General features: G+C 41.4%; 3 protein-coding genes across 13 annotated transcripts in view; all 3 read left to right on the top strand.

Annotated features, from left to right (window-relative positions):
* The window catches only part of NDUFB1 (NADH:ubiquinone oxidoreductase subunit B1), a 6,471-nt gene extending 1,330 nt beyond the window's left edge, over positions 1-5,141 (top strand). The window contains exons 2-3 of the mRNA XM_040478433.1: positions 3,949-4,093; positions 5,032-5,141. Of these exons, the coding sequence (XP_040334367.1) occupies positions 3,949-4,093; positions 5,032-5,068 (182 nt within the window). The 3' untranslated portion in view covers positions 5,069-5,141. The remainder of the gene's footprint in view (positions 1-3,948; positions 4,094-5,031) is intronic.
* Positions 5,142-11,406: 6,265 nt separating this feature from the next.
* On the top strand, positions 11,407-49,409 carry ATXN3 (ataxin 3). Of its 8 annotated transcripts, none has more exons than XM_040478052.1 (12): positions 11,407-11,468; positions 18,376-18,540; positions 18,770-18,814; positions 20,502-20,587; positions 21,060-21,126; positions 25,812-25,899; positions 31,373-31,505; positions 32,172-32,338; positions 33,884-33,980; positions 37,614-37,616; positions 39,797-39,885; positions 45,078-49,409. In XM_040478052.1, the coding sequence occupies exons 1-12, from the start codon at positions 11,445-11,447 to the stop codon at positions 45,170-45,172; spliced, it is 1,059 nt and encodes a 352-aa protein (XP_040333986.1). In that variant the 5' UTR covers positions 11,407-11,444; the 3' UTR covers positions 45,173-49,409. The 8 variants fall into 8 exon arrangements, with proteins under 8 accessions (XP_040333986.1, XP_040333984.1, XP_040333987.1 ...); XM_040478050.1 differs by having other exon boundaries at positions 45,075-49,409; XM_040478056.1 differs by lacking the exon at positions 11,407-11,468 and adding an exon at positions 11,721-12,315 and having other exon boundaries at positions 45,075-49,409.
* Positions 49,410-66,843: 17,434 nt separating this feature from the next.
* The window catches only part of TRIP11 (thyroid hormone receptor interactor 11), a 66,268-nt gene continuing 61,537 nt past the window's right edge, over positions 66,844-71,574 (top strand). Inside the window, exons 1-2 of one of the 4 annotated variants that reach the window (XM_040478048.1) lie at positions 66,844-67,374; positions 71,303-71,364. In XM_040478048.1, the coding sequence (XP_040333982.1) occupies positions 67,236-67,374; positions 71,303-71,364 (201 nt within the window). In that variant the 5' untranslated portion in view covers positions 66,844-67,235. The remainder of the gene's footprint in view (positions 67,375-71,302; positions 71,365-71,574) is intronic. The other 3 variants (XM_040478047.1, XM_040478046.1, XM_040478045.1) reach the window with 3 other exon arrangements.

Raw genomic sequence — 71,574 nt, 5'->3', positions numbered from 1 at the left:
CTGTATGAGTCTGCTCTTTCTAGAGGTAGGGCAAAAAATTTGGAACATTGGTAACAGAGGACAGGTGATAAATTAATGATTCCTTGAGTCTGTAAGAGAAAAAAGCAATTCGTTTTTCTTAGGAATACCATAGCAAGTCCCAGTTGTAAAGTAAGAGCAGAATTTTTCATGAGTCTTCCGTGGAAAGAAGACAGTACTAAGTGCAGTGTTCTCTTGGTCACCCATGTGGATGTCCCTCTTCATCCAAACCTGGGCTTGTTTCATTGGAGTCTGTCCCAGGACCTCACTGCTGTTTGTCCATCACTGAAAGCCCTCTGTGGTCTTCGGCCCATGACCAGAGCCTGTCTATACTCCACCTTCTAGCCATTCTTCCGGGAATCATTCTAGCTCACTCTTAGGTCCATAAATCTTTGTCCTCCCTGGTCATCCACTCACAGTGAAATACAGAGGACAAATTATGTTCAGTGCCGCTGCTCCCAAAGTCCACTAGATAGATGATACAAGTGTAATATGAAATGCCTGTGGGACTAAATTTGTCATTTACCTCCTAGCAATAGAATCATGGTGGCTGGACCCAGTTCTGTATTTTGAACATAGAATCCTTCCATCGACCATTCTTCACCTGTGGAATATATGTGAGAGCCTATATGGAACCAGGGCCTCAGAGGCTTGTCTCAGAATCTTCTCAGATTCTCAGAGTAGAGCCAGACAAAATACCTACTTGCCCTGTTGGAAGAATGCCAACAATAATGGCTTATAGCCCACGGGTGGCCATGGGCTTATTTAAAATGGTCTCGGACTGAGTCATCAGGCATTTTTTAAAATGCAAACACTAAAAAAAAAAAAAAAAAAAAATGCAAACACTATCTCGGGGTGCCTGGGTGGCTCAGTGGGTTGAGTGTCTGACTTCAACGCAGGTCATGATCTCGCGGTTGACGAGTTTGAGCCCCAGTTGGGCTCTGTGCTGACAGCTCAGAGCCTGGAGCCTGCTTCAGATGCTGTGTCTCCCTCTCTATGCCCCTCGCCCACTCATGCTCTGTCTCTCTCTGTCTCAGAAATAAAATAAACATTAAAAAAAAAATTTAAATGCAAACACTATCTGACTCTGCTGTGCTGTTAGGCTTGACCCCTATTAAGAAATTTGAGGAATCTGTAGCAACAGGTGACAATACATGAGAGCTTGATTTCTACAGAGGCCTATCTTGTCTAGTATTCTGCATTTTCCTGCTTTCAAAGTTACATTGTTTGATTAAGGCATGTATTATTCCCATATTTGATTGGCTCAAGTTTATAAAACAAGGGGCTATAATTTGGTGGGCATTTGGTCAGATTCACAAAAAGTGCTTTTTATCTAAATGCAAATAATGTTACTTAAGGCACAATGCTAAGAGAGCCACCATCTTCTAGAAAATAAGATGAGGTTACCCAAGAACTATTTGCATCAAATTAGCTAACTAAATCAATTCTTTAAGTTACACGTTTTTCCAACCCCACCCAGAAGGAGGACCAAGGAGTCTCTATTTTTGATAAAGACTCCCAGGTGCTTTTTAATTTTTTTTTTTTAATATTTGTTTATTTTTGAGAGAGCATGAGCTGGGGAGAGGCAGAGAGAGAGAGAGGGAGACACAGAATCCGAAGCAGGCTCCAGGCTCCGAGCTGTCAGCACAGACCCCCAACGCAGGGCTCAAACCCAAAAACCATGAGATCATGATTGGAACCAAAGTCGGACACTTAACCGACTGAACCACCCAGGAGTCCCAGGGCTCCCCAGGTGCTTTTGATGTGCAGGCAAGTTTGAGAATAACAGCTGTAGACAATAGACTAAAACTTTAATGCCTAAACTATATATATTTTAAATACCTCATTTACTTTACATAATTTTCCAGATTGGTGATATTCAGACTGGAACCTGCTATATGTAATATTACACCTTATTAAATAGAGTATATAGTAATTGTGCAGCTTTTTACTTCATGGCCATTTTCTAGCCCAGTGCCTTTAGATAGTGATTAAGTTTGAGAAATATAGTAATAGAATGTGTAAGTATGAGAAACGGTGTCCTAGGAGGAGAGGCAGGATCCAGTCTACCTAATCCTAGCAGTTTCGTGCTAAGCACTTTTGTTGGCGGTAATGTGTTCTCTTACTAGGGTATTGTCCTATGCCTTCTCAGCCATTGTATATTATTTATTCATTTTAGATTCATATATAGGCAGATGTATTTTGAGTTCATCTTTAGGTACACATTTTTACAGAAAACTGACAATGCAACTATGTTTTTATGGAATTAATGCAAATTAATTTTCCATTTGGTAGCTTCTAGTTCTATTCTTCCTCTTCTACCTTTTAGGAACTCTTAGAACTTAAAATTCCTTAAGTGCCATGAATGTCAGGTCAGGAAGAGATCAGGAATATCAATTCAGGAAGAGAGGCATTGTGATCTAATAGAATACAGAGCTTTGGAGCAAACCTGAGTTTGAATTCCAGCTCTGTACTCAATTTTAGGTTAAGGTGTTTTCTAATCTGTAAAATTAGGATAATAATAGTTATTTCATGTTACATATAAGACTATATGATGGCTCCGGTACCTAGTAGTCGTTCTCTGAAAGTAAATTCCCTCCTGCCCATATCTTTTATAAAATCACTGATTGATATTGAGATCTACCATGACATTTTTTTTAATGTTTATTCATTTTAGAGAAAGTGGGGGAGCGGCAGAGACAGAGGGAGACAGAATCCAAAGCAGGCTCCAGGCTCTGAGCCCGATGCAGGGCTCAAATTTAGGAACAGCAAGATTATGATCCAAGCCGCAGTTGGACACACAACCAGCTGAGCCACCCAGGTGCCCCTAGCATGGCATTGTTGAATGTGGTTATTTTTTTTAATTTCTCCCATATCTTCATTTACTTTCAAAAATTAGTTTCAGCTTTGTGCTGTAGCAGTATCACAGCTAATGGGGTTTATCCGAGTCACAATTACTGCTAAGTCAAAAATTAGTCTTCAATATTTATAGCTTTATCTAAAGAATTTGGTTTTTGGCATAATAGTATAATTATATTTTAGTATTGTAAGAGGTCCTAAAAGATTTTTTTTTTTTTGGTCTTAAAAAGATTTTACACATGTGTAAAAGTTTTAAGTTAACAGTAGGAGGATGCAAATACTCAGCTTTTACAGGTGGAATTTTTTATACTCTCCATTTCTCTGCACTGTACCATATCAGATCACTAGTGGAACTAGAAAAAAAGTTAATAAGTTGATTTTAGTGCAATGCAATTTTTAAACTTTTTTTTTTAAGTTTATTTATTTTTGAGAGAGAGACAGAGTGTGAGCGGGCAAGGGGTAGAAAGAGAGAGGGAGACAGAGAATCCGAAGCAGGTTCCAGGCTCTGAGTTGTCCCCACACACCCCGACTCAGGACTTGAATTCATGAACTGTGAGATTATGACCTGAGCCGAAGTCGGACCTTTAACCGACTGAACCACCCAGGCACCGCATAGTGCGATGCAATTTTTATATTAACCATTGTTACCTATATAATCGTCGAGTAGATTTTAAGTTGTATACTGCATTCTGATGCTGAGCAAATTTGAAGAGGCTTATTATGCTTTTAACATTTACTAAATTCAGGATTAGCTCTCTGTTTCAGATGCAATTAAAAACATTTTTTTTAATGTATTTATTTTGGGAGAGAGACAGAGGGTGTGTGCACGAGTGGGAGAGGGGCAGAGAGAGAGGGAGAGGGGATGCAAGCAGGCCCTGAGCTGTCCGCACAGAGCCCAAAGTGGGGCTCGACCACACCAACAGTGAGATCATGACCTGAGCTGAGATGGAGTCAGAAGCTTAACCGGCTGAGCCACCCATGTGCCCCAAAATGCAATTTTTCAAGATATTTCAAAGGCAGTTCCATTTCTGCTCATTCTTCTTTTTTGTTGTTGTTTGGTTTTTTTTTTAGCATTCATGATGAACGTAATTCAGATTGTTCGTGACTACTGGGTACATATACTTGTGCCTGTGGGATTTGTCCTTGGATGTTATCTAGACAAAAAGAATGATGAAAAGCTAACTGCCTTCCGGAACAAGAGTTTGTTGTTTAAAAGGTTAGTTTGTACGTTTGTTTTAAACCAACAATTGGCCAGCTTTTGGTAATACTCTTTTTAATACCATGTGTGCCAAAAATAAGCAGAAAGGGTAAATTTTCCCCCAAGAACTTCTATTCAAATGCTATCATTTTGTAGTATTATTTGTCGTTTAATCTTTGGATAAAACTGAGTGATTACCTTTCGAATAACAGATCTTCAGTTTATGAACAGGGTATTTCCGATGTTTGAATTTTTTTTTTTTTTTTTTTTTGGCATTCAGGGTACATTTGTAATATAGAAACGAAGTTTTAAACTAGCTCACCAAAGCCTACTTTAATGTGGCTTTCACATACATTATCAGATAGCATTTTACATAAACCAGAATGTAGCTGAAATATATGATACCAATAGTGGCTCAGTGCTGTGTTTGCAGCAACACTGCTGGAGAGCTCTAGACACGGTGGCCAAGTGATCAGAAGGCAGCTGACTGCTGCCTGATCCCGTTGTGTCTCTGGAGATGGCTTTTTTGTCAGCAGAGAGGTAGTTAGCAAGGCAGGGTGCCTGCCACTGGGTGTCACCTAGGTGGGAAGAAGCTCCGGGGACCAGAGGCTTGAGCAGCATTCACAGTCCCTATGTAGAGGGGGTCTATGGTTAGGGATTTCAAGAACGATCACATACATGAATTAGAAAGGGTTTAGAAAACCTCAAGTGAACAGAGGATAAAAGCTTTCATACAGACTAAGAAATTACGGTTCCTAAATCTAGAAAAATGAAATTGAAGGGCTGGTAAAAGTTTAAAATCATGAGAGAACAGAATGGCTCTGTTGAGTCTACATAAAAACTTTAATGGGTCAATTTAATAGAATATAAAATATTGAACTCATACTCTTCTTTTTCTCCCCCATGAAAGTTTAATTTATACCTTTTCCTTTCCTTCCTTTCTAATTTCCACACAGGGAATTGAGACCCAATGAAGAAGTCACCTGGAAGTAAAGGCTGTGACTGAAATACAGAATGTTCACATTTTAAAAATTGGGAGAGAAATAAAAACACATTCATTATTTAATTTAAAGTGTGATTCTTTTTATGTTGGAGTAATCTTCCACATTTCAAGTAATAGGCACACATAGCTTAAAAATAATTATTGACCGCTTGATTATGCACATTGATGTTAAATTTACAGTCAGCATTTCATTTTCTTTTCCCCATTTTAGACCATAGCACTGTTAAAACGCATAGCAATTTTTTCCTCAGGTATTTTTCAGAAAAATGTTTTCAAATTACGTGCTTTAGAAGGATGACACTAGCTGAAAATTTTGGTGACCTTGAGTTTGGCAAAGACTTCTTAAATACAACACATAAAGCATGAACTAGTTTTAAAAACTTTTGCTCTTCAAAAAATACTGTTCCAAAAATGAAAATGCAGCCATAAATTGGGAGAAACGTAATGTACAACAACTTATTATCTAGAATATGTAAAGAACCCTTCTACCTTAATAAGACAACCCAGTTTTTTAAAACAATTCACTTATTTTTTTAAGTAATCTCTACACCCAGTGTGAAGCTCAAACTCAACGACCCCCAGATCAAGAGTTGCACGCCCCACTAACTGAGCCAGCCAGACACTCCCAGCCCAATTTTTCTAAATGAGCAAAAGATTTTAATAGACACTTTACCAAAAAAGATAAGAGGATGGCAAATAAAGTACATGAAAAGACTCCCAACATCAGCAGTCATTAGGGAAATGCAAATTTAAGCCACAATGGTACCGTGACACACCTATTTGAATGGTTCAAGTTAAAAGATTGATGTATTTACCAGTGTTGGCAAGGAACTGGACCTCACACTGCTGGCAGGAGCGTAACCTGGAGTTGCCAGTTGTAGCACTTTGGAAATCCAGTTGTGTGGTTTCAAATGAGAAAAACACCTATCATATGCCCCAGCCATTCCGCTCTGAGATACTCATCCATAAAGGAGAGCCTCCTCTCACACAAAGACTTCCATGAATATGCATAATCCAATATTAAAGATAACCCAAATGTCAATCAAGTCAATACGCTGTGTTAAACCCATACAATGGAATACTACTTGGCATTAAAAAAAGGAATGATCTAGAGTGCCTGGGTGGCTTAAGTTGGTTGGGCCACTGACTTTGGCTCAGGTCCTGAACTCACGGCTCATGAGTTCAAGCCCCATGTTGGGCTCTGTACTGACAGCTCAGACCCTGGAGCCTGCCTCAGATTCTGTGTCTCCCTCTCTGCCTCTGCCCCACTCCCTCCCCCCCCGACCCTCCCCCACTCATGCTCTAAGGTAAATAAACATTAATAAATAAATAATTTTTAAAAAGGAATGATCTAATGTTTCAACATTAATGAATTTCAAATGAATTATCCAGGATGAAAGAAGCCATACAAAAAGCATACACTTTACGGTTCCACTTATATGAAATGTTAGAAACTGTAAACTATAGTAACAAAGCAGATCACTGATTGCCTGGAGGCACAAAGTCCAGAAAAGGGTTAGAGGTAAGAATGACCAGGGAGGGACAGCACCTGAGTGGCTTGGTCCATTGAGTGTCTGACTCTTGGTTTTGGCTCAGGTCATGATCTCACAATTCGTGAGTTCAAGCCCTGTGTGTTGGGCCCTGTGCTGATGATATGAAGCCTGCTTGGGATTCTCTGTCTCCTCTCTCTCTGCCCTTGCCCTGCTCTCTCCATCTCTCTCAAAAAATAAACATTAAAAAAAAATAATATGACTTACAAGGGGGCACAAGGAAACTTTGAGGAAACTTTGCTTCGGATGGTTCCATGGATGTATACATGTCATCTGTTGTATTCAACTACCTCTTCTCAGAAAACATTTTGTTTTAGATAATACTGGATTTAGGAGAAGTAATATTACAATGAAATGATACTCCCTAATTATCAATGATTCTTGTCAGGACTCTGGACACTGAATCTGACACACCTTCAATTTTAAAATGTGAAATGGTTAAAATTCCGTTAAGCTATTTGGTCTTCAGTAACAACAAAAGGAACACCAGATTAAATTTAGAATATACGGTGTTCAAGAAGAAAGAAATATCTGTGCAATCTCACTTGTTGACATAAAACTCCAATGAAGTAGATTAGAGAAAATCTGAGTGGCCCAAGGTGGCATAAGGAGTCTACTAGTAGTGGGTCTGTTTGGTCTGCTGTCTCACCAGCAACTCTCCTGATTAGCTCAGTAACTTCTCTCTCCCACTGAATTATCGTAATACTTTCCTGTGCCAATCAGTCAAAAAGAATTCATGCATTTATTCACTGCTCTGTACCAACCCTTGATACAAAGACTAAGACTTCTCTGCCCCTCAAAAGCTAATAGTTCAGTAGCATATAAAGTAATAGGTCCAGTATGGCGTAATGAGTGCATTCCTATAGGCATGTGCAAGGTATAGTGGCACAAAGGACTTCGTTAGAAGACTCTGGAAGTCAAGGGAAGCAGCTAGTGTGATGAGCAGGGGGAATTCTGGGAGATACAGCTGGACAGGTAGTTGGTCCAGGTCACTAAGTGCTTTATAAGCCAGCAATGGGAAGCCACTGAAGGATTTTAGAGTAAGATTTGTGTAATTAGTAAAGATCCCTCCCAATATAAGCTCCATGAAGATGGGACTGTTTGTTTCACGGTTACGGTCCTAGTGCCTGACACATAGTAGTATTCCATTTGTTAAAAGGAAGAAAAACTGATGAGATTTGCATGTTTGAGAGATCATTGACAGTACTATGAATCTTACATATTGAGACTGGAATTAGAAGACCAATTCAGAAATCCTCAAACCAGGCTGGCTACACAACAGACCAAGAGGGCTTGAACTACCAGGAGCAATGAAGAAAGAGGGGAGACGGTGAATACACAACATTTGAGGACTGACCAATGCAAAGAGTGAGGGGGAAGAGTTAGGGGATCACGAATCATTCCCAGACACTTGGCTTCATTAATTCATTTGAAAGACATCAACTACCAAATGGTCATAAGACATGGGCCCTGCCATCATGACATTTATAGGATGTTGGGGAAGATGTATGGTTAAACCAACTATTATGATACTGTGTAAAAGTGACTATGTATGATAGAGGCACCTACAGGAGCTCAGAAGGGGGAGAGGGACTTCTAAATTCAGTGGAAAGCAGGGAACATTTTCTATAGGGTATAGTCATTGAGTTTTGAAGGATGATATGAGTTACCTTACAAAGTTAAAAGTTTAGGATGTGCTGAATAACAAGTGGAATTATAAGAATAGGAAATGCAACACATTTAATATGCAGATCATACACTGTTCCAATGGCAAAGCCAAAACCAGAACTTTCATTCTGACTCCCAGGCATCAGTCTTTTCACTTTACAATGTTGCCTATTAATCACATGCTCAACAGGTGGGGAAGCCCTAATGAAATGATTAGTATTAATTCAACATCACTGAATATTGCCGGGAGGATTTAAGAGGGAACGAAACAATGAGTCCTTCAGCATATTGTTCATCCTAGTAAGCAGTTACTCACTAGAGAGAGTTAAAGCATGTCCTTCCAAAACTCAAGTCCACCCAGAACCAAAGACCTTGTTTGGAAGTAGGTTCTTTGCCAATGAAATTAGTTAAAGATTGCAGCGTGAATTAAGGTAAGACCTAAATCCAACCATTGGTATCTTATGAGAGGACAGAGACACACAGAAGGAAGATGGCCACGTAAAGACCAAAGCCAAGGTTGGAATTCTGCAACCGCAAGCCAACTAATTAATAATGCTAGGAGCCTTTAGAAGCTGGAAGAAGGAAGGATTTCTCCCTGTGGCTTTGGAGCATGGGCCTGCTGACACCTTTGTTTCAGACATCTGGCCTCAAGAACAACAAGAGAATACATTTCTGTTTTTAGCCACCAAGTTTGTGATGATTTGCTGCGGTAGCCATATAAAATGAATATAATCACATTTTTTTCTGAATAAGTAATACAATATAGTTCAAAAATCAAGAATAAAATTGTATACTGTGAAAAGTCTCCCTCCCACCCCTGCCTATTTGCCTAGTTCCCTTCCCATCTCAAACATGTAGGTAACCTCTGTGTCTCCTATATAGTCTTCCAGAGATTTGTAATGTATATAAGCAAAAAAGTAAACACATGTTTCTGTACATAGACACAAACTTTCTTTTAAAAAAGTCAGGAAAAAAAAGTGGTTTGCATATTTTTTCACTTCGTGAGATCATGATTTGTTTCCCCAGTCAGTCCACAGTTCCTTAAGAACATGCATGGACTGTTTCCCCAATATGGGATTGTGGACTGTGCACACAGCATCATCTGATAAATGGTAACTAAATCCTATCCCAGAGCACCCGGTCCTCACTGGACTCTCCATTTCCTTACCTCCTGCTGCCCCTTGTGTTCCTCTGAACCTGCACTCACCAAAGTCAACAATAGTCTCCATAGCAACACAATTTAGTGGAATCTTGCTAAGTCCTGATGTTGCTGGACCTCTTGGCAGCAACTGATACTGACTGCTCCTTGAAACGTTCCCTTCTCAGGGCTTTGATAACTTTACACTCCCCCGCTTTTTCCTCCCTTCTCTTCCACTACTCCTTCTCTACCCTCAAGATTCTGCTTTAGATCCTCTTCTCGAGCTCTTCCTTTTCTCCTAGATGATTTTATTCACTCCTGTGAATAACTCCCTGCTCTATAGCAAAACCAAACCCCTGAAATCCAGACTATCTATCTTTTAAAAAATACTTATTTATTGGAAGAGTGCAAGCGGGGGAGGAGCAGAGAGAGGGGACAGAGGATCCAAAGCAGGTTCTGCACTTACAGGGTGACATCAGCAAGCCCAAAGTGGGGCTCCAACAAGATCATGACCTGAGCTCAAGCAACAGAGCCACCCAGGTGCCCCTATCTATCTATCTATCTATCTATCTATCTATCTATCATCTATCTATGTGCCCACCCATTACTTTTCTCATGGATCATAGGTTTGTCAAATTCAACATCTCTAAGAGGTAACCTCTATCTTCTCTTTCCCAAAACTTGCCCTTCCTCCTGCTCCTGCCACAGTGGCTGCCTAGGGCAGAAACCCAGACATCATCCCTAATGTTTCTATGTCCCTCACTTCCCACGGTCACCAAGTTCTGTTGAGACTCCACGATTCCTCATTATCTCTCAAAACAGTCTCCTCTCGACTGCAGGTCAATACTCTAGTCCAAACACCATCAGCTCTCCTAAGACTCCCTCGACAGCGTCAGCTCTTTTCTGTAGCTAGTGATCTTTATAAAATGCAAATCTGAGCATGTCTCTTCTCCTTTAAAAACTGTATATAACTCCCTAACTGCCTTTAAAAGGCATACCTTCCTGGGAGCACCTGGGTGGCCCACATTGGGTTGTCTGTTGTCAGTACGGAGTCGGCTTCAGATCCTCTGTCCCCCTCTCTCTGCCCCTCGCCCACTCTCTCTCTCAAAAATAAACGTTAAAAAAATTTTTTTAAAGCATACTTTTCTTAATTTCAAGGTGCAAAATCTGCTTCTTCCCTACTCCTTCAGTTGCCTCAAATACCTTCCCCCCATTTTACTGGATTTTTCAGTTCCTCCAACTCATGCTTCCTCTTCAGGGCCAGAACACAGACACTAATAACAAGGTGTATGGATTTGGACCCCAGCGCAGCAATTTACCAGTTGACTTTGTTCACCCTTCTTTTCTTAATCTCCCTGTACATCAGTGTCCTCATAGGTAAAATAGGGATCATAACAACACCTACATCAAAGGTTGTATTAAATTCGTTAATATATGCAAAAGTAGTTTAAGAAGAATAATGCCTACCCTACAGTAAGCTCTGTATAAGTATTAACTACATTTTTACACAAGTGCTAGGTGTTGGGGGATGCAATGATGTCTTTTTCTTAATCCGGCTTTCAGTGGGGGAGGACGAGAAAGATATTAAATAATTAAATGCAAATATGATAAGCATAAAATACAAAGTGGAAAACATAAAAGAACATAGAACCCAGGTGTTCCTTGTCCAGACCCCTAATAGCCTACAAATCCATAGCAATGGGTGGGAAGCGGAGATCCTCCAGACCCTAGGTGGCGCTGCAACACCCCCACCCCCCCCAAGCTGGCCAGATAAAGGGAGATCGCAGGACGCGCTACACAGGTCACGTGCCCTCGCATTTACCGCCCCGGCGTTCACTAGCTCTTCGCTCCACGTGACTCACTTCCTCGGAGATGATTGGTCTGTGAGAGGCACGTGGGCAGGGGCGGCTCGAGGCGGGGCGGGGCAGGGTGGGCGGAGGGGTGGGGCCGAGGGGCGGGGCTGGAGGGGGGTGGTTCGGCGCGGGGGCCGTTGGCTCCACACAAATAAACATGGAGTCCATCTTCCACGAGAAAGTGAGTGTCCGCGTTCGGTGGGGAGCTGTCTGTTGTGCCGTGGCTGCGGTAGGGCGCGGTACAGCCTCCTCCCGCAGAGCTGGCGGGGGCCCGATCGCCCCCATCCCAGCCTCGCCGGGCGGGGGAACTTCGTAGGGAGGGCAGCTTCACCGACGCCCCCACCGCACCCTCTGCCAAAGAGGCCGGTGCCCGAGGTGTCCGGGGCTCGGGACGCCCGGGCAGCTGGGAGGGAGTGAGGGCAGGGCCGGGGACACCATGGGGGCACGGGAGTGCGGTGGCACCGAATGGGTTAGCTTCCGCGCTTCCCTTCCACTTTCCGTGGGCTTCACTCTCCATTCCCTTCTCCCCCAGTCTCTCTAGGTTCTAGTTAGTCACCTCTTGGACCCTTCCCTCGACCCTCCCCAACTCCACCCCACTCCCTCAGTCCCACTTCTGGCAGAATTAACTTTTCCTCCTCTGGGCTCCTCTGTTCTATATTGGAACCTCCCATACACTTAGATCTCCGGGGTTGTGTTCTTGTCCTCCTGCACCGGGTCCCTGAGCCTCCCTAGGGCGGGGACCTTGGCTCGTCCCACGTAGGGCCTGACACTTGGGGAAGTGAGGTGGGGAATCCTGAGCGCCCCTGAACAGGGAAGTCGTCACAGGAGTTTTTGTTACGGGATGTCTAGGTTTCGTTTCTTTTGGTGGTTGCATCTTTCCGGATCAGGAGGCCAGCTTCCTTATTAGTTATCAGGACTAGACTGGAATAATTTTGTTGTCGTTCACCTAGCCTGTTTTGCTTTTATTCTTTAACGACCACGCACTTGAAGATAACGATTGGTGGCATGTGGAGAAACAAGCTATTTGGGTGTGAATGAAACCTTCCCCAGGACAACTTTGGCACATGATAGATACATTGTTTCATAATAGTTTCGTGTTTGGAAAGGATTGTCGGGAAGGCTTTTGTTTAGTAGGAGCAGCAGGGTTTGGTTTTGTTAAATACTTGTAAACGATCATCTATCCATTCACACAAAGCCACCAAAGACAAAAGAGACACAGGATGGGTCTAAACAAGTTGTTCAATGGAATGCTTTTCTTTATAGAAAACATTTTAGAACATTTTGGCACTGGAGTAGACCAGTTTTTATGTTGGGGGGGGGGCGGAGGAAGGACTCCTATAATTACCACTAATCTTTTGACTTGATTGACGTGATTGATGAATCTTGGACAAGAGAAATTTAGTTGCCTGGCTAAGGAGATTGAATGAAGAGAACCCTCCATATACATATTTTTATTCCTGATTTTCAAAAGCTTTGGTATAGGACCAGATGTTTCAAATGGAAGACTTTAAACTTTTTCCACACCACCTCTTGAGAGTTACATATTTTTACAGATATTGATTGACAGCCATTGGCACTGTTGGGATAGATTTCAGTGAAGGTAACTACTAAACCTGGGTGGTTTAGTAGCTGGGTGCTAGCCTCATAAAGGTCTACTTTTCCTGAAAGAAGTCACTCTCGATTATCAACATCTGTGTAGGCTTAAAGGTACTTACAGAATACATTTATCCTTATCAACTTATATGTACTTAACAGATGAGGGCTTTTGAAGTTTTTTAGGCATATTTCAAGAGTATGGAAAATACCTATAACCACAGGGCCCGTCGTGAATCTCATACACAGTCCATTCTGGGAATGTTTGAGCTTAATATGCCGTTTGTCAGCACCCTCCTTTCTCCGTCTGCCACATACATATGACCTTTGTCAGAGCACCAGCGTTGGCCTTAAGGAAGCTGCGTATATAGAGATGCCTGCCTTGCAACTGCTTCCTCTGGGAATGTTGGTTTCCCCATTTTCACAGTGGCGCCACCTTGAGTGCCCTTTGTTAAGTTAGGATGTAAACTTAACAGTTGTTCTGTGGTATATCCCCAGTGCCTAAGATGGTGCCTAGCACATAGTTGCTCAATAAATATTTAAGTGAATTAAGAGAGTTTCTTGAGCTTCTAAGATGTGTATGGTGGTAGTTATCTAAAAGAAATCATTTTTCTGTAAGTATTTTAGGCTTTGCAGGTCACATACTGCCTCTCACATGTTCTTGTTTGTGTGTGGGTGTGTTACCCAACCATCTCAAATCATAAAAACCACTCTTAGCCACAGGAGCAGGTTGTATTTGGCCTATTGGCTAGAGTTTGCCAAGCCCTAACAAACCCTCGTACTAAATGGCCACTAACTGCCCGGTGTTTTGGTGTTTGTTTTAGTTCTGATGTCTGCTTTCTGTCATTTCTGTTACCATTTCTATTGCTAACTGCTCTTGGTGTGGGCACAGTGCCATCCAAATTGGTACTTTTAATGTAAATTGAGAGTGTAGCCACACTTGTTGGGATTGTGTTTAAAATTAATGAAAATGCCAGAAGATGCTGAGCTTTGACTTGATGCTATTCATTTGGCCTTTTTGTGATTGTTGGTTTCTAGCTGTCTTGAGGACAGTGGAGGTCTAGGGAAAACCCAATTCCAAATGAGTGGCTCGAGGAAGTAATAATAGCACAGACTTCACTTCTGCCTGAGTTTGAATCCCGGCTCTGCTATTTACAATCCATACAATCCTGAGCAAGTTACTCATTATCTCTCTGGGCTCCAGTTTCCTCCTCTGTGGTGTGAGGATAATGAAGTGTCTACCTCAGTTATAAACACTTGGAATGCTTCCTGGCACATGTACTAGGGAAGTGCCGGCCATTGTTGTTACTCAGATACTTGTGTTTGCTGGACCTCGCCATAGGGGGTGAGAGCTTAGCGTCACTGAGATGAGATGAAGTAGTCATAGGTTGATTGTGTGGGCACTTTAGGCCGACCCTGAGTGCACCTGAAGGTTTATGCCTGGTTTCCGCTGTAATCAGTTAGTGTCTGTGGGAATTTGAACTCGTTGCAGGTTGGTCCTGAAGACTTTAAGGACGGTGAGAGAATGATTTGGTTACACTTACCCTCTGTGTAAGTGTATTTTATAAAACCCTCTGTGGTTTTGTAAAATACCTCGGTAAAGCTGAACATACAGATTGTTCATCCTCTGATCCCAATACAAGAAGTCTGGGCCTAAAATCATGGCATTTCAATGCTACTGAACTTTGACCATAGCACATATAAACTTCTATCCAACTTTGGTTTAAAGCTCCACGAGGAAGAGGTGGGTGGGGATAAATTGGTGGGCTGGGAATGGATAATATTAGGTGGGGCACTTGTACAATTTTTTTTTGGGTTCATGTAGAATTTGATTCACCTTGTTTAAAAAGTGATTTTAAATTTGGACTGAACAATTTGTTTTCTTCTATTAAATCACATTAGAAGTACAGAACTTGCTATTTCCTGTGACAGTTTACTTAGACAAAGTTTGATATCAATTGCTTATTTTTTTGTACTTCAAAGCTAGGTTTTTAAATTATTTTACGGAGATCGAGTGGAGAATTGAGGCAGAGGGAGAGAGAGTTTTCCAAGCGTGGGACTCAATCCCACAACCCAAGCCAAAACCAAGAGTCAGCTGCCCAAGTGACTGAGCTACCCAGGCACCCCAAAGCGAGTTTTTTAGAGAGAGAATTTTTTATTAAATAGTTGGCTTCACTATTTCAATATGTGTATTAAATGTGACGACCATAGTTTGAGAGCACCAAACTGAGGCATGTAACCTGACAGCCAGACAGAAAATTTGCATTAGGACTGTTCCCAGAAAATCCGGTGTCTGGTGACCATAGTAGGAAGTTCTTGGGGCTCCTGGGTGGCTCAGTCGGTTAAGCGTCTGACTTCAGCTCAGGTCATGATCTGACGGTTGGTAAGTTCTAGCCCCACATCAGACTCTCTCTGTGCTGGTAGCATGGAGCCCCCTTTGGAACCTCTGTCTCCTTCTCTCTGCCCCTCTCCTGCTTGCATGAGCTCTCTCTCTCTCTCAAAAATAAATAAACATGGGGTGCTCGTGTGGCTCAGTCATTTAAGGGACCAACTCTTGGTTTCAGCTCAGGTCATGATCTCATAGTTCATGAGTTTGAGCCCCACATCAGGCTCTGTACTGACAGTGCAGAGCCTACTTGGGATTCATTCCCTCTCTCTCTCTCTCTCTCTCTCTCTCTCTCTCTCTGCCCCTCCCCGACTCATGCGTGTGTGGCCTTTCTTTCTCTCTCTCCCTCTCTCAAAATAAATAAACTTTTAAAAAGTTAAGTACATAAATAAACGTAAAAAAAGGAAGCTCTTGATATGTGAAATACCTGTATCTTAGCAGAGTTGTTGTGGTTGTTATTTGAACTTTTTTAACTGTAACAAACACACATTAAGGGTACACACACCATAAGAGTACAGCTCAGTGAGGTCTCACAAAGTGAACACATGTGTAAATAATTCTTAGATCAGGTAACAGAATATTTATTTGCTCCGCTTAGGCCTTCCTCCAGATACTGTCCCTCCACCCCACCTTCACCCTTGTGAGGGTGATCGCTGTCCTGAATTCTAACGTCATAGATGAGTTTGGCCTGTTTTTGAGCTTTTATAAATGGCATCATACAGTGGCTGCTCTTTGAATCTATCTTCTTTAACGTTGATTCGTCTGTGTTGTTGCAGGTCGTTGTAGTGAATTCATTCTCATCGTCATATAGTTTTCCCTTGTGAAAAGAGCACAGTTTACCCATTCTGTGATGGGCATCTGGATGGTTCAGGGTGGGGCATTACCAGTAGTAGTGCTAGGAACATTTTTATATGTGTTTTGATGAATGTACGTCTACATTTCTGTTGTTGGCATTATGTACCTAAGAGTGGAATTGCTAGACCACAGGGTTCATATATGTTAAGCTTTAGTAGATACTCCAAATAGTTTTCCAGAGGGGTTGTACTAATTTACATGTCCACAAGTGGTATTTTGATGTCTCTGATCTCCAACATTTTAGCCATTTTGGAGAGCGTATAGTAGTAACATACTGCAGTTTTAATATATCATTCCCTGATGGTTGATGACGTTGAGCATCTTTTTGTCTGTTTGTGAATACTTGTTTGTCTTGCCCGTTTTTCAGTAGAATATAAGTAGGATGGCTGTGTATTCCTTCAGTTCACGTTGTATTGTTCAGAGGAAGTTTCTTTCTAGAGGTAGGAATACAGTAGAAGGAAAAAGAGGTGGAGACACTTTCTCTTGCACTATGTGGCTGTGACTTCAGGGATACTGTCTTCAGCTTCAAGGTACTTCTATACCAAAATATGAAGATAAGCTTATCTTGGCCCCCTCCCTATCTTGCGCTCAGACTCTCTCAATGCTGCCTTCCTATTCCACTGCATTCATATACCCTGTATCATTTTCTGGAGCTGAATTTTGTTCCTAGAACCAGGAGAAATATGTGTCTCACCAGGTGTTGCTCTTTGGAGTCACCAAAGAGTTCTGTGTCACTCTTGAGTGACAGAGCAAATCGTACAAGGTAAGACAGGCTGGGTTAAGGCATAGACTTTAGTGGAGGAAAGGAGAACTTAGAGGGTCAGGGTTAGTGGGAGAAGAAAGTATTCTCATCTTCTGCCATCATTCCACAGAGGGGTCTGTGTTCATGGGAAGGGATCTCCTTCGCCAGTGAGTTTCCCTTCTTCCAGGGCAAGTATGGGAAAGTGACATTGTTGTGGGGAGCAGGGTGATAAGCAGACTGCTCAGGGCCAGGCAGCCGGGATTTATTTGTTTTTTTTTAATTTTTTTAATGTTTATTTATTATTGAGAGACAGAGAGACAGAGCACAAGCGGAGAGAGGCAGAGACAGAGGGAGACACGGAATCCAAAGCAGGCTCCAGGTGCTGAGCTGTCCGCACAGAGCCCGACATGGGGCTCGAACTCACAAACTGTGAGATCATGACCTGAGCCAAAGTCGGACGCTTAACCGACTGAGCCGCCCAGGCGCCCAAGGCAGCTCGGATTTACATTTGGGGTGCCAACTGGGTGAGGGCCAGCTGCCCAGCAGCTGAAGACCCTGGGGCCCATGGGAAGTTGTACTCCCTCCACCCCCCCAGCGATACAAAGCCAGTGATGCCTCCTTGGATGCAGCCCTCCTCGCTGGCTTGTTCAGAAACGAGCTCCGGGTGTGGTTTGGGGAAGTTTTGCTTGTTGTACATACTGCATAGACATTTTGTGCAGAGCTCCCCGAAGAGAACCTTGGTTCGGTTGGCTACAGGTCTTCATTAACGTCGAGCAGGATCTTTCCTACCTGTATCAATTCTTGAGATACTTTTGTTCATTGATTTGAAACTCCTTGAGTAAGCATTTAGATCGATAGATTATCTTCAAAAAAATTTTTTTTAATGTTTATTTATTTTTGAAGGAGAGAGAGACAGAGCACGAGCGGTGCACCAGCAGAGAGACAGGGAGACACAGAATCCGAAGCAGGCTCCAAGCCCTGAGCTGTCAGCGCAGAGCCTGACATGGGGCTCGGACTCAAGCCGTGAGATCATGACCTGAGCCGAAGTCAGAGGCTTAATCGACTGAGCCACTCAGGCCTCTAGATCGAGTAGATTATCTTATTAAAAGAACACACATGTTCTAGGGATTAAAATTTCGCTTTCAGTGTTAGTAATTTTCCATGGAACCTCCAAAGAGATATATTTTAGGTACTGAAAATGAGAGGTGCTAATGTTTTTATAGAGTAGTTTCTAGTGAAATGTGAAATTTGGCATATTTGTAGAGAATGCTGTTTGTTTATATAAGTCATTCTCAAGTTTTTGATCATAGAGCTAAATAATTGTAGTTTCCTTAATGGTAAAATTATAAAACAAGTGTTAAATGAAAATTCAGGTACTTCGTAAATCATTGCTGTTGAAGGCCAAAATGGCTCGGTTTGGCTGCGTTAGTGATTAAATTCCTCTTGAGAGGAAGATACCGTACAAGTCTGTTCAGCAAATCACATTTGAATTTTTTCTTTTGAAAATATTAGCAAGAAGGCTCACTTTGTGCTCAACATTGCTTGAATAACCTATTGCAAGGAGAATATTTTAGCCCTGTGGAGCTGTCTTCCATTGCCCATCAGCTGGACGAAGAGGAGAGAATGAGAATGGCAGAGGGAGGAGTCACCAGTGAGGACTATCGCACTTTTTTACAGGTACTGACTTTCAACTCACCGAATCAGGTTCTGAAAAAATGTGGGTACCCTTTAGAAAAGGATGAAGCATTCTTCCTATGGGGATCTGACTTGTCGATTATAACTATGCTCTTGACTTCATAAACGGGACCGCGCAAGATGTTATTTTAAATATGCACACCAATGACGGTTTCTATCCTTCTCTCCCCACCCTCCACCCCCGCCTCAACGACCCATCCGAAATAAACAGCAGCCCTCGGGAAATATGGACGACAGTGGTTTTTTCTCTATTCAAGTAAGTGGTTAGAAGCATGTACTAAGGGCTGTTGATGTCCGGGCACTGATCGCGCTGAGGATGTGGTCGATACGCATCTCTTCTGACAGCATCTCTTTTCACGGTCACTGTAATGATGTGACCTTCAGCGGTCCTTCTAGTAGATTGTGTCTAAGAGTGTAAGATTATTAAAAAATAAAAATAAAGCCATAGAACACAAGGAAAAAACTAGGGGAAAAAGTGTAAGATCATACTCTAGAGCACTAGATTTTTATAGAGATAAACATGAAAATTAAGATGGTAGAACCTTCATTTTAGAGTAGGGCGTTTTGAACGAAGACCATGTAATTTACATTTGGATGCTGTTAACCGTAGTTCCAATAAGAGTATTTCAAACTTGCTACATCTTGGATAAATTTGAGAAAATGCAGCACCTCACTGCCTTCCATTTAAATCCGCGTACCAGGACTGGATTCCTTTATTATGGTCTGTGGCTTTTGCTTTCTTTCTTTTTTTACACTTTCGGCTCCCCTTGAATTCTGTGGGTGAATGTGTATGTACTTGTGAGATTCTTTTGCCTTATCCATGGGTCTTTCATTCTAACAGCCGGGAGGTATATCCAGAGTTCTTCCAGAAGCTCTCTCGAGGAGCCTGTTCCGTCCCCCTGTATTGTCCTCCTGGACCCCTCATTCAGTAGCCTCTCCGTCCAGCACTGCTCCACATGGGCGGTACCTGGTGAGAGCTGCCGCAGCGCTAGAGGAGGCTCGAGCGGGCCCTGCGCTTGCTGTTGCCTGTTTGTACGACACTGGGACGCTGGTCTTGGTGCCTATTCACGTCTGCCCCCTGCGTTGTGTTCACTGTTTATCTGTGCTAGCTGGCACCTGGTTCACTTGCTGCTCTGTTGGCTGCCTCGGAGGGCGGAGAGTGAATTTTCAGAAATGTCCTTTTTTTTCCTCCAGACAGTTGGAAGTAATCAGGCTTATTTATTTATTTTTTCCTACGAATTACAAACCCATGATGGTAGTTCAAAGTCTGAAAGCTTCAGTTTAAATTCCCAGGAAGAATCCATTTTTAATAGACAAAATTTTCATCACTACTGACATACCAGGTAGTGAGTTGAATATAACTTTTCTAAAGCAGGACCCGGAGCAGCCAGATTATTGTGTGTATATAGTGGACTACTTTTAAGAATAATACTTAGGGGCGCCTGGGTGGCTCAGTCACTTAGGCGTCCGACTTCGGCTCAGGTCATGATCTCACGGCTCGTGGGTTCGAGCCCCACGTCGGGCTCTGTGCTGACAGCTCAGAGCCTGGAGCCTGCTTTGGATTCTGTGTCTCCCTCTCTCTCTCTCTGCTCCTCCCCCGCTCATGCTTTGTCTCTCTGTCAAAAATAAATAAACATTGAAAAAAAAAAGAATACTGAGTAGAATATACATCTGGATTTTTGAGAGAGTTTTATCTCGGAATTATGTGGTTCTCTGGAATGTTCCAGAAACCTTGTGTAAAAAGGACTCTTTTATAGGTACTTTTTTTTCTTTTATGGATTCAGTGATGTATTTATACACATACTTTTTAAAAAGCATAGCCTTCTAGGGAAAATTATGAAGTACAGTTGTTTATGCAACTAACATGGCTGCGCTACTTAATTTGGAATTGAATGGTTTAGCTCATGAAAAGTTGCTTTTTTTTTTTTTTTTTTTTTAAACAGGTTATAAGCAATGCCTTGAAGGTTTGGGGTTTAGAACTAATTCTCTTCAACAGTCCAGAGTATCAGAGGCTCAGGATCGATCCCATGTAAGATTTTATTTTGCTCTTCCACATTGCTTTTTCTAAACTTGATTTTTAAAGTTATAATTTCTTAAAGAAGCAAAGCGTATTTTGAATGCTTTTGTCTTGCTTGATGTTCCCTGTTTCATTCCCTCAGAGTTCGCTGTGACAGCTTTTGGGGATGTCCGTGAACATCTGCCCATTAACTCCCCTCCTCCCTTCGGTGTCAGGCAGCACAGGACTGATCCTTAAAGGGTGTGTGGTGCCATCATTCTTGATGCGGCATCACTAACCTGCAGAGAGATTTCTACTGTTTGCGTTTTGGTTTTGGTTTTGTTTTTAATGCTATTTTGTAATTTCTCAAAATCTGTGATGCTTCACTGTAAGCACAATCCTAAACTATCATGTTTTATATAATACTTGCTAGTAGATAAACTAAATGAATGTGAACTCTGTTATTTCAACTTAATATTGTGTATGCATTTTTTTCTTTTTCTAGAAATGAAAGGTCATTCATATGCAATTACAAAGAACACTGGTTTACAGTTCGAAAATTAGGAAAACAGGTAATGTTTCTCCTTTTGTCTTTTTTCTCATTTTTCCCTCCATTTGCAACTAAAATGTTCATACCTCCCGGATGAAGAAATTTACCAGTAACGTGTGTGTATGGTACGGTTTTAATCTTAATGGAAATTTTCTCTTTTCAAAGACAGTAGCAGTTTCCCTTATAGGTTTATTTGTAACAACCATGCACAGTTGATGCTTGAACGACATGGGTTTGAACTACATGGGTCCACTTATCCGTGGATTGTTTTTTACAGTACAGTACTATAAATGTATTTTCCTTCTGATCTTCCTTTTATTTTTATGGTTTTCTTAGTAACATTTTCCTTCCTTTAGCTTTATTGTGAAAGTAAGTATATCATAGGTGCCTGATTGGTCGATAGAACATGCAACTCTTAATTTCAGGGTTGTGAGTTCAAGCCCCACGTTGAGCATGGAACCTACTTAAAAAAAAAAGTATACAGTACATATGCGAATTGTGTGTTAACTGTTTACATTAGCAGTAAAGCTTCCAGTCAACGGTAGGCTATTAGTACTGAGTTTTTTGAAGAGTCAAGCTATACGTGGATTTTCAGCTGTGCCAGGGGCCAGCACCCTTAACCTCCACGTTGTTCAAGGGTCAACTGTACAATTTAACTACATAAGAAAAGCTTTCTATTTAATACAGTACAGAAGGGGTCACTTTTAGTGAGTTTTTATGGGATAAAAATGTTCTTCCAGTTAACTATGACTTTATAGATTTGTTCTCGGCATACAGTAGTGTCATGAAGCCTGAAATAGCATCCAGCATGAATAAAAAGTTTTCAGTTATGTTTGCTTTAGCATATCAAGATTATCCACATTCCAAAATGTCATGTAATACATAAGGCTTCATAAAATCTATGTGGATATAATACATACATCTACATAAAACTCTATTTTTTTTTAAAAGAACACGGAATGTGTCTTGAACAAGCCTTTCTTAAGATCAAGAAACGTACCTAAGGTGTTATTTTTTAAGATAATTACCAAAGATCTTTGGATACATGACACTATTTTGAAACAATTATGTAAAGTCCTTTTTAGGGGCGGCTGGGTGGCTCAGTTGGTTAAACATCTGACTCTATTTTGGCTCAGGTCATGGTCTCGCTTGTGTGGGTCTGAACCCCACATCGGGCTCTCCACCGATAGTGTGGAGTCTGTTTGGGATTCTCTCTCTCTGTGCCTCCCCCCCATACACTCTTTCTGTCTCTCAAAAATAAATAAACTTAAGAAAAAAGCCCTTTTTATTAGAATTTTGAATCTTGGGGCGCCTGGGAGGCTCAGTCGGTTAAAGGGCCTACTCTTGGTTTCAGCTCAGGTCATGATCTCTCGGTTTCGTGAGTTGGAGCCCCTCGTCAGGCTCTGTACTGACAGTGCGGAGCCTGCTTGGGATTCTCGCTCTCTCCCTCTCCCTCTCTGCCCCTCCCCCACTCACACCGTCTGTGTCTCTCTCAAAATAAATAAACTTAAAAAAAAATGTTTTGAATCTTGGAAAGAGGAATATTAGAAATGGTCCAATATAAAAAGAAATGAACTTATTGATACGTTCAGCAACGTGGGTGAACAAAAATAATTATGCTGAGTGAAGGAAGCCAGATACAAAATACTATGTACTGTAAGGTTCCGTTTGTATACAAGTCTAGAAATTGCAGACTGATCTGTAATGACAGATTAACCAGCTGTTGCCTGGGGATGAGGAAGGTGAGGAGCAGTGAGAGAGGAGGATCACAAGGGCCCTGGAAACTCTCGGTGGTGGTGATGGTTTCTTGGGTGTACACATATGTTAAAGCTTCAAATTGAACACTTTTAGGTATGTGCAGTTTCTCGCATGTCAGTTATAGCTCCACGAAACTTTTGGAAAATAAAATAATACGAAGCAAAAAGGAAAATGAAATCAAGAATGAGTGCACTGATTAAATCAATAAAAGATAATTCAAAAATAGAAACCCTGCTATTATGTTTTAAGTCCTTTTAAGTCCTGTGACCCGATTATTTCTAAAGGTCCCTCCTGAGTTGTACAAAGAGCAAGTAAGGAGGTGCGTTGCAGTAGAGGCTGACCTGAGTGGGGGTCAGCTCCAAGGAGAAAGCAGAGAGGACACTGCCGAGATTATTTAACCTTCGGCTTTTATTTATATCTTTAAAAAATTATGATCAAGTATTCTTTACCTTTCCTGTATAATCACTGGATTTTTTTTTTTTAAGATCTGAAGACTTAGGTTCCAGAAGTTCCTTTGGTGATTTGCATGTAAACTTGCATCGTTATTTTGAGAGATTTTACAAATTTTAGTTTAAAATTGAATTTTCACATTTTAAATTACTTAATCTTTTATAAATACAAGAAATGTCCAATTTTAACTTACTATATTTGGCTCTAATTTATATTTTTGTTTACAGTTATGTTTTTCACTGTACACTCTTTTGTTAGAGGTCCTTGTATTATGAAAAAGATGACTGGAAATGTTTTTTTTCCTATATATATTTTTTTAAATTCCAGTATAGTTAACATACAATGCTATATTAGTTTCAGATGTACATGTAAGTGATTCAGCAGCTCTGTACATGACTCAGTGCTCATTACAGTGAGTGCACTCTTGGTCCCCTTCACCCATATAACCTGTCCTCTACCCACCTTCCTCTGATAACCACCAGTTTGTTTTCTGTAGTTAAGAGTCTGTTTTTGGGGCGCCTGGGTGGCTCAGTTGGTTAAGCATCCAACTTCGGCTCAGGTCCTGAGCTCACAGTTTGTGAGTTCGAGCTCCGTGTCAGGCTCTACGCTGACAGCTCAGAGCCTGGTGCCTGCTTTGGATTCTGTGTCTGTCTCTCTCTCTATCCCTTGCCTGCTCACACTCTGTCTCTCTCTCCCTCAAAAATAAATCAACATTAAAAAAACCTTTTTTTAAAAAAGAGTCTGTTTTTTGGTTTGTCTCTTTTCCTTTTGTTCTTTAAATTCCACATATGAGTGAAATCCTATGGTATCTGTCTTTCTCTGAGTTACTTCACTTAGCCTTATACTCTCTAGATCCATCCGTGTTGTTGCAAATGGCAAAAGTTAATTCTTTTTTATGGTTGAATAATATTCCGTTGAGAGAGAGAGAGAGAGAGAGAGAGAGAGAGAGAGAGAGAGAGTGTGTGTGTGTGTATCTCCTATCTTCTTTATCCCTTCATCTATTGGTGGACACTTGGGCTGCTTCCATAATTTGGCTGTTGTAAATAATGCTTCAGTAAACATAGAGGTGCATATGTCTTTTCGAATTAGTGCTTTTATTCTTTCGGAGAACACCCAAGTAGTGGAGTTACTGGATCGAAATGTAGTTTTATTTTTAATTTTTTGAGGAAACCCCATACTGTTTCCATACTCCATACTGTTTGCATTCCCACCCACGGTGCAGGAAGGTTTCTCTTTCTCCACATCCTTGTCAACACCTGAGTCTTATGCTTTTGATGTCAGCCATTCTGACAGGTGTGAGGTGATATCTCATTGTGGTTTTGATTTGCATTTCCCTGATGGTGAGTGATGTTGAGCATCTTTTCATGTGTCTATTGGCCATCTGGGATGTCTTCTTTGGAGAAATGGGTGACTGGAAAAGTACTATAATCTCTGTCAAAATCCAGGAAAAGTAGTTGGTCATGATGTTGACAATAATTTTGGAAACTTTTGTATCTTGTGGGTTACATTAGGAATCCTATAAAAGAGTGACTAAGTGATTTTAATTACATGTGAGAGTGGCTCAGTGATCCGTGTAAAATCATTTGGCGATTTTGAATTCCCTTCCTGGAATGTCTACTTTTCTCACAATTGGAATCTTTTGGCCAAAATTACCAGTAGTGGGAAGACTTTGTGTTGGTTTCATTTTTCTTCAGTATAATGTGATTAGGGTTTTGTTGGGCAGATACTTTGAAAAAGATTTGATTATACCTATCAATAAAGATACTTTAAAGTAGTATCAATTTCTGTACTCTTTTTTGGGGTGGGAGATACAAAGTTTATGACTTAAAGCAAAATTTTATTTTATTTTATTTGGTTTTTTAATTTTTTAATGTTTTACTTATTTTTGAGACAGAGGAACAGAGCATGAGCAGGGGAGGGGCAGAGGGAGAGGGAGACACAGAATCTGAAGCAGGCTCCAGGCTCTGAGCTATCAGCACAGAGCCCGACGCGGGACTCGAACTCACAAACCGTGAGATCAGGACCTGAGCCGAAGTCGGCCACCCAACCAACTGAGCCACTCAGGCACCCCAAGCAAAATTTTATTTTTAATTAAAAAAAATTTTTTTTTTATGTTTATTTATATTTTGAGAGAGAGACACACAGTATCCGAAGCAGGCTCCAGGCTCTAAGCTGTCAGCGCAGAGCCCAATGCAGGGCTCAAACCCACGAACCATGAGATCAGGACCTGAGCCGAAGTCGGATGCTTAACTGACTGAGCCACCCAGGCACCCTGCAAAATTTTATTTTTAAAACATTTAATACTGGTAAATCTGCAACATTTATTTCAGTTTTTAAAAATCATATTATTAAATTACTTTTTAAAAATCTTGGTTTGACATGTTTTCAGTGTTTAGATAGCCTTAGTAAGTTTAGGTGGGTTGTATTTATTCTTAACATATGGAACTTCCCTATTACTTATAATGTACATTAACTTAAATACTTAAAATTTTTTTCCAGTGGTTCAACTTGAATTCTCTCTTGACGGGTCCAGAATTGATCTCAGACACATACCTTGCACTTTTCTTGGCTCAATTACAACAGGAAGGTAAATAAAGACTGAAATTTTTATAATATTGTCTTTCAAAGTAGCTTAATAAAACCAGCTCTATTAGATGTAAGTATAACAATACTGTTTTTATGGCAGGGGCAGTGAAATCATCTTTATGTTTTTCTTGGTGAACTTTAATCTGTGATTTGGATGATACTATCCATCCCGTTAGAGTTTTCACTGACACTTGGCCCTCCCCTGAGGTTGCTCCTGCCTTAGCAACCCCACTAAGTAATGGCTCTTGTTCCTTCCAGACCCCACGGACTCCATGGCCAGGCGTGGTGGGTGGGGGTATTCTTGCTTCTTGCTTCTTCAGGCCACTGTTCTTACCTAAAGACTCCAGCTTCTCTAAAATACCTGGCACGAGAGTAAACTCTGCCTCCTGCTCTTTTCCATTCACTTGTGATCCTCTTTTTCCATGGAATATTTTAGGGTCTGACTCACTGTTTTCTCTCAACTTGAACTCTTCATCGTTGTTAGTGATTTCTACACAAAAATCCATCCGATTCCGTACATTTTTATTTTCAAAGACCAGTTTTTTCATCTTGCCTTTGCCATTACCAACAACGGTATCACCTTCAAATCCCAATTACAAGCATTTTAGTCTTTGACAATTGCCTATCTTTATACCATATTTTCTCCGTTTTCTGCATCCAACAATTCTTTAAACCCTACACAAACATTGCCCTTATATCCTTACTTCCTGTCTGACCCTGCTTATTTCTGTAACCCATCATTATAATCAATCTGATGCGTTTCTCCACTCCTCTTTCCTTCCCTCTATTATACTTTCATGACAAAATGCCAGCCCTGGTTAAAACTAGATCTTGGGCTTGTCCATTCCTGCATCAGAGCAGCTGAACATGGCTACGTAAAATGGGGTGACTGATTTTGCTTTAAATTTATGATGACAAATTTCAAATGATCCTTTAGGGCTACTTGACCTTGCTACTGTGTTTTCATAGTAAGGTCACTTGCCACTCTCCAAGATGGTTATTTTCCAGTTCCTCTCTTCAAATCTCTAACCACTCACCTCTTCCTGACCCCTAGCTATGACCTTCCTTTGTATTCTGACAAAACAGAAACAATGAAAAGACGGGCACCTGTGTGGCTCAGTTGGCTGAGCATCCGACTTCAGCTCAGGTCATGATCTCAAGGTCTGTGAGTTCAAGCCCGGCGTCGGGCTCTGTGCTGACAGCTCGGAGCCTGGAGCCTGCTTTGGATTCTGTGCCTTCCCCTCTCTCTGCCCCAACCCACCCGCATTCTGTCTCTGTCTCTCTCAAAAATAAATAAACATTAAAAAAAAATTTTTTTTAAATAAGCAACGAAAAGAGAACTCCATCTTTATGCCAATCTATCAACGTGCCTGTATCCCAGCCTGTGCATTGAGCCTATTAAAATAGGTGAATTGTCCCCTGCTCCTGACCAAGACCAGCCTGTCCACTTTGGGGCTATATCCCAATTCCTCTCACCTATTCAGGATCTTTGCTCTTGCTTTTGTCTTTTCTACTTGCCTGCATGGTCACTGTCCCCCTCTTTCTGTATTACTCCTATCAGCAGAGAAGTAAGAAAAAGCTTCTCTTTACTCCAGGAAAGGCCAGCTGCCTCCCATTTTTATTTTCTCCTTAGAGTCCCCTCTAGTGTATTGTCTCCTGTTCTTGAACTCATTCCAGTTACATTGTCATAGCCAACATTTCACCAAAAAGTTGCCTTCTCAATTCATCAGTGACCTCCACATTTGTATTCGGCTCTCAGTCTTCTTTTTATTTGACCTCATCTTGAGGGTGGAGTTGAGTATACCCTCATGTAGAATAGAACAAAACTTTTTCATTGAAAATTTCAAACAAATAAAAAGTAGAGAAAATAATGTGATGAATTCTCATGTACCCATTACCCAGCTTGAACAGTTATCTCATGGTCAATCTTATTATACACATTTTCTTCCCCTGCTAATTTTGAGCATCTTATTTTCTCTGCAAATTTTTTAAAATTAAATTTTTAAAAGCAAACACTCTTAAATATATATGTGTGTGTGTGTGTGTGTATATATGTGTGTATGTATATAAATACATGTATATCCACAGTACTATAAGCACGCAAAAAATTGAGCCACAGTGCTTTAATAACATCAAATACCCAGTCTGTTCAAATCTCCAGTCCCCTTGGTTGTGTCTTAGGATTTTTACAGTTTAACTAGGTTGAAATGACTTTCACTAATTGCATTCATTGACTGATATGTTTTCCAAGTCTAACTGTAGGTTTCCTTACATCTTTTTTCCCCTTGATTTTATTTATTTATTTATTTATTTATTTATTTATTTATTTATTTATTTTGAAGAAAATGGGTTGGGGTGCCTGAGTGGCTTGGTCAGTTGAGCATCCAACCCTTGATTTTGGCTCAGGTCATGATACCATGGTTAGTGGGTTCGAGCCCTGCCTTGGGCTCTGCACTGATGGTATGAAGCTTATCTGGGATCTTCTCTGTCCCCCTCTCTCTCTCAAAGTAAATAAACTTATTAAAAAAAAACAAACAAAACTGGGTCATTTGTTCTTCCCCACACTCTGAATTTTGCTGATTATATCTTTATTTTGCTCTGAGCCCTGAATACCCAACAATCAGGTCTTTAGAACTGAGGCTTAATCAGATTCAGGTTGATTTGGGGGCAGGGTGGGGAGACCTTGGAAAACTTCACAGATGGGGTGACACTTGACATCTGGTTGGCTCTCTTTTTGTGTTTTGAGCAACCACTGATGATTGGTGCCTGGATCGATTATTTCATTCAGGGTTGCAAAATGGTGTTGTTAGATTCCCATGATGTCTTCACATATTCGCTGCATACTTTTATACAAATAAACTTTCATCAGTTATTTGGTTCTCCTGAAGTATAGTTCATATAGGAAAAGCAGAATAAATATTCTTCCGTTTTATAGTTTTTTAAGATGAGTTGGTTTCATAGTGCACTTCCTCCAAAGATAACCAGTTAGCAAAATAAAAAAGGGGGAGGCGCATGCGTGGCCCAGTCAGTTGAGTGTCCGACTTCCGTTCAGGTCATGGTCTCGCAGTTGGTGGGATGCAGTCAGTGGGCCCGAGCCCCACATCAGGCTCACTGCTGTCTGCACAGAGCCCGCTTTGGATCCTCTGTGCCCATCTCTTTACCCCTCGCCCATGCACGTGCGCTCACGCTCTCTCAAAAAAAAGTTAAAAAACATTCAGAGATAACCTGTTAGTTTGGAGGTTTTGATTTGTGATGGTAAACTAATCCATCAAAACGTAGTTCGTGTGTTTCAGTCCATTGTGATTATTCATATCGATACTCAAATTGTGCCACTTGCATGAGGGGGTACCTTTTGAAATTGACTCCTCAGTTTCTGAAATGACCACTGTAGCTTTTTGAAGGCTTTTTTTTCTCATAAGACAAGATGTTTCAGGCTTACCTTGTATGTTTCTTGCCTTAACTTTTAATAATGATGTGTAAAGCTCAGTCTGGGTACTAGCCTGCTTATTGCTGCTGGGTTGGTTGTCTGTCATGTTGCTCTTTCCAATTCACATTCAGGGTTATAGTAGTTTTACTTCTTTGATATCATATTCTAGTATGTTTTTTCTTTCATGCCTAAACTTCTGTTCCTAAGTATATCCTTCCTTTTCGAAACACTATCCACACTTGGCTTCCAGACCACTATGCTCTGGTTTTCCTCCTATCTCATTGGCTTCTTCTTTCAGATTTCCTTTTGTGGATCTTACTCTTGCCAATTTCTTATGGTTGGAAGTGACCTAGAGACAATCCTTGGACAATTTCTTGATTATGGGCTGTCCAATATTATTTTTATTTTGCTGTCCTGTTATTTTAAATATCATCTCTAGGGGCGTCTGAGTGGCTCAGTCGGTTAAGCGTCCGACTTTGGCTCAGGTCATGATCTCACGGTCCTTGGGTTCGAGCCCCGTGTGGGCTCTATGCTGACAGCTCGGAGCCTGGAACCTGCCTCGGATTCTGTGTCTCCCTCTCTCTCTGATCCTCTCCCGTTCATGCTCTGTCTCTCTCTGTCTCAAAAATAAATAAACATTAAAAAAAATTTAAATATCATCTCTAAATAAAATCTACATGCCCATAATTCCTAAACTTTTATCCTCTGCCTACACATCTACCCTGAACGCCAGACTCCTGGCTTTGATGTCTCCACTTGGGAAGCATTTCAAACTGAACATGTCTGGAAAAAATTTGTCTCTTTTCCCTATATATGTTGTCCCTCAGGTTTTCTGTTTTGGTAAGGTTCTGTCTTCTTGCACTCTGGTTCCTATACGTTATATTGATAAAGCAGCCCAGAGTGCTTTTTAAAAAGTGTAACGCATATTACAGCACACCCTCTTACCACCCTTTGGTGTCTTCACTGGCATATGTCTCAAATAAAACCAGAGGTATTTACTGTGCCACCTAACCAAGACTGAGTGTCTGTTCTTCATGATGCTCCTCACGGACTGCCATGGTGCTGACATATTTACTTTAGGGTCTAGAAACAATTTTACTGGCGTACAACATTCTAGACCATCTGAACTCTGAGCACATTTGTTCTTGTTTAAATAAAGTATATTAATCGTGTTATGTCTTGTTGAAAAAATAAATATTGTGCTGTTTTGTATTTTTTCCATTAATAGTTCTTTTGTTCTTTGTTTCACTATCTTTTAATACTCACAAAAGATATCCAGTAATAAGTACCAAAGCTTAAGAAAAATTTATGGTAGAAAAGCTTAAATTGATCAGAATGACTTAGGTATAGTCTACCCATGTTCATTTTTTGTGTAGAAGATTTAGCTGGGAAAACTCTGGCTTTCTAGGATGACATTTATAAAAAATTCACTGAATCAGTATAATTCTTTGAAAATATGAACCACATCATCAATACTTTGGCTAGATTTTGAGCATTGGTTTCCCAGCTCCTATATTCAGCAAGGAGGGGTGTGTGTGTGTGTGTGTGTGTGTGTGTGAGAGAGAGAGAGAGAGAGAGAGAGAATGTGTCGGGGGGGGCAGCTATTTCTATAGATTGTTCATTTTACCAGAGACCATGCTTGGTCTTGGAATTGGAAGAGCTAGGACCAAAACCCTGACAATCTGATTCCGAATTCCTTGCTCTTCCCCACTCCTTCACCCGCCTCTCCGATACCGTTTAGTGAGCAGAGTATGTGGTCACACACTGTTTTGGTAGGGGCCCTTTGTGGACATTATGCCATTTATTTCTCACAGTCACTCTGTGAGATGGCTGTTCCCATCTTACAGACGAAGGAAGTGGCCCAGAGGCTTTCAGTAGTTTGTCTGAGATCAGCGAGAGTCGGGATTTGAACCCAGGTCTTCCTCACTCTTGAACTTGTGTTCTTCCCACTAGACTGTGCTGCCTTTCTATCTGCTATCATTTTAAATCTATTTTTAATCTCTTACTGGCTGTTTTCGTTTATTTTTGCCTTTTTTTTTCTTTTTAGGTTATTCTATATTTGTTGTGAAGGGTGATCTGCCAGATTGTGAAGCTGACCAACTTCTACAGATGATCAGGGTCCAACAGATGCACAGACCAAAACTCATTGGAGAAGAGTTAGCACAGCTGAAAGAACAGAGGTGAGATGAACCCTGCAGTAGGGAGTATATGATAGTAGTTCATATTTCATTATAAGAATTACATTTTCTTCCTTCCTTCCTTCCTTCCTTCCTTCCTTCCTTCCTTCCTTCCTTCCTTCCTTCCTTCCTTCCTTCCTTCTTCTTCAAGACTTTATTTTTTAAGCAATCTCTATACCCAGCATGGGGCTCGAACTCACAACCCCAAGATCAAGATCATGCTCTACTGACTGAGCCAGCCAAGTGCCCCAAGAATAATGTTTTCCTGCTTACATTGAATGTGTGGTCCTTTTATTGTTGGTGATTTTTTTAGACCTTTTATATTTTTAGTGAAGTTTATTGGTCCAAACTTGAATTGACAATTTGAATTACTTTATTTACTTAGATGCACAGCACAGCACAGTCTTTAGGTTGTTAGGTTATCTGCCAGAAAATGTGTAATTTTTGACTTCTATTAAATCTTTGGGGACCTCTTTGGCTCAGTTGGTGCGGCATGCGATTCTTGATTTTGGGGTTGTAAGTTCAAGCCCCACGTTGGATATAGAGGTTACTTAAAAATAAAATCTTTTAAAAAAAATTTTTTTTTAAATGTTTTGGTTTATAAATATTTCTGTTTTATCTAAAATAGAAGACTGGTCTGCAGTTACCATCAGTGTTATTGTTCTTTAGAGTTCAGAAAACAGATCTGGAACGAGTCTTAGAAGCAAATGATGGGTCAGGCATGTTAGACGAAGATGAGGAAGATTTGCAGAGGGCTCTGGCACTGAGTCGCCAGGAAATCGACATGGAAGATGAAGAAGCAGATCTCCGCAGGGCTATTCAGCTCAGTATGCAAGGTACAGACATTCAGCCGCACCTTCATTTGTTGTTGAAGGATTGAGTCAGAGCATCTTTAGTTCCCCCGGAAGTCAATGTACTGTTGGTAGAAGTTCTTTGACAATTACTCTAGAATCAGTGACTATGGACATACAACAATCAGCTGTTTGTTTAGTTTTCTTGTAATGTAAATACCTTTTAACAACCTAAGTTATATTAGGATTGGGTATATTTTTAGTCTGGTTTTTCCGTTTGGTCAAAAAACTGTAGTAACAGAACAATAATAACCTGAGGTTAATCTTTGTGGGCAAAAGTGGGGGGGGGATTGGGGGGGTTGGGGGGGCTGGGGGGGGGCTCTTACCCAGACTTGGTATTTTGTAAATGTATGCTGTTGGATACAAAAGGCCTGGGCAGAAAATATTTCAAAAGTGTAACACTTAGTGGCCATGTACCTTACAGCATAAGCCCACTTCATGGACCCACCGTGATAGTGACATAAACTCACTAGCAGAGGAGAGTGAAGATGTCTCCCCTCGGGAATCCAGGCAGCGGGAGTTGTCTGGCAGGTAGCTCAAAGAGCTTACTGAAAAGTATGTGTGGGTTTTTGGCAGTTTTGTTTTCATCTAATTAATGTGGAAATTTGCCTTCTATTTTCTTTCTTTTTTTTTAACCTTTATTTATTTTTGAGAGAGTGAGAGAGAGACAGAGCGAGCGCAGGGGAGGAACAGAGAGAGGGAGACACAGAATCTGAAATAGGTTCCGGGCTCTGAGCTGTCAGCACAGAGCCCAGTGCGGGGCTTGAACCCACGAACTGTGAGATCGTGACCTGAGCCGAAGTCAGACACTTAACCGACTGAGCCACCCAGGCGCCCCAAGCCTTCTATTTTCTTAATGAGATGATTCAGTGGGATTTCTTAAATACCTAAATAAAATTGAGGTTCCATTACTATGAAGATTATCCTTTTTATCCTGTGTGTTGTCCTGAACTTCTCACACCTCCTGGCACAGCTCGGAGTGCTTCATCTGTGCGGTCCCATTTTTGATTAGTAGAGTCCTGCTGGATTAGCCCAGTAATGGACAGACAACAGCTCTTTATAATTTTAGATATTTTTGTGTCATTTGCTTTTCTTCCCACCTTATTTCACAATCTTGGCAGGATCTCTGGGACACACACTTGAGCTGTTACAGCATGCAAATATCGTAGGAGATCGGAATATAGAGAATGGGTTTACTGTCACCCACTTCTCGTTGCTTCTCGTGGAAAGTGCTGGGGCATTTCTAGTAAGTTAAAGAGGGCAACACAAGTGTGGTGTTGATGGCTCTCCCTAATGGGTTGGCTGTTGGACTCACATCCTTACGTCCACTGTGTCACAGATGGGTGTGGACACAGGTTATATTTGAACTGCCTTATTCAGATTTGTCCATGAGACTTTCTTCTAGTTACAACATAGCACAATATTTTTAAGAAAAAAACTTTTGTGAAAGCTTGCTCAAAAAGCATAAACATAGCATCGCTTGAATTGGTAAATAAAATGATTGCTTTTTTTGTTCTGTTTTCTTTTCAGGTAGTTCCAGAAATGTGTCCCAAGATATTCCACAGACATCAGGTACACATCTTACTTCAGAAGAGCTACGGAAGAGAAGAGAAGCCTACTTTGAAAAGTAAAGTAGTTGGTACAATATTAAAATTGCATATTTAACGTGTACTTTGTCTGTTTTGTCTGCAATCTCTACATATAGAGCTTTGGCTTAAACTATTTTACTTAAGATTCTTTCCTTTTAAAAGAGTGGTTACTACCTGAACCCTGTGAACATCTGAGTTTTGTTTTGTTTTTAATTTAGAGCAAATGAACTGAAATGATGCGTAGTTTTAGGGAAAGTCTTTGCCTCAATACTAATTATAGGGTTTATATGAAATAGGGTGAAGGAAACCCAGTCAAATGTAAGTCATCAAACGAAACTGGAATTGGACCAAAGCAAGAACAGTGCCTTTGGATGTGCTTCTTGGTGACCTGAGCAACCTCGCAAAGTTCTGCTGTCAGTTAACAGGGAAAACAGCACTGGGGTCGGGGAGGACACGCCCAGATGCAGACGGTGGTTAATTGATCTTCTTCCTGCCACTTCAGTGGTTACTGCGGGCCTGTCCGCATCAGGGACATGGGGCAAACCATAAATCCTAAAACCTAAATCTGTCAGTGCTCTCAAACTAGAAAATAAAAATTATCATCCTTTCCAGTAACTACCATTCACAACTCGTCTTCTCTTTTTCTTTTTTTAATGGGGAAAAAAAAAAAAAAAAAGAGGTTACAAGGTAGTATTTAGAGAGACTGTGCAGATCCTCGGATCCCAGGTCAGATGCCAAAAGTCCAGCAGCTGAATCTGGCCTGTTCACTGTATTTCATCAATTCTGAGATGTATGTATTTTCCCAGTTCAACATCTCTATAATCGAGAAGCGTCTCACAATCGTAATTGGCAGTATTAGTGGGAGCTGAAATAGTGGAGCATTATGATGGTGTAATGAAGATAATATTTACCTTGTTTTCTGTTTTGTTTTGTTTGTTTAAGTTACAGCTCAGAAGGATATGAAGGAAAGTTCTGATCAACTGACATCCTCTTAATGTGAGATATTTCTAGTCTTTATTCAGCGATAGGTTAATGGATTTAATTATATATAAAATTTCAAAATTGTGCTTATTAGTGCTTTTCACTTCCTTTCAAATTTTAAAGTGAACTTTTAAATTCTTTAATTATGATAAACTTCAAATATCTATAAACGTAGAGAAACCAGCATAATGAACCCGTTTACCCATTGCTCGTGTTTAACAAATGCCAGCACGTGGCCAGGCTTGGTTTTCTGTGACCCCATCTCTCATGCATTCCACTCTCCCACCCCCAAGCTGGGATTATTTGGTAACAGATCTAAATTATTGTATCATTTCATCCATTTTTTTTTAAATATTGCCAAATGCTGTCGTCACGCTGTTAATAATTATCATATGATAATTATTAATCATTCTGTAATGTCATCAAATGTCTAGTTAGTGTTAAAAAATAACTTAAGGGGTGCCTGGCTGGCTCAGTCAGTGGAGTATGCGACTCCCGTGTTCGAGTCCCATGTTGGGTGTACAGATTACTTAAAAATAAAATCTTAAAAAAAAAAAAGTGAATTAGATAAAAACTTACATTTGAGAAAATTTATTTTAAAATATATCAAAATCAAACAATCCTAACTTTTGGTGTGCCTGGGTGGCTCAGTCGCTTGAGCATCTGGCTCTTGGTTTCAGCTCAGGTCATGATCTCACAGTTTGTGGGTTCAAGCCCCTTGTTGGGCTCTGTGCTGAAACAGAAAGGAGCTTGCTTTAAATTCTCTCTCTCCTTCTCTCTCTGCCCCTCCCCCGCTTACATTCTCTCTCTCTCTCTCTTTCTCTCTCTTTCTCTCTCTCTTTCCTGCCCTCTCTTCTCAAAATAAATAAACTTTAAAAATCCTTTATTTTAATAACTAATGTTAGTATTTTGACACATTCTCTTCTACTCACACAGACACACGTATATGGTGTTATTAGTTACACCCATTTCCCATCATAGTAAATAGTCTTTGTAATATACTGATTTTTGCTATTATAATTAATAGTGCAGGGGCGCCTGGGTGGCTCATTCAGTCAAGAGCCCGACTTCGGCTCAGGTCATGATCTCACGGTTTGTGAGTTCAGGCCGCACATCGGGCTCTGTGCTGACAGCTTAGAGCCTGGAGCCTGTTTCAGCTTCTGTGTCTTCCTCTCTCTCTGCCCCTCCCTCCCCTGCTCGTGTTCTGTCTCTGTCTCTCTCTCAACAATAAATAAATGTTAAAAAAAAAGTTATATAATTAATAGTGCAGTGAACAATCCTGTACTGATGCCATGCCTCAAATTTCTCACCATTTCTTCCAGTTATTCTGAGGTTTTTGGGTTAAAGGACAGAAATATTTTTTAAGGTCTTGGTATGGATTTCTAAACTGCTTTCCAGAACGGTTCTCAAATGATACTTCTATCATGCTTATTTCACATTCTATTTTTTGCCAGAACAAATTGGTCCAAACAGACGTACCTTATAGACAAACTGCAAGATTCACGAGTAGATCTAAGAAAAGGAAAACATCTTTAAAGTAGAAAAACAAATCCCTTCTTTACTTAAAAAATTATTTTAGGTTGGAGAAGCCTGGGTCACTCAGTCGGTTGAGCATCCAATTCTTAATTTAGGCTCAGGTCGTGATTCCAGGGTCATGGGATCGAGCCGTGCGTGTGGGGCTCTGTGCTGAGCATGGAGCTTACTTAAGATTTTCTCTCTGTCTGCCCCTCTCCCCCATCATGTGCGCATGCTCTCTCTCTCTGTCTCAAAATTTAAAAAAAAAAAAATTTATTTCTTTAAATGTTTGAGCATCAGTGGGGCTCCTGCCTGGTTGGAGGACAGTGGATTGGGAAGGAACGTGGGCAGTGATGGTTTCCAGCTCCAGCAGCATCCTCTGAGTCTGGCCTGACCTTCAAAATATCGGTGGGAATTTGAGAACTAGAGAATATCTTATAGAGTCACAAGTTGCTGAGAAGAGTTCAGAACGAACTTCTTGGTGTTTCTGTCCACCATTGCGTAGCATCCAGAGTCTTGTTAGACTCAGTAGTAAAGGAGCTGAGGAACAGCTGTAGTTTCAAATATTAGGCCTTTCACCAGAATTCCTGATTATTAGGCCTACAGGTTCTCTCTAGCTTCTGTCTCTGGGAACTTGGCTCAAAGGTTATCGCGCTCTTCCCTCTGACCCTCCCCAAACTGACCCTGGTGCTAACTGTTATTCAAACAAATTTTGAATTCAGGTTTTTTTTTTTTATTAATTCAAATAGTTTATTTTGTTACACATTCTAATAGTTTTTTTTTCTTATAGACTGTTTGAAGCTTCATGCCTAATGTAGTAACCGCCGTATTCATGCTTGATCAAACATAAAAATACTGTTTAAAAATCTACCTGTTACAAAGTCATAGTTTATGAATGAGTGTCAGGCAATGTTTTCACAGCCGTATTTTTTTTCCAGTAGTAATCTCTCAATCCATTTTACCTATTATAAAAGCCCAAGTGAAACTCTTACTCCACCAGCAGTGTCAGTATAAAACCTACCGCATTCACAAATTGAATTAGTGCGTGTACAACTGTTGTGTAAACCGTAAAGTATTCTACAAACGTGTTAGCATCATCGTCTTCTCTAAGTGTAGCTCTGAAATGATGCAGATTCTCTCCTTCTGTTACTAAAAAAGCGTTACCCAACAAAGAGGCAGTTACTGGGCATTGTTTCCATGGTCGCAGATTGCTATGATTTTTTAATTGTCTAACACCTGAGCCACTGCTTCGGTGGCATGGCATAATGCGATCCACTTTAAGAAACAAGCTGCTAGAGGTATTTTGAGCAGAAAAGGTTTTAATACAGAGACTCAGGGCTTACGCAGTCTTAGGAAGAGCAAGCGGGCGGTGCGGGCTGTAGCCAGGCTTCCAGAATTCCACAGACCAGCCTGTTGGAAGAGTGCAACCAACCGCCCGGTTGGGAGGATGGGAAATCAGGACACGGAGTTCAAGAACACGTTGCCATAGCTGTGATCCTAGGGTCTGGAAGCTTGCCACCACGGTTGCCTAGACATGGAAACAGGAAGTCAGCCCCTACTGCGGCTGCCGGGAAGCCGCATCCTGGGACCGGCTCCATGACTTGACTTGCCCGCAGAGAACCACCAAAGCAGCAGGAAGATGGTCGTGCCTCATTTCTGCGAGCACTCGGTTGATTACCAGCATCCTAGCTGTACAGTGACCTCCGGTGGTGTTTTTAGCTTTCTAGCCTCTGATTCTGAGGGCACATTCGAATCTCACACAGTGAGAGTGGGTACTGATTTGCTGTTTGAACATGTTGCATCTTATTGTGTCAGCAAATATGAGAGGGGTCAGGACTGTTTCAAGGCTGGCAATTCCTTTACTTGTCACTTTTCATAAAATTAAAGTAGATGAAGACTGTCCCTCTAAAGCTGCTGTCTCACCCACCACTCTCTTGTGTTCTGACATGTTGGCTTGGCTGGAGGGGGAAAAGGGCCGGCGGAGAGATCTGATGTGCCAGGATTGATTCCTCCTGCCTTGCAGAGGCGGACCCCGTTACCGGGATGGACTGCTTTCTCGTGCACACCCTGTTGTCGGGATGGGCTTCTGGGAACCTGCCCTCTTGTGCACTGTTAGCCACGCACGCCTGAGAGTAAACTGAGGCAGACAGCAATATGCTTGGGTTTTCTTTGTTGCTCATATTTAAAACAGAAGACTGAGACTCTGGAAGACATCGTGTGCTATTCTATTTGTAGAGTTGCTGGCAAATTTAAAATTCTGGTTCCTTTAAAAATCCTTCCATGCATTTTTTGAAAGCTATGGCTTCTCACTGCAGACTGTCAGCTGTTTATGTTTTTTTTTTTTAATTTTAAACATATTATGTATGTATTATGTGAAATAATTTTGAATTTACTTAAAAGCAGAACTAGTTCCCAGAACTCCTTATACTCACCCAAATTCCCTAATTGTGGACATTTCTGAGGAATTTGAGAATAACTTGCAGACATGACTTGCCATTACATTTCAGTACTTTAGTGTATATTCTTTAAGTACAAGGGCACTGCCCTACATATTTACATCATAACCATCGTGTTTAAATGTTTTCAAACGTGGATTTTTCTGACGTCGTTCTCCCTTCTGCAAAAAATCCAGGGAAAATTTATTTTAATATAATAGATGGTACTGCAACTTGATAACGCATCTTAAAAAGTTATTTTAACTTCTTTCCCTTTATCAAGTATTTGGTGGATGCGTACTATGTGACGGGCAGTGTTTTAGGCACTTGGGAAGTGAGATAAGGTTTGTGCTCTTGTTAGCTTGAAGATGGAGACAAACAGAAGAGTATCAGATGGTGCTAAGATGACGCCGAAATTGAAAGGAAGTGAGGAGATAGTGAGAATAGCTGCTGGCTGCTGTGTGTGGGCTGGTCAGCAACGGTGTCTCTGAGGACATGCTGAAGCTCGGAGCTGGACGGCAAGAAGAAGGCAGCCGTGGGAAGGTCATGTTAACTGGCATGGTAATTTGAGATGCTTAATGTTCTCAAAGGTGCTTATTTCCAGTGACTTCCAACAATACTGAGGATCTGTAAGTCAAAACACCTACCTGCCAGCGAATGCTTTTGCTTATGTGTTATTTCGCGGTGAAAATCTTTACCTATTAATTTGATAATTCAGATTTTATATCTGGGTCTCCTAGGATCAGCACTGTGCTACTTTTAAGTAATATATATCAGAGTGATTGCTCTGGCCTTCTTTTGTGGAGGTCATGACAGTGACTCTTTTGTTTTGTGGAACCATTTAGTTTCCATGCAGTTTTTCTCGTGGCATATTTATTCTTCGGGTTTGGGTTTTAACATACACTCACCTTCACATGTTTCAGGCAGCAGCAGCAGCAGCATCCACCAGCACAGCTTTCCCACCCACGCGAGAGGCCAACCACGAGTTCAGGTGCACTGGGCAGCGATCCAGGTATGCCTCCCTGACTGTGCTGTGTTTGACACGGGCTCCATGTGGTTTTTGGCTTGACAGGCTTTTTTCTCCCCTCTTGAATTACACTGAAATTCATGTATGAATTTGGAATCTACTAAATTTCCTCAGATTAAGAAACAGGCAGACTAGAGCATTCAGTGGCTATGTTGCTTTAAAATTCTAAACAATACTTGCGACTTCACAGTAATTAATACACCCTCCAAAAGTTCCTCGGAGATAAAGAATATTGGTAGGGGGAAGATACGCTTTACCACCTGGAAAACTGAAAACGCCCAAGTGTAGTCTAAATAATAGGAAATCGAGAGTTAGTGATCAGGCCTTGGTTTAATAGGTCTTAAACTTTGGTCAGTTCCTGGTAGTACCAGTTGAGTGAAAAAGCAACTATGTGACAAAGGCCTTGTAAGCAGAACATGTGAAGAACTCTCAAAACTGAAATAAGAAAACTCAAGGGGCAAAGGATTTGAACAGATACTTCACCATGGTTGACAAATAAGCATGTGAAAATACGATCAATATTAATAATCGTTAGGGAGATGCAAATTAAAAAATTTTTAATGTTTATTTACTTTTGAGAGCGAGCGAGCGAGCAGGCATGAGCAGGGGAGGGGCAGAGACAGAGGGAGACACAGAATCCGAAGCAGGCTCCAGGCTCCGAGCTGTCAGCAACACAGCCCAAAGCGGGGCTTGAACTCACAAACCATGAGATCATGACCTGAGCTGAAGTCGGACATCTGACTGACTGAGCCCCCCAGGTTTCCCTAGGGAAATGCAAATTAAAGCTACACACCTTATTATAAGAATGGCTTCATGGGGCGCCTGGGTGGCGCAGTCGGTTAAGCGTCCGACTTCAGCCAGGTCACGATCTCGCGGTCCGTGAGTTCGAGCCCCGCGTCAGGCTCTGGGCTGATGGCTCAGAGCCTGGAGCCTGTTTCCGATTCTGTGTCTTCCTCTCTCTCTGCCCCTCCCCCGTTCATGCTCTGTCTCTCTCTGTCCCAAAAATAAATAAACGTTGAAAAAAAAAGAATGGCTTCACAAAACCATAAAATTGACAATACCAGGTGCTGACTAGGATCAGGGTTGCCATGACACTCCTATACTGTTAGTAGGAATGTAAAAGTTTGAAAAATAGTTTAGTATTTTCTTATAAACTTAAATGTGCACTTAACCATGTGATTCAAAGGTCCCGCTCGAAGTATGTAAGCAAAAAAAAAAAGTAAACTTAGGTTCACAGGAAAACTTGTATGTGAATGCTTAGAGCAGCTTCCTACTTGTCAAAAACTGGGAGCTACCCAAAAGTTGTCCTTCGGCTGGTGAATGGATGCATGTCTGTGGGACTTGGAAACCACGGACTACTATTTAACAATAAAAAGGGACGAACTGGTGCTTTTCCCGATTCCTCCTGCTATTTACAGCTAACAACCATGGACACTTACATCAAAAGAACATAAGAAAATTCTGAAAGCTAGAGAAGACACAGACTGCTTAGGGGGCTCAGGACCAGAGGGATCACATAGTGGCATGTGGCCTGGGTTCTCTCTGCTTCACACACCCTGGATTTGGTGAAGAAGCTATGGCACAGACCCAGTAAGCCTGCTCTGTGTAGTCAAAAGGGACTGCGGAGCAAGTAGAATCTTTTATATAATCTTTTATATAATAAATGCTCTAGTCCAGCCAAAGAGGGTCATAAACTGCCCTTATCGTCACCCCACCGCATCAGCATGGGCCAGGCGGGAGCATAGACTGGCATCCCCAGCTGGCAGGCAGGAGCTGAACGTCCCACTTGCCTGGCCAGGGTGGTGTGGCCAAATGAGGAACTGGGCTTTTCATTTCCTCCAGGAGAGAATGAGGGGCCCTTTCCCATGGGGTCTGTGGTCACAGGGAGCCTAGACTTCCACCCAGCCATACGAGGCGTCCCTCTGGTTTCCCGCAGGGTAGTTTCAGAAGAGGCCTAGTGGAGAATCCGGAGGCAGTGATTTGAGGCAGTAACGAGGCCACACCCACAGCGTCGGTGAGAGGCGGTCCGGAGGCATTCCTACCCTTCCAGTCAGGGAGCTCTTAGGGAAGACAGTGGGGAGCCAGAAGTCCCACGTGTGCACAGCAGTCACGATCGCACACACGCTCCCCCTCTCTGGCCATGGCAAGGCAGCACCCTCTCCCCCACTGGTACTGTGTCAGAAGAGGCCTGCTGGAAGAGAAGACCCAGTCTTGTAACATGCAACATGGCAGATGTCTAGGATTTGATCGGAAGTATTTATCATACCAAGAGCCAGGAAAGATTCAGTTTGAGAAAAGACCATTCATCGACACCACCACCCAGATGACACTGATGTTAGAATTCATTAATCTCACAAGAAGTTTTATTTTATTTTATTTTTTAATTTTACTTATTCTGAGAAAGGAGAGAGCATGAGCGAGAGAGGGGCAGACAGACTGGGAGGGAGAGAATCCCAAGCAGGCTATGTACTGTCAGTGCAGAGCCTGACATGGGGCTAGATCTCACAAACCAGGAGATCATGACCTGAGCTGAAACCAAGAGCTGGACACCTAACCGACTGAGCCACCCAGGCGCCTCTCACAAGGATTTTTAAAGCGGCTATCATAGAAATGTTATACTGAGCAATTGTGAACATGCTTAAAACAAATGAAAAAATAGAAAGCTTCAAGAAGGAAGATATAAAGATGAACTAAATGGAAAGTTTAGAACTGAAAAATAACAGTACCTAAAATTTAAAAATGTAATGGGTGGGGCGCCTGGGTGGCTCAGTCGGTTAAGCGTCCGACTTCGGCTCAGGTCGTGATCTTGCGGTCCGTGAGTTCGAGCCCCGCCTCGGGCTCTGGGCTGATGGCTCAGAGCCTGGAGCCTGCTTCGGATTCTGTGTCTCCCTCTCTCTCTGCCCCTCCCCCGTTCATGCTCTGTCTCTCTCTGTCTCAAAAATAAATAAACGTTAAAAAAAAATTTAGGAAAAAAAATTAAAAAAAATAAAAGGCTTTATTATAAAAAAAATAAATAAATAAAAATAAAAATGTAATGGGTGGGTCCAAAGGTAAATGGAAGGACAGAGGAGAGAATCCATGAACTTGAAGACGGAACAATAGAAAGTACCCATTCTGAGCAACAGAGAGAATTAGACTGGACAAAACAAACAAAGCCTTGGACACCCGTGGGACCATAGTGGAAAGATCTAAGGTGTGCACCATGGGAATCTCGGGAGATAAGGAGGGTGGGCTGAAAAAGTATTTGAAGAAATGATGGCTAAAAACCCCAGCTTGGGCAAAAGATCTAAAACTCCAGATTTAACTGAGAAAACCTCTAACAGTTAAGCCCAAAGAAATTTATGCCAAGACATGATAATCTAGCTTTTGCAAACTGAAATAAAAGAAGAAAATCTTGAAACCAGCTAGAGACATCTTGCCTGCAGCAGTTTGCATGACAGCAGATTTCTCATCTGAAATCATGGAGATCAGTAGGAAGTGGCATAACATTTTTCAAGTGCTGAAAAGACACTCTCAACCAAGAATTCCCAGTGAAAATTTCCTTCAGGAATGAAGAGAAAAATTAAGAGAATTTCTCACCAGCAGACCCACCCTACAATAATGGCTAAAGGAAGCTTTCTAAACAGAAATGATAAGAGAATTCATCTGGGAACCTCAGAAAGGAAAAAAAGAACAGTAGAAAGAGTAAAAATATGGGTAAACAATAGATGTTCCTCTCCTTTTGAGTTTTCTAAATTATGTTTAATGATTGAAGCAAGAATTAGAACATTGATTTGGTGTTTGGTGTATATGTAGAAAATATTGGGAGAGTAAAGGATGTAAAAGGAGGTGAAGTTTCTACATTTCAACTATTCCAGCCAGTCTGGAAAATAATTTATCAATTTCTTTAAAAACTGAACAAGTACTAACCATACAACCTGGCAGTTAGACTCCTGGGCGTTTATCCCAGAGATATGACAACTTAACCGTCCATGTAACAACCTGTACACAAATGTTCATAGAAGCAGCTTTATTTCTTACAATCAAAAACCGGAAACAATCACACTGTGCTACAGGAAGATGAATGGTCAAACAAACAGTAGTACACCGTGGAATACCAGTCAGGACTAAAAACAAACCTGCCGTTGATACCTGCACCAACTTGGATGAGTCTCAAGGGCATTATGCTGAGTGCAGAAGAAAATCTCAAAAGCTCTCATTACAGTGTGATTCAATTTGTGTAACCTTCTAAAAACAACAAATGTGTAGAGGTGGAGAACAAATTAGTTGGCTGCCTGCAGTTAGGGAAGGTCGGGGCAGAGAAGTGGAGAGCAGGAAAGAGATCTTTGTGGCACTTGAACAGTTCTCCATCCTGATAGTGGTGCTGGTGGTGACATGAAATCTTACACGTATGATGAAATAGCACGGCACGACACACAACTTTGTACCGATGGCATATCCAAGTTTGGGTTTGAGCTGTAGTTACATAGGATTTAATTATTGAGTTTAATTGTTGAGTTAAAAATTGAGCTGAAGTGTACGCGGGACCGCTCTGAACTGTCTTTGCAACTTCCTGTAAATGAACAATTATTTCAAAACAAAGTTTAAGGAACAATTACGTGTATATATACAACTAAGTTCAATTTTCTTTCACAGCATAATGCCTTTGTTTTGAAATATAGAATAAATGTATTTTGGGGATTGACCACACAGGGGCAGCATAAGCAAATTTTGGAGGGCAGTGGAACAGTTCTGCGCCTGGGTGGTGAGGCAGTTATACAGCTTTGGTACTTGTCAGAACTCGTAAAACAGTAAATGAATGCATGTGACTTTATGCAACTATTTCAAATCAAAATAGGCAGTTGCAGTGGTCAGACCGAAATACATTTTCTAGGAGCTTACCTTTTTTTTTTTTTTAACGTTTATTTATTTTTGAGACAGAGACAGAGCATGAACAGGGGAGGGTCAGAGAGAGAGGGAGACACAGAATCTGAAACAGGCTCCAGGCTCTGAGCTGTCAGCACAGAGCCTGACTGACGCGGGGCTCGAACTCACGGGGCCCCAAGATCATGACCTGAGCCGAAGTCGGACACTTAACCGACTGAGCCACCCAGGCGCCCCTAGGAGCTTACCTTTTGATGACTTTAAGAATTTTCCCGAAATGTCTAAGAGATAATGCTTGTTTTCTTTCCCAGCAGGAGATGCTATGAGCGAAGAAGACATGCTTCAGGCAGCTGTGACCATGTCTTTAGAAGTTGTTAGAAATAACTTCAAAACGGAAGGGAAAAAATAATAGCTTTTACAAATCATTTCGACCTTCGTACTTTCCAGCATTATCCTGGGTGACTACAGCATAGACGGTCCATTTTAGTAATGTGTCCAAGGAACAACGTTCAACAGAGGAAATAAGGCTTTAGGCGGTTTGCAACAAAAAGATGAGAAAATGGAAAAATGTGTCAGTTGTAGGACTAAATAACGATCCTCCAAACACTAGCCAAAGAGGCATTTAGCAATTAAAGACATTGAAAATGGTTTTCTAGAGGTTCCTTTTCTTTTTGAGTGTGCAATATCCAACATGTCTAAAGTTAGGGCGTTTTTCTTGGATCTTCTTGCAGACCAGCTAATTAGGTCTTGCCACAGAACTTTTTCCGTTCGTTTTCTTTTCATCCTTTCTGGTCTGGTCGGTTGGCTCGCTTTTCATCATCTCTTAGTGGCTTTTATTTCTCATTAACCAAGTTAACCTTTTAGGACAGTGTCTTTTCTATGTTGATAGGAGTAACGGTTCCAGAAGGATTAGCTGCTTTCCCTCCAATCACGTGGCGTGCCCTTGGATGTTTTCTCCTGTTACTTTCTCTGATCACAATTTCTTTGGGACGTGGTTTTCCTTACTTTTCTACAACTCTTTTGAAAGCTGGTAATCTTTCGTGAGGTTTTGCTTCCTAAGCCCTCTAAGGTGGGATCATTGTTTCGTGATTCTGATGCATTCCTCAACTCTGAAATCAACTCTGCACAAATATTTGAGAAGAAATGAGAATTTTTTAAATATGTGAGCACATCCTTTTCCAGATGCTTTATGAATGTCTTCTCAATTATGTCAGACCTTTACAGCTTTGCTGTAACCCTTTCTCTGGCACCTTGATATTTCCTTGTCTTCTCCAATTGAGAAAAATAGGAGAAGCACGGTATGCAAGCAAGTTTCATTCCGTGTATGATTTAACAAATAATACCCACCATGAATGTATGAGAGACAAAGTCTGGCTTTTGATTTACTTGCAGTTTCATTTTCTTCTCTCTTGTGCCTGGAGCTCTCCGTTCTGTTTACAGTGGAGTCACGGAGCGTAGATGTCTGCTTCTGATGTACATCTTGTAGCAGGATAGATAGCTTGCCAGAGATGATGGTCTGGAACATGAAAATAATCTACTAACAAAAATACATTTAAATTTATACTGTGATTTGACACTTGCATCATGTTTAAGTAGCTAAAGAATTACAGAAGTCACACAGTACTTACTGGGTCTGTAAATACGAAAGTCTTTAGTTTTGATAAACATTTTGATTGGGATGCACAGAGTTTGTTTCTGGGTCAATATAGTGGTATGATTTTGGTGGAAATTAATTGTCTGTCTGAAGTGGACATTTCGGATTCCGTCACTTATTCCCCATCCCTCATTCTCCATCCCCCATTTGAAGCTCTTTTGAATGTTGAGTTGTTCATAAGCTAAAAGTTAGGAAATTTCAGCCGACGGCTTGGAAAATTAAAGGATGATATGTTGCCATGACTAGTGTATGGCTGTACACATTTTATCAGGGAAATTTTTTTGATCTAGGATTTATGGCTGAGTTGAAAAGAGATGGGAAAATGACTTTTTATGATTATGAAGTAGCTTTTTTTTTTTTTTTTTTTTTTGGATAGAGACAGGTTTTCTTTTTAGTCATTATTTTGTGCCAAATAAAGTTTTCTGAAGTTTCCCTTGCAAAATTAGACACTTTTACTTTAAAATCTAAAGTTTTCTTTTGAGAATCGAAACGTTTTCAGAAGAGTTATTAAACTTTAGAACTGTAAGAAACATTGGAGTTTAGTACTGCTCTCTCAAGATTTACAAACCAAAATATTTTAAGAGTGAACATTTCTGCCATTATCCCCAGTATGCTTGTCCTGTTTTCCATGGATATTTGGCTTTTACGTTTTCCCATTGAAAAATTACATTCGACTTTTCATACACTTAAATGGATGAGCTACCTAATATAAAAATGAGTAAAGAAATATGCAGAAAGTTTTAACCTTAGAGTTTAATAAAGTTCTTATATTACACACCTTTATTAAAGCACTTAAGGAGATATAGCATGTTGATCTTCATTTAGGGATTTTTTTTTCTTTTTTTTTTTTTTAAAGCAGAGCTGAGCACACACTGGATACATTTGTGAATGTGTTTATTTAGTTAGTTTCTTACCAATGTTATACTCGGCAGGCAGATCCAGAATGACTAGGGAACTGCCAATTTGTTTGAATTGGCTTAAACTTAATTTAGATTCCGTTTCTTAATCGATTGGCCAGTATGAAAAAGACGCCAATGCCTGTAACTACAGTATCAGAAAACTTAGTTATACAAAAGTATAGTTCACACATCAGGAACTGCTATTTACCAGAATCATCCTGCAAGAAAGTCAGAAACAATGAAATTCACAAAAACTGTCCTGCTAAGAACTCTATATAAAGCTTTCCATTCTGTTTTGCCAATTGGGAGCACCTTAATGTTTAATATTTAAACTATTGGTATCATTTTTCTAATGTATAAGTTGCATTACCAGGATAAAATACCTACAGTGGCTATGCTAGTGTTTAAAGTTTAAACAAGTTTTGGAAACACCACTTTCATATTTTGAGAGGTTATGGAATTAATAAGTAGTTAGTTATGTTTTTAAAATCACAGTAGTTAAAAAAAATTCACAGCAGTTAACCTCTGATCTAAAACCATCAATAAACACTTTTTACAGTAATTAACATAACAAATATGTCAATACTGTACATTGTTTGAAAAGATTTCTGCAGGTAAACTCTATTTTAACTTTTAAGATCTTGGTCAAATAATTTACAATTCACAGAATATGTAAGGAGGTGCTTTTTTTTTCTTTAAAACTTGATTTTTCTTAATTAAGACTTTATTCATGCCAAAGTTAATACGGAAAAAAGCTCAAAACTGGTTGAAGATCATTATAGGTAAAACTACCAATAGTCTGTGTTATTTCACTTAAGTTGAGTAAAGTAATTTTTATTCCTGTCAGAGCCTCAATTACATTTTTAATGTCTGCATGTTTGATACTCCTTAAATAGTATCATGCGAGTGCCAAGATTTATTAAATGTCTTAAAATTGGCCCATTGGATCCATGCAGATTCAAAAAAGATTGAGTCGGTGCATAAGCAAAGTATAGTGATAGAAATTAAAATGTCTCCAGTTGAAATAAATCTATGTTTTTAAATTCTCGAGAGGACTCAATAATCAATATTATGATGATTTCCTATTAACTTTATTTGCAACTGGGAAGCCCAGCGGCCACTATTTTAAATTGTTGTATCTGAGCCCTAACAAGTATGGAGATATTGTATATGTGATCTTAATTAAGAAAAACCAGATTGGATCAACTAATCATTTCACCAGTGTCGATCATTTTTTCATATTTTCAAAAAGAAAACTTTATTCCTGGTCTCTTCATAAACCAGTGTTTTTTGCTAAAGAAAGGAACTGGCTTATATTTTAAAGTCTTACGTTAACAAAAATATTTTGTTCATTTTGCTTTCATGAATGAAAACATTGATATGGTTGGTTAATTCTTGAATTTTTATTTATTTATTTTTTTTTTGAAGAAAATCTGTGCTATTTTTGTTCCCCCCAAATGTTCTGGTATTTTAAGAATTAATGCTAGTAACATCACTTCTAAATTTACAGTTATTTGGCTCGCATGTTTAATTAATAATAGTGTATCAGTAAATATCTTAAGACCGGATTCATAGACAAGGAATGGGAAGCAATAGTGAAATATATGTGGAAATTTCTGATTCATTTAGGAAGCGCTTCACTTGTTTCTTGCATAGTTCAAAGGTGAATGTTTCCAGGAATTTTTTAAAGTTTTTTTTTAAAGAGAAAAACGTACATTTGAATGTGAAAAATAGAATTTCTACAACACTGGACTACTAGAAATAACTTTTTAAAAATTACTGTTGTGTATAAATTATTTGAAATTCAAGTACAAAACACACCCGAAAAAGCATTGTCTTTTGGCCGTGACACAAGTGCACTGAGGCACTGCCGTTTGCTCAGGACCCAACTGTGCGGCCCTCGGGGTGTGTTCCTCCCTCTTGAGCTCTCTTGCGGTTACTAGACACACACAGGCCTTCCTCTCTGGTCCTCCGAAAAGCCGGGCTTCCAAAGCACTGTTGAACACTGACGGTTCTCTTGTTAATGTGGATGTTCAATGAGTTGTATTTTAAATATCAAAGATTATTAAATAAAGATAATGTTTGCTTTTTTATTTCTGCTTCCGTTTGTGCTGATTGTTAATTCCCAGTCTCGCTATGCAAAGCGTGGCCGAGGGACCAGCAGCTTCTGTACGCCCGAGGGCTTTTCGGAAATGCAGAGCTTCAGGCCGCAGCTACTGGGTCAGAACCTGCATTTTTCACAAGATCCCCCCGGGAATTCACAGAGATTCAACTTCGAGAGCAGCTGTTTTGTGGGCTGCTTGGCACTGACACTCAGTTCCAGCTAACTGCTGCCGAAGGGCCCGTTATTACGGGATCCTCTGGTCTTTTCCAAGGGACGCTAAGAATTCCAAATTTTTACTTGAAATCTGATTTTTAAGTGGTTTCTCAATTGTTTTTTAACCTTGAGGGCCAAACAAAGCACATTAATAACAGTTTTTAAGAGTACTGTTTTTTCTTCGTTTTATCCAATTCTAGACACCAGAATCCAGCTGTAGTGATGGGAATCCACTTAGACCTATGAAGAATTCTAGAATCCTCAAATCATAATGAGGGTGGTATATCCATTTCATCCTTAATTACGGTTGGGTGCAAATGTTGAAATATAAAAGTTTCAAATTGATCACGTACATCTTAGCAAAACTTCATAGCTTAATGCTTAGAAGGACCATTTCATTGAATTTGGATGCCACCAAATGGCTCTGATCTCACCAACACCTACTTGCAGGCTCTAAGAAATACGTTGATTCAGAGCTAAAACTTTATATATCAGCTAAAAACTTTATCTTTTAGGGGCGCCTGGGTGGTTCAGTCAGTTAAGTGGCCGACTTTGGCTCAGGTCATGATCTCACAGCACATGGGTTCGAGCCCCGCATCAGGCTCTGTGCTGACAACTCAGAGCCTCTGGAGCCTGCTTCGGATTCTGTTGTCTCCCTCTCTCTCTGCCCCTCCCCTGCTCACACTCTGTGTCTCTCTCCCCCCAAAATAAATAAACATTAAAAAATTTTTTTGGGGGGCGCCTGGGTGGCGCAGTCGGTTGGGCGTCCGACTTCAGCCAGGTCACGATCTCGCGGTCCGGGAGTTCGAGCCCCGCGTCAGGCTCTGGGCTGATGGCTCGGAGCCTGGAGCCTGTTTCCGATTCTGTGTCTCCCTCTCTCTCTGCCCCTCCCCCGTTCATGCTCTGTCTCTCTCTGTCCCAAAAATAAATAAACGTTGAAAAAAAAAATTTTTTTTTTAATTTTTTTTAACTTTATCTTTTATAAAGGGAATGTGAGGGTTGTCTTTATCCTGAAGATTTGCATGTTTGAGGGCCCTTTAACCATTTTGTATCTATGTCACCAAATGCTCACAAGTTCATTTTTTAAGTAATTTGGGTCAGGCTGACCTCTGGACATTCCCCCTTTACACACTGTGGTTCTAGCAGGCCTCCTCATGGGTCTTCAAATAATCTGTGCTCTCCCCACCCTCCCCCGCCCCCGGGGCTCTATAACATTATCCTTGCCCCCTTCCCTTTACTGTTTTCATATTCCTGCCCCTGAAGTGTGTTGGCCATCCCCTGCTATGAGGACTCTTTCAACTGGGACTACCCACCTTTGCTGTGCCATGCTCTCCCCCGAGACTGTTCCAGTTCTTTCGGTGTCAGGAACCACCGCCACCCTTTGTCTCTGGCTGCTAGAGGGAAATAATTGCTGTGGCACTCATTCACTCATTCAACAAAACATGCATGCACTTCCCATGTGCCAGGCATGGTTCTGAGTTCTGGAAACAGTCATGAATAAGACACTGTGCCCTCATGGTTCTTGCATTCCGATTGGCTCTTAGGCAGAGGAAATCTTGACCATCTCAGAGCTGTCACAACATGGGCAGGGGATCTGCGTCATTTTACATACTACTAAACAAGGTTGTTTCAGCTCTCTGGGCACACACGCGGTGGGGGCTCTGGCAGGTTGAAGGCAATCCTCTCTGACAGACAGAAATGGGTGCTGGTTGTTGGGAGCAAAAGCAGCCCAGGAAGAAGTATGCACAGAAGTGGTAAAGGGGTGAAAGGACCAGGAGGGGCCACCGGCATCTTCTGCGATGGCATCTATCCAGGCAAAAAGTTAGGGTCTGATAACCACGCACGAAGGGGAGAACAGACTTTGAGGAACAATTAGCAGTCACTGCCAGATGAGGCAACAGCAAAAGCAAGATGTAGCATTTTGGGGGAAGATGGAAAGTTGATCCAGGAATGAGCATAGATAAGGAAAGGAAATAAGGAAGTTAAATACGAATTGTTAAAGAGAAGTACACCCAACAGTACACACTAAAGAAACAACTATCTTGAAAGGTGGGGGTAGGATGTGGACTGAAATCAGGAGGATTAATTAAAGGTCTCTGAAAATAGATTCCCCAAAAAGAAGGCATTCATCAATTAAAACAAAACAAAACAAAAAACCTTTTAAAAACTGGCAGAACTAAAAGACATGGCTTTTGAAAGGGTCTGCCGAATGCCCGACATAATGAATGACACTACAAACAAACTCATTAATTTCAGAGCATCAGAGGTAAAAAACAAGGCACAGAGAATAATTAGAGAAAAAGAGAGCAGGAAAGCACAGAGCTCTAGGTAGAGAGATTTAGTCTAAGCAAATAGAATTCTTGATGCTTTCTTGCAAACAGAATTAGGAGCATGTTTTACAATGCTCCTGATGCGTTCTAGAAGGACTTGCAATTCTGTAGTAACAGAAAAATGTGCAAATTAAAAATAAGGAACCTGATGGGGAAGGGCACCTGGCTGGCTCAGTCAGAAAATTATGCAACTCTTGATCTTGGGGTCATGAGTTCAAGCCCCATGCTGAGGGTAGAGATGACTAAAATAAATAAATAAATAAACTTTAAAAAATATAGAGGGGCACCTGGGTGGCTCGGTCAGTTGAGTGGCTGGGTCTTGATTTCGGCTCAGGTCATGATCTCAGGGTTCATGAGATGGAGCCCCACCTCAGGCTCTGTGCTGACAGCGTGGAACCTGCTTGGGATTCTCTCCCTCTCTCTCTCTGACACTCCCCTGCTCATGCTTGTTCTTTCTCCCTCTCAAAATAAATAAGTAAACATTTTTAAAAATATGGAACCTGTTAACCTCAGAAAAATAGAGTTGAAAAAAAATTTTAAATGTAATCTTTTAAAAATTGTATTTATTTTTATTTATTTATTTTAACGTTTATTTATTTTTGAGAGAGACAGAGACCGAGTGTGAGCGGGGAAAGGGCAGAGAGAGAGAGACACACACACAGAATCCGAAGCCCGCTCTAGGCTCTGAGCTAGCGGCACAGAGCCTGACGCGGGGCTTGAACTCACGAATTGTGAGATCGTGACCTGAGCCGAAGTTGGACGCTTAACCGACCGAGCCACCCAGGTAGGTGCCCCATCTTTCGTTTCTTTTTCTTTTTTTTTTTTTTAAAGAAATGTAATCTTAATACAACCACTTGGCTCAGTGATGAACAATGCTGATGTGGTTACATAAGGTAAACATCAATTACCAATTTACCGATAATTACCATATCACTGTCCTGGGAGCTCAAAGGAAATCAGAGGTAGAGGCTAGTACAAAAGTACTAAATCTCTTACTTTCCATAATAGAAAGTCAGTAGACAATGTCTAAAATTAATGAGAAAGTGGCAATTTTAAGCATCATTTATTTAGAAATTCAGAGGGAAAGATCAGACTGATACTTAAAAGTCTGCTTTAAAATGTGGTTTTGTGGCGTGCCTGCATGGTGCAGTCGGTGATGCGTCCGACCTTGATTTCAGCTCAGGTCATGGTCTTGATGAGGAGAACAAAGACAAGAAAAGTGTATTTTAAAGTAAATCTCCTTACAGCTTGTGGCCCCCTGATACCTGAGACACGCAGTGCGTGACATTCCTCAAGAAGTTCACGGCTGCCTTAATGTCTTAATGTTTACACTTCACTAAAAACTAAAAGGTCCTGTAAGACTCTGACTTCAGCATACAAAAATTCCTTAGTAACCTACGTTACCTCTACCCCTGTCCCTCCACAAATTAACCTACATCATCAGCCACCCCTCCCACTTGCACGTACAGCTCTTTCTGCCCACGGGTCCTGTCCCTGTGCTTGAATAAAATCACGTCTTTGCACCAAAAACGTCTCAAGAATTCTTTCTTAGCCATTTGCCCATGAACCTCAGTTTATAATTTCATCATTTTGGTGCCTTTACATGGGGCTTCGAGTCTTTTTATCTGGACTCTGAGTCTCAGTGCGAACTTGGTGAGTATTTTCTCTCCTCTTCCTTTACTCTCACTTCAGGGGCTTTTCAAGGAGTGTGGTCTCATTGGAACACTTTCAAGTCGAGTGCTCAGGCTGCAATCCTCCAGCCTGTGGCTACTTACTGTATGGGGAGGAGAAAGCCTGCTTTTTGGCTGGAAGTTAGTACCCTGGCCAGAATGATAGTAAGACCCAGAGACTTGATGCCCCCTCTTTCTCCCTGTCCTTATACAAAGCTGTCTGTCTTTTGGGCATGGGACAGCCACCTAAGTCACTAGGACGGCTGCTAATCTTAAAGACTCCCTTGTGAGGTTTCCTCCTCATTGGCCTAACGTGATCCCCTCCACCTCTGGTCTAGCGGCTTCTGGCCGAGGGGCCTCCACCGGGAGCCTGCTGAAACCAGTACCGGACTGAATTAAAACCCAATCGGGGACCATTTTGTAGGGAAGTTGGCTGTACATGTGTTGGAATGTCACTTAGAAGTCCACATGATGGACTTCTATCTTTACTATTTTTCATCAGTGTCCCCTACTCACTACTGAGGTTACCAAATTGGATAATTTCCTCTTGTAAAACTTTTTGAGTGTTTTTTATGGGTTAAAAACAGCACGGTCTTCACGGCAAGGCATGGCATAGTCTTCAGGGCAAGGCAAGGCAAGGCATGGTATTTCGCTCCATTCACCAGGCACCCATTTGTAGCCCAGGATGCAATGGGGCAGGGTAGGGGGGATGCCGGCATCCCTCCCGTGGGGTCTTTATGTTGGAATGGTGATCAGTAGCGATTATATTCAAAGGACGCCCCTGATTGCCTTTGACAGCTGGAACCTCTAAATATCCTGTGTGGGATGCCACCTGGGAATCAGGGGGGATTTTTTGGTCATGGACATTTTCTGCTTTTCTAGGAATATGAGATCTTCTTCAGTCCCCAAGGACTCTCCCTTGGGATGCCTTTTAACCCACTGGAATCAATTCAGATTGCAAGATCCAAGGGAAAAAAACAAACCCTGATCTTCTTTAGTAATATTGCCTGGCCTCAGTACTCCTTAGAAGATGAGGGAAATGGCCCATTAATGGAACATTAAACCTTAATACAATCTATCAGTTACATCTCTTCTGCAAGAAACAGGGCAAATGGACTGAGGTACCCTATGTCCAGGCTTTCACGGCCCTACATCAGGATCCAGACCTGAGGGCCTCCTGCAGAATGTGTCTATCCACTAGCCAGGTTAACAAACCCCCGTCTGGACATACTGGATGATGCATATCTAAATACACCCATGCCACCTAACAAATCTGGAGGAATTACTGGCCAGTCCAGACAAACAGGACACTGGCCCTGTCACTAGCCCCCTTCCTTATAAGCCCCAAGACCCCTCTGCTCCCAGCCCAGCTGGACACACTAGGAGTGGAACTCCCTGTCTCCCAGGAGCTTCACTAAATTTGGATCGTATCTTCTTAGAGAGGTTGCTAATAGAGAAATGGGCACAATTAGAGTCCAGGTCTCATTCTCGATGGCCAATCTGGCTCAGATAAAACAACAATTAGGACAATATTCCGAAAGCCCTTCTCAATTTATTGAGGGCTAAGCATTTATTATATTTGATCTGACTTGACAAGATATATATATCATATTAACTTGTTGTTGGACCTGGGAGTAAAAAAAAAAACAAAACAAAACCCATATCTGGGCAGGGGCTCAAATGCAAGCTGGTGCAGCCACTCTGGAAACCAGTATGGAGGTTCCTCAAAAAACTAAAAATACCTACCTATGACCCACCAATTGGACTACTAGGCATTTATTCACAGGATACAGGTGTGCCGTTTCGAAGGGACACAGGCACCCCCATGTTTATAGCAGCGCTATCGACAATAGCCAAAGTATGGAAAGAGCCCATATGTCCATCAATGGATGAATGGATAAAGAAGATGTGGTATACATATATAATGGAGGATTACTCAGCAATCAAAAAGAATGAAATCTTGCCATTTGCAACTATGTGGATGGAACTGGAGGGTATCATGCTAAGTGAAATTAGTCAGAGAAAGACAAAAATCATATGAATTCATTCATATGAGGACTTTAAGAGACCAAACAGATGAATATAAGGGAAGGGAAACAAAAATAATATAAAAACAGGGAGGGGGACAAAACAGAAGAGACTCATAAATATGGAGAACAAACTGAGGGTTGCTGGAGGGGTTGTGGGAGGGGGGATGGGCTAAAGGGGTAAGGGGCACTAAGGAATCTACTCCTGAAATAATTGTTGCACTAGATGCTAACTGATTGGGATGTAAATTAAGAAAAAAATAAAAAATAAAACAAGTTAAAAGAAAAAAAAAGTTCACTGATGAACTGGCAATGAGAGACAGGGAACGTTATCCAATAGGTGGCGCTGCTGTCCAAAACACGGAGCCACACTGGAAATACCAAGAGAGTAGACTGGGAAGGGAGAGATGAGATCATATGATCACTTGTTTAATAGAAGGAATGAAAGAAGGATTCTTTAAACCTGTAAACTATGATAAAATTCAAGAAGTTACTCAAGGAACTGATGAGGATCCAGCTCTATTTCAGGGCCATTTAATAGAAGCCATCCATAAATATACAAATCTGGATCCAACCTCACCTGAAGGAACAGCTATACTAAACATGCATTTTATGTCAGTTGGCACCTGACATCTGCTGAACACGGACTAAAATGGCTCTCAGCCCTCAAACCCCCACCCAGTGCCTACTAGGGGTGGCCACCAGAGTCTTTAGTAATAGAGATGTGGTCTTAAAGCAAGAAAGGACCAGAGAGCTAAATTGCAGGGTAAGTACAGGCTCAAATATTGGTTGCCACTATCGCGTATTCCCTACAACATCAGATTAACCAGGGGTCAAAGAAAAAACCGGTATCAGACAAAGAATCAGGTAAGTTCCCATGCTATGGGTGTGGCCAGACCGGACATTGGAGTAAAGAATGTTCCAACAGGGGCACCTGGGTAGCTCAGTCAGGGAAGCATCTAACTCTTGATTTTGGCTCAGGTCACGCATGATCTCGGTTTGTGAGTCTGAGCCCTGTCATAGTTTGTGAGTTCAAGCCCGGCATCAGGCTCTGCGCTGACAGCACAGAGCCTGTATGGGATTCTCTCTCTTTGCCTCTCCCCTGCTCCTGCACTGTAGCCGTCTCTCTCAAAATAAGTAAATAAACTTAAAGAAAAACAAAAAACAAACAAACAAAAAGAATGTCCAAACAAAGGCTCTCCCCCGGGGCCATGTCTTGTCTGTAAAAAAACAAAAACAAAAACAAAACAAACAAAACAAAACAAAACAAAACAAAAACCAGTGACATTGGAAGAGAGGAAGGCAGGAGCTCGCTTCCCTGCCTGAGAGCAGGAACCAGAGGAGGAGGCATGATGGGGCCCTGGGGCTGGTCTGGCTCCCTTTGACATCAAGATGACTGTGCCCCGGGTTACCCTGGATGTGGAAGGTAAGTTTGTCAATTTTCTTATTGATATAGGAGCCACTTTACTGTGTTCTTATTCAGCACTCTGGCTCTACCTGTTTTTCTAGCCATAAAATTGTTGGCGTAGAGGGGGAAACTAAAACATGCCGCCAAACAATGCCTTTAACTCGTAAGTAGAAGACTGTCACTTGGCAGCTCATGTTTTTCAGTCCTTCCATCTTGTCCCACTCCATTACTTGGATGAGACTTACTGTATAAACTAGGAAGCAGGTTTGCTCTTACTAAAGAAGAGGACAGCTTGTTCTCTTTTACATCTGGGGAATTAAAACCTTATTCTGGTATCCCTTCTAATATCTGGAAGGAAGTAAATTCACAGGTCTGGGATTACGATGTCCCAGGATGGGCTCTTAAAGCCCAGCCAGTTAAAGTGACCTTAAAGGACCCAGGCATTATACCTCTTAAAAAAGCAATATCATTAAAACCTGAGGCAAAAGCTGGGCTACAACCACTTACTGACAAATTTCTCAAACGTGGTATTCTCAAACACCTTGTCAATTTCCTTATCACACTCCAGTTTTACCAGTAAAAGAAGCCAAATGGTACAAGATTTAAGAGCCATTCATCCCAAAGTGCCAAATCCATATACCATTCTCACCCAGGTCCCTGGTAATCCCAACTGGTTTACAGTACTTGGTTTAAAAGACGCCTTCTTGTGCATCCCTCTAAGTGAGCAAACACAGCCACCATTTGCTTTGGAACGGGCTTCACCTTCAAACCCACAGGCTGCTCCATTGACTTGGACAGTTTTGCCCCAGGGGTTTAGAAAAAATTCTCCTTTGTTCAGGGCCACACTTGGCAAAGACCTCCGTGGAACCTCCTCACCACAAGGGACTATAATTCAATATGTGGATGACATTTTAATCTGTAGTCCCAGTAAAGAAACGTCTGATAGTAATTCTACAACTTTACCTAACTTCTCAGCAGACAGAGGGTATTGGGTCTCCCCTAAAAAGACACAAATATCTAGACAAAAATTGCAATATTTGGGATATGAACTAACACCAGGACATCGTACTTTGTCTACTGACAGAAAAAGGGCTATATTAGATCTTGGACCCCCCCCAGCTACAAAGAAACAGTTCTGCACTTCCCTGGGTATGGCAGGCTTTTATCACCTGTGGATTCCTGGATTTGGGGTCTTAGCCAAACGATCATATGATTCAATTAAAGGCCCCGAAGAAGAACCTTTACTCTGGACAAAAGCCCAGCAGACGGCCTTTCAAACATTAAAAACTAAACTTTCAACGGCCCTGGCTTTGGCTCTACCAAATTTAGAAGAACCTTTCACTTTATAAGTAGCAGAAAAACAGAGACAAGCTTTGCGAATTCCCACTCAAAAATTAGGAAATGAGAGGGCGCCTGGGTGGCTCAGTCAGTTAAGAGTCCAACTTCGGCTCAGGTCATGATCTCACAGTTTGTGGGTTCAAGCCTCGTATCGGGCTCTGTGCTAACAGCTCAGAGCCTGGAGCCTGCTTCAGATTCTGTGTTTCCCTGTCTTTCTGCCCCTCCCCTGCTTGTGTTCTCTCTCTCTCTCTCTCTCTCTCTCTCTCTCTCTCTCTCTCTCTCTCAAAAATAAATAAACATTTAAAAAGTTAGGAAATGAAACAAGGCCAGTGGGATATTTTGCAAAGTCACTTGGTAATGTAGCTCAAGAGTGGCTGATTTCGAGCAATATCTGCCACAGTCCTCCTGGTAGAAGGAGCTTCAAAACTTACTATGAGACAGTCCTTGACAGTGATGACTCCACATCAGGTTCAAAGTGTTCAGAGACCAAAGGCCACCAATGGATGATGGGAGGCCAGCTTACTAAACAGGAGGCTACACGTTTAGACACACTGGAAATAGTACTTAAAACCTCTCAGACTTTAAGTCCAGCTACCCTTAAGCCTGGACCTGACCATCATACTTCTCTGTTAGAACATAATTGCTCAGAAATTACTGATCTTATTTACTCTGGCAGACCTGAATTAAAAGATTCCCCTATTGAAAATGCAGATGACAATTAGTTGACTGATGGCAGTAGCATCCTGGATAATGGAGAAGGAAAAGCTGTATATGCTATAGTTAGTTTAATCAAGACCATGAAGGCAGAAGCCCTTCCAATAAATACTTCTGTTCAAAAGGCTGAATTAATAGCACTTACCTGTGCTCTTCAAGAAGCAAAAGGCCTCTGAATATGCTTTCCCAATACTACATGCCCATGGGGCAATCTGGAAAGAAAGGGGATTATTATCAAGCCATAACTACCCAATCAAATATGGGCCTGAAATCATTATTCTCCGTGAGGCAGTACACCTACTTTAGAATCTAAAGGAAATAATTTGGCAGACCATGCAGCCAAGCAGGCAGCACAAAATAAATATTAAGTCTTATACCAGTTTTGACTCCAGTAAAGTCCATAACTCCAGCCTACTCAGACCAAGAGGCTCACATAGTACAGGAATGGGGATATCCAAAAATGCACAGGACCGGCTTGTTAAAAGGAAAAATCTTTTTTTTTAATTTTTTTTAATGTTTATTAATTTTTGAGACAGAGAGAGACAGAGCATGAACAGGGGAGGGGCAGAGAGAGAGGGAGACACAGAATCTGAAACAGGCTCCAGGCTCTGAGCTGTCAGCACAGAGCCTGATGTGGGGCTCGAACTCACGGACCGTGAGATCATGACCTGAGCTGAAGTCGGACACTCAACCGACTGAGCCACCCAGGCACCCCAGGAAAAATCTTTATATTAAAAAATAACCAGTGGAAGGTAATACAGGGTTTACACCAGGCTACTTATTTGGGCAAAAATGACTTAGAACATATAATTTTAAATATATATATTTAAATTTTTTTTTAATGTTTATTTAATTTTGAGAGAGAGAGAGAGACAGAGAGAGAGACAGAGAGAGACAGAGAGAGAATGAGACAGAGCATGAGCAGGGGTGGGGCAGAGAGAGAGGGAGACACAGAATCCCAAGCAGGCTCCAGGCTCTGAACTGTCAGCCCAGAGCCTGACGTGGGGCTTGAACTCACAGACTGTGAGATCATCACCAGAGCTGAAGTCGGATGCTTAACCAACTGAGCTACCCAGGCACCCCTAATTAAAAATATATTTGATGGGGTAAATTTAACAACCACAATTAAACAGGTCTGCCGATCCTGTGTTGTTTGTGCACAAGTAAATCCAGAAGGCGCAGCTCACCCTCCTCCACTTTTGAAACTGGTCCAAAGGCGTGGAACATATCCAGGAGAGGACCGGCAGCCTGATTTTATACAAATTCCTCCTTGCAAAGGCTCTAAGTTTCCACTAGTGTTTGTTGATACTTTCACTGGATGGATCAAGGCCTTTCCTTGTAAAAGAAAAGGCCATGGAAGTAATCAAAGTTTTGTTGCGAGAAGTTATTCCTAGATTTGGCTTTCCACAATCCTTGCAAAGTGGCAATGGTCCTACTTTTACTGCACAAATAACTCAACAAAAAGCACAGGCTTTAAAAATTAAATATTTTCTATATTCAGCCCGGCATCCACAATCCTATGGGAAGGCAGAATAAACTGATCATGCTTTAAAACAGGGCGCCTGGGGGTGCCTGGGTGGCTCAGTCGGCTGAGCGTCTGACTTTGGCCCAGGTCACGATCTCGCGGTCCGTGAGTTCAAGCCCTGCGTCGGGCTCCGTGCTGACAGCTCGAGAGTCTGGAGCCTCCTTTGGATTCTGTGTCTCCCTCTCTCCCTCTCAAAAATAAATAAACATTTAAAAAAAAATTTTTTTTTTTTAAAAAACAGGGTGCCTGGGTGGCTCAGTCAGTTAAGCGTCCAACTTTGGCTCAGGTCATGATCTTCTAGTTTGTGGGTTCAGGCTCTGCGTTGGGCTCTGTGGTGACAGCTCAGAGCCTGGAGCCTGCTTCAGATTCTGCATCTCCCTCTCTCTCTCTCTCTGCCCCTCCCCCTCTCAAGCTCTCTCTCTCAAAAATAAATAAACATTGAAAAAAAAATGTAAATGACACCATAACTAAACTTAGTTTACAGAATGAGGAAAATTGGGTTATTCTCTTGCCACAATAGGACTTCTCAGAATGAGAGCTGCTCCAAGGACTTAGCCCTTCTGAGTTATACAGAAAGCCACTTGTCACAGTGGACTTGTTAGATGAGGATTACCATGCTCTATCAAACTCTTCACTCGAGGCTGGTCTAATTCATAAGTTACTTAATGAATATACCTAACACATGCCTCCAAAACCTGACTCAACTGTAACTGAAAGTCCACCCGTGTAAGCTCCAGAGACATACATGGTTTATTTAAAAAACTGGAAATCGAGGACAGCAGGGGACTTAAATCCAAAATGGAAAGGTCCATATTAGGTCATATGTATTTGAGCTGCAGTAAAATTAGAAGGGCACCCTTCCCAGAGTCCTATACCTAGAAGAAAAGCTGTACCTCCTTCGCAGGAAACCAATGAGCAAACTAACATGCCTTCTTACTCCCGTGAACTTGTAGGAGACCTCAAACTCCTCTTAAAATGACAAGGAAGGCTGTATATTTTCTCTTTGTTCTCTGTTCACCTATTTGAACTGACAATTCCTTTCTACAATGGACACAGCATTACGCTGAGCTACAAAATCAAACCACTTATTGGCTATGTGGAGCCTTGCCCGTGTCAAGTACATCCAGGTTACCCTGTGGGTTTCCCCATTACAGGGTGAATGGCACTCTCTACATACTTATACTTCAGAAATAATATAGAATGATACCCTGTTTTGTGATAAATCTATCACTAATGGGAATGTTTCTCCTTGGCTCATGATCAGTAAGACATGGAATTTACCAGGACGTTCCCAGATTTTCTCAGACCCTCAAACTATTAAAATATTAACTGACTTTGCAAGCCCACAAATTGATGCCTGCCAGTGAGTGTCTTAAGTTATGAAATCCTACTTGTTGCTATAACTGAGGAGGGTATATATCAAATTTGGGATACATATTTATGGCTCACACCCACTACTGGACAGCTCAGTCAAAAGGCACTTTTATGCTGGGGACAAAGAAATCATACCCATGACACCTGGGCAAACAGCACATGACATCTAGCGTGGCTATCTCTAGAAACATGCTCTTGGACCATTATACTCCAGGCTGACTGGTTTGCTTCTGTTTGAATACAGCCACCTGGAGTCAGATGGCTAGCTCCAAACAGAACCCACTGGTTATGTGGAACTAACCAATGGCCCTGGCTTTCTCCAGGGTGTGTAGGTCATCGTACCTTGGTTTTTGCCTGGATTCATGGGCATGTTAATAAAACCATCACTACCCTGGCTAATCTTCCCAATTTAAAACAAAGATGGATATGGTCTGTTTTTCATTGGCATGATCACTCGCATCCACATTTGCACCATCTGCAGGGTTAGAAAGTATAATTTGGCATGTGGAAGCCCTTAACAAATATACCATAAAGGCACCCAATGATTCACAAACCAGCATCTCCTTACTCAATACTGAAAATGCACAAATGTGCAAAGCAGTTCTGCAAAACAAATGGCACAGGGAGGCACATGTGCCATTATTAAAACAGAATGTTGTGTATACATCCCAGATTATCATAAAAATGTCACAGGACTACTAAAAGATATGAATACTCAAATTGAGGCTCTACAAAATCCTTCCCTTTCTCTTAATGACTGGTTAAGTTTCTGGTTTGGAGGGAGGACTAAGGTAAACTATTAAGGGTCTCTTTGTTGGACTTCTCATTCTTATAGCCACTTTATTATTTTTTCTAATATTTGTTTATTTTTGAGAGAGAGAGAGAGAGAGAGAGAGAGAGAGAGAGAGACAGAGTACGAGCCAGGGAGGGGCAGAGGGAGAGGGAAACACAGAATCTGAAGCAGGTTCCAGGCTCTGAGCTGTCAGCACAGAGCTCGATGCAGGGCTTGAACTCACAAACCACGATCATGACCTGGGCCAAAGTCAGACGCATAACCAACTGAGACCCAGGGGCCTCAACTGCTTTAATTCTAATATGCTGTTTTCTTCAATGTTTTTTTGTTTTGTTTTGTTTTGTTTTTTGCTTGGTCCCAAGACTCCATCACTACAAAAACTGCAAGTCAACAGATGATCCTTTCTACTCAAGGAGATTCATCTATCCAATCCACCTTGGATTTGGCTGCCTCTCCCTTTCTTAACTCCCACATCCTTAACTGACCAATGTTGACCCATAGGTAGGAACATCTCTACGCCCCTATTCAGCAGGAAGAAGTTACAGAAGATAAGGCCTTACACCCCCAGCAACCTTAAAGATTTAAGGGTCAAAATTGTTCAGGGGGGGAAATGATGAGGAGAACAAAGGCAAGAAAAATGTATTTTAGGTAAATCTCCTAACAGCTTGCAGCCACTGATACCTGAGACGCGCAGCGTGTGACATTCTTTGAGAAGTTCATGGCTGCCTTAATGCCTTAATGTTTATACTTCACTAAAAACTGAAAATAATGGTATCTTGACAAAAGCCAAATATTCAAGGTCCTGTAAGACCCTGACTTCAGCATACAAAAATTCCTTAGTAACCTGCATTACCTCTACCCCACTCCCTCCACAAATTAAACTACATCATCAGCCACCCCTCCCACTTGCATGTACAGCTCTTTCTGCCCACGAGTCCTGTCCCTGTGCTTGAATAAAATCACGTCTTTGCACCAAAACGTCTCAAGAATTCTTTCTTAGCCATTTGCCCATGAACCCCACTTCAAATTTCATAGTTTGGGTAAATCAAGCCCCACTTCAAGCCCTGAGTCGGGCTCTGCACTGACAGCACGGAGCCTGCTTGGGATTCTCTCTCTCTCCCTCTCTCTCTGCCCCTCCCCCACTCACACACACACTAATGTTCTCTCTCTCTCTCTCTCTCTCTCTCTCTCTCAAAATAAAAAAAGCTTAAAAAAAACCTCAGGGGCAAGATAAATAATATTTTAAAAACATTAAAAAATAAAATGGGTTTTTGCTTTACGCTTGCATAAATAAACTCATTTAGATGGTTTCTCACAACAAAGGAACTGTTTTTTCTAGAGAAGTATCGATGATCCCACCTCTTGAGAAACAGAAACCAGGTTTCAGCTGATAGTGTTTTCATTTGCTTTTTTTGTTGCTAGCCATTGAGGTTTCAAAAATCCAAGGTTCAGGGGCGCCTGCGTGGCTCAGTCAATTAAGCATCCGACTTTTGATTTCGGCACAGGGCATGGTCTCATAGTTCGTGAGTTCGAGCCCCACATCCGGTTCTGTGCTGATATTGCAGACTCTGCTTGGGATTTTCTCTTTCCCTTTCTCTCTGCTCCTCCCCGATCATGTTTTCTCTCTGTCTCTCTGCAAAAGAAATAAACATTTTTAAAAATGAAAAAAGAAAATCCTAGGTTCAGAATTTCAGCTGAGCAGCCTAGACCTCATTGCCTGGAGCCACTCACATTTATGGGCTCCTGTGTGGGGTTGGTTTTGGTACTCAGTTGTGTGTTAGCTCCAGGGGTATTTGGCAGGAAAAGGAAGCGACATCGTCAGCCCAAACTTCATCAAACTTGGATGTCTTTTGACTTTTTATTATAAAACATTTCAAATGTATGCAAAGTAAAAGACTAGTATAGTGAACCCCTAGGTACTCATCACCCAGCTTCAGCGATGTTCAATTCCTGACAATTCTTATTTCATCTGCCCTGCTCCCATTATACTGAAGCAAAATCCCAAACATCATATCATGTTATTTATCAGAATCATTCTTAAAGTCTCTTGGGCCATAGTTCATCCCACAGGAAAAAAAAAAATCCCCCATAAGAAACTTTTAGAACATAGCTTTTTGTGTTAACTACTTAATAAATGATGTGAAAACATATTCATTAACTGCACTGTCTTTCATTAATGGCAGTGTCTTTATGGCATGACATGAATTTATAGGACAGCGCTCCAGAGAATTTACAGCTGTAGGAAACACAGGCTTGATTGACACTAGCTAAACTTTTCACTGTTGTCCAGAAACCCACTTAGGTCCTATGTTCATGTGACTCATCTCAAAGCAGTTTCCCACTTCAATAATGGCGCCCCATCCCACTCAGTAAAAGCTAGAGTCCTTACAATGGCCTACCAGGCCCTATGTGATCTCTGTCCTCCCACTCCTACTTCTTGGTCCTCATCCCTTATCATCCTTCCCCACCCCACTCTGCTCCAGCCATCCTTGCCTTTTTGGTAATCCTCTAACCTGCCAAGGATTCTCCTGCCTCAGGACCTTTGCATCAGTTGTTTCTTTCTGCCTGTACTGCTCTTTCCCAGATACCCACATATTTCACTTTGTTTTTCCTTAAGTAAGCTCTAGGCCCAATGTGGGGCTTGAACTCACAACCCTGAGATCAACAGTCACATGCTCTACTGACTGAGTCAGCTAGGCACCCGGATATATGTCATTCTCTTAATTACTACAAGTATCTGTTTAAGTATCACCCTATCAGTGAAGCCTTTCCTGACTGCCTTCTATAACATTACGAGTGTCCCCTCTCCTCATATCTTTTCCATATTATCCTTACCCTGTGTGTGTGTGTGTGTGTGTGTGTGTGTGTGTGTGTGTGTGTGTTTTTCTTCAAGCAGTCACCTGTCTTATATTTACTACATTTTGTTTATCAGCTCTCCCTTCCCAATGGAATGCAAGCTCCAGAGACCAGGGACTACGTAAGTCTTCTCCTGCTGTATCCCCAGTGCCCAGAATAATGGTAGACATACCAACTCTCAGGTCATCTGTGTGCTACATTTTTGAAACTTTACATAGACTTAAAGAGAACTCACCAGGTACCAGGCACTGTTCCGAGCACTTAAAAACTATTACCTTATTTAATCATCCTAACAACCCCATCATTCTCCATTTTACAAACGAGAAACTGACGCACTGAGAGGTTAAGTAACCTACCCACGGTCATACAGCCAGTGACAGATCCAGGCAGGCAGGTCCCAGAGTCTGCATACCTAGCTCTTCCGCACTGATGTCTATCAAAAAAAAAAAATACACGGAAAACATTTGATAAACACCTCCGGAATGGGATGCAAATTCATCATTTAACAGCTTTTAAGGTGGTCTGCGTTTTAAACTTCATGGGTTAAATCGGCTTCTTGAACAAAGCTCTTGGTATATTCAAGAACGCAGGGTTTCAACTACGAGCTGTAAAGCTACCAGGGAAAATCACTACTATAGAAAGTAACCAACGTGTTTTTCCTGCACGAACAAGAGTTCGCAACCCATCCTTTTTACTTGTGTATCCTTAACTCCTACCCTAGTGTCCGGTACAGAGCAGCCCGACAAGCTGTAGAAGAAGCGACACAGTAACCGATAAGTAAAGCCTCTTGCTGCACAGTGGAGCGACCCCGCAAGTGCCCTTGCGATGCTGAATTAGTGGTACAGTTAAAATTAAACACTCAGGTTTCACCGACACAGTGGGGGGGAGGGGTCCAGGAGCTTTCCAGGCCGCTCTGGCTTCGAAACGCACCACTCGCAGAGGGCTCTGCCTGAAGCTCAGGTGTAGGGAGCAGCCGCCACTACGTCACCTCTTGTTCATGAGACCACACCCCCAGCGGCCAAAGCCTGTGCGCTACGTGGAGGCTGACCTTGCCCTGGCCGGCTGCTTTCGGTCCTCCGCGATCCCACGCTCCCTTGCGCCAAGGACGCGTCCGGCGGCTCCGCAGAGCCCTTCTATGCCACCGCGGCTCCTCTCTATGATCCATTGCCGCGTTTAGAGTGGGTGTCATGGCGGTCGGCGTCGAGTTGGCAGGAGTTGCCTTCGGAACTGGGGAAAGTCACTAAAGCAGAGGAAGAAGTGGCCCAACCCGGACGGTGGGAAGTCGTAGGAATGAGCAGAGGCCTCGCGGGGTTGACTGTGGCACTGGAGGCGGGCCCCTGGTAACGTCCCAGGCCAGGCCTCTGCGTTTCTAGGCAGAGTCGGGCTGTTGGTGGGAGCCCCCCGAAGCCGGCGTTGCTTACGACCCCCTCACTGTATTGTCGAATCTTGAGTGTTTTGATATGGACTAGCCTCGCGAAGGCGGTGGTTCGAGGACATTTGGCGGGGTCGTCCGACGACGCTGGACGCTTTGCTCGGAGCGGACCGGGTCGTTCTCTAACCTGCAGCGATGTCGTCCTGGCTTGGGGGCCTCGGCTCCGGCTTGGGCCAGTCTCTGGGTCAAGTCGGAGGCAGCCTGGCTTCCCTCACTGGCCAGATTTCAAACTTTACGAAGGATATGCTGATGGAGGGCACGGAGGAAGTGGAAGGTAACAGCTGGAGCGATGGGAGGGAGGGTTTTCCTGGGACCGTGGGAGCTCCCGTTTGGTTCCCACTTCCATCCGTCAGGAGTGTCACTCCCTTTTTTCTTTACACTTTTGCCTCTTCTTTACCGATTTTCTCTGATGAAAGACCACTGGGGTCTGGAGAAGAGTTCTGGTTGAATACTCTGTATACCTCAGAATGAAACTGTTCCTTCATCGAGTAGTTTATTTTTGTTTGGGTTCTTCCACGCCCACCGCTTACTTTGCCTTTAACTTGGGGGCGGATCTCTGATCTTGATCCTTTTCCTTTGTATTGACTCGGTTAAAAAGTGTCTGTGCCTCACACATAGTCACTGTATTCCTTCGATTTTTAACAGTTGAAGCAACTCATTAAAATATTCACAGAGTCTTAAGCCCTTTCTGACTTGAACGTGTTGTTAAAACGTTCCAGCTGAAATGTATTTTTGTGCCTACCTACCATTCCACCCATATTTCGACAGTAAAATAAGGAAGATAGCCCATTTGGGTATCCTTGGCAACTTTCGCTCATTTTTGAAGTCCTTATTTTGCTTTACTAATGAAGAGTGACCCAGAGTTACGTGGTAATCGATAGTTATGTTAACTAATATTTTGATTTCTTGATATTCTTTCCGAAAGTAGTATTTAGATCTAAAGAGTACTTTAATTTCAGTGTAGGTCTGCCTCCAGAGAGAGGATGGGCTGGTTTTTTGGATGAGAGCACTTCCTTGGATAATTTTATTTCTTATAAATTAATAAACTAGCATTCTGGTTTAACTTTTTATCCTGATTTAATCGAGCCTTTGTGTTTATTGGGCTGAAATAAACCCAATTTTGATAAATTGGTAAAAAGAAAGTTTGATAAAAAGAAAGTATATTTAGAATTTCTGCCTTTCTACAAGGGAGAAACTTTGGAGAGCTGCAGAAATCATTTTACTGCTTGGAGTACACTTTGGGTGGGAGGTACATTAGGTGGGACAGGTTGGGGATGAAAGGGAAAGGAAAGGGTCATGTGACTTTGAAATTTAGAACGGAAAAGGGCTGGATAACAAGGGAAACGACTCGTCTCTCCTTGTATCCTAGTTAGGGGAAAACAGTTGGCTATTCCTAGAAAATAGCATCCCCTCCGACATGACTGTCCTGTAGGCTTAAGGCGGAATTCATTTTGTTCTTCCTACCAGATGTGGTTCTGTATTCTCAATTTTAATGGTTTCATCATCTGCCCAATCTCCTACACACGAAGTCTTTGTCACGTTTATTTTGCCTTTCTTTTCCATCTCCTGTTTCTAGTTGGTCATCAAATCTTGTTCATCCTGTGCCAGAATTGTTTCTTATATTTGTCCTTTCCTTAATTCTCCCTTTTTCTCTATTTCAGTAGCGCTTTTCTCTCCCGTGTACTTTGTCCTTCCCATCCCGTCACCCGTTTCTCCCTCCTCCACTCCTATTTTCTGCGTGTTGCCAGTTTTCTAAAACATTAAGTGCTTTAAAATCTTTTAGCTCTGTTCCTTACAGGATAAAATCCAAACCTCTTAGTTTTGGGACACTGGAAACCTAGGCTCGCTATGATCAACGTCCCTTTTCTAGTCCTAGCTGTTACGTCCTCTTCTCTTCACATTGCTGTACGTGTGCACGCTTACGTACACATGCGCGGTTTGCTTGCTTGCACCCAGAGCGTTTGCCGCATGGAACTTTGTGAAATACCTGCACAACTCCAAGCCTCGGCCTGGAAAGCCCTTCCTTTTCTACTTCCTCCTCTACCCTTCTTTGCCTGGAAAACACTTTTTTCCAGTATGACTCTGCTCATGTGCCCGGTACTTGGTGAAACCATTTTCAGTCCATGGCAGGTAGGCTGAGTTGATTGCATGCCATCTGTGTTTCAACATAACTTTGTGATCTCTCTTGGAGAGCACTTACCACTTTGGGTTACGATTTACCTCTTTCCTTGATGCCCAGGGTACGGATTATATTTTATTTATCCTTATATTACTAGTATTTCACTCCTTCCTTGGTACATAGTAGATGCTTAGTAAAAAAAATATTGCTGAGTGATTAAAAATCTGCCAAGTTGCTTAATGCTTCTCTTATTTTCCCTTTCTATTAAAATAGGACTTGCTTGAACCTAATTTACTGATTTTGTAAATCATTTAAAAACAGGGCCAGTTCACGTATTCATTTAACAAGTAATTATCTACCTTGTGCCAGCAGTGAACAAGATAACAGTTCAACAGTAGCACTGTTGGTACAGCTTGAAAATCCTCCATATTTACAATATCAGAAAGTTGCTATTGTACCAAAAACTGTACTGATTTATTGAGGCTTAGGAGTTGGGCTTTTAAATTAGACATGGATAAATTCCATTTTCATGCATTTCAAATTGTGGGATCTTTAGCAAATTATTAAATACCGTAAAACCTTGGATTGCGAGTAACTTGTTCTGAGTGTTCGCAAGACGAGCAAACATTTGTAATAAATTTTAACTTGATAAAAAAGCAATGTCCTGCACCACGAGTAGTACATGACGCTGGATGTCACATGATCACAACTGAGCCATTGGTTCTTGAAATTCACTGACATACAAGTGCTTTGGATTACAGGCATGTTTCTGGAATGAATTATGCTTGCAAACCAAGGTTTTACTTACTTAACCTCTGTAGGCAGAGTTTCCTTATCTGCTAAGTAGATATAATCATACCTACTATGAGGTTAGGAGGATTAAGTGAAATGAGTGTAAAATGCCTAGCAGATGGTAAGCATTAATAAACAGTAACGGTTATTTTTGTTTTCCCTCAGCAAGGAAGAATTTTTTGATCTGCACAACGTCTCCCCTTCTTAAAAAGGCCATGATTTTTTTTTTTTTTTTGTGGGTGGAAGGGGAGGCTGCATAAACCTTTTTTTATCCCTCTTTGAAACAATTGCTGCTTCTAACAATGACCCTCCTAAACAGACTAGATTATAATTTGTTCTCTTCTGAGTAGCAATTAGACAGTCCTGTCAGAGTTTCAAGCAAGATGTATAAACAACCACAGAAGCAACCACACCTGGTGATTTTCAAAACAAGAAAAGTGGGTTTGTCATTATTTATTGGATGTCACTTGTATTTTCTTTTTATTTAAACTGTAAATCAGAGAAGTTATTTCTATAGTATTGAAGTGCTGTGGCTGATGAAAAACCTTACTGCCTAGGAAAAAATCTTAACTGTGTGGATGGTGAATTTTGGGGAGCATCAACAGTGCCATTTTGATACTGCTGGCCTCTGACTCCCTTTAAAGAAAAATTTTTTTTCTTCGTTAAAACTTTTTTTTTAAAGTAAACTCTATGCCCAGTGTGGGGCTTGAACTCAGCGACCCCAAGATCAAGAGTTGCATGCTTTACCGACTGAGCCAGCCAGGCTCCATCTCTGACTCTCCTTTTAAACGAAAATGTACAAAAGCAGACTGAGCTCCTTTGCATTTTAAATAAATTGTGCCCGTTTTAGTTGAAATGAGTGTTGTTTTAGTGCATTTTTATTCTTCATTTATAGGTCATTATTGTTTTTACAGTGTTGGGAGCAGAAGTTGGAAATAAGGCCTAAACCCTAGTTGTGTAAGTTTCATCTAAAATTATACTAAGTCAACAGAGAGAGATTGAATTTGTCAAACTCAATTATCCATATAAAATTTTAATGAATTCCTCCAAGGGGGAAATGTAGGTGTTCTACCTAGGTACAGACAATAGGCGAAAAGAGTAACTTACATGACGATAAAGAACATTTGTGACAATAGGAAGTTGTGGTAAAAATCAAGTGATATTTGTCTTCTGAATTTGATCCCAGATCATACCATTCTGATGAAAGCTCAGTGAAATCTCTGTACTTTAAAATGCCTGTTTATTCACATGGTGTTGATCATATATTCAGTGTATGCTGTTTCTTTCGTAGCAGAATTACCTAATGCTAGGAGAAAGGAAATTGAAGCCATTCATGCAATCTTAAGATCAGAGGTAAGGAAAATTAAAGACTATTATTGAACTTAGATTTTTCTTTTTTGAAGGCATGACAGTGACTCATACTGTATTTCAGTTCTTTTTACTGCACTGCTTACCACTTTTATCTCTTCCCCTTTATCTCAGGTTTTTTTCAGTGTTGTCTTCTTTTAGATGAAGAATATATGTTGCTGCACTTTGCTATTTTATATTCCTGTCTCTGCTTCT

Source organism: Herpailurus yagouaroundi, unplaced genomic scaffold, assembly GCF_014898765.1.
Source record: "Herpailurus yagouaroundi ecotype Mexico unplaced genomic scaffold, PumYag 141, whole genome shotgun sequence".
Taxonomy (NCBI): domain Eukaryota; kingdom Metazoa; phylum Chordata; class Mammalia; order Carnivora; family Felidae; genus Herpailurus; species Herpailurus yagouaroundi.
Note: the sequence above shows the minus strand (reverse complement) of the source record. Positions and strands in the feature narration are given on the sequence as shown.

Bases quoted from the DNA above. Each gene is read 5' to 3' on its own strand.
- ATXN3 (XM_040478050.1), top strand. From the start codon at position 11,445: ATGGAGTCCATCTTCCACGAGAAA. The intron at 18,815-20,501 runs GTAAGTGGTTAG...TTTTTTAAACAG, and splicing joins GTGGTTTTTTCTCTATTCAA to GTTATAAGCAATGCCTTGAA. The intron at 20,588-21,059 runs GTAAGATTTTAT...TTCTTTTTCTAG, and splicing joins AGGCTCAGGATCGATCCCAT to AAATGAAAGGTCATTCATAT.